This window comes from Diadema antillarum, unplaced genomic scaffold, assembly GCF_040938485.1.
Source record: "Diadema antillarum isolate AM-2024a unplaced genomic scaffold, OU_Dant_1.0 seq00001368_RagTag, whole genome shotgun sequence".
NCBI classification, from domain to species: Eukaryota; Metazoa; Echinodermata; class Echinoidea; order Diadematoida; family Diadematidae; genus Diadema; species Diadema antillarum.
The window spans coordinates 56,975-129,063 of record NW_027272130.1 but is presented as its reverse complement, the minus strand read 5'-3'; the positions used below and the strand labels follow the sequence as shown (position 1 = coordinate 129,063).

Sequence of the window (72,089 nt, the reverse complement as noted above, 5' to 3'; positions counted from 1 at the left end):
ACTGCGTGAAAGGTGAACTTGCGATACTCAGGTGAGCGCTAGACCCGCGGGTCTCTTGTTTCATTTTCGGATCAACGAACCTTCGGAATTACGAACCCTAGTACATTGTCGGATTAACGAACCTTATTTCGTTTTTGGATTTACGAACCTTCGGAATAACGAACCTTATTTCATTTTCGGATCAACGAACCTTCGGAATAACGAACCTTATATCATTTTTGGATGAAAGAACCTTCGAAATAACGAACCTTATATTATTTTCGGATTAAAGAACCTTCGGAATAACGAATCTTATTTCATTTTAGGATTAACGAACCTTCGGAATAACGAATCTTCGGAATAACGAACCGTCGGATTAAAAAACCTTCGGAATAACGAACCTTCGGAATAACGAGCTGTAACCTGAAATTCACGTGAAACATACTCAAGTGTTTACCCAGTGTACACTGCAAAAAGTCCGGTGTTAAATATGAAACACCGAGCTGGTATTAAATTTCCGGTGCTCATTCATGGTGTTAGATTAAACCTCCAGGTGTCATTTCAAAATTTAAAATTGTTTTTTGAATAGTTTCTTAGTTACTGCACTTCTTGTTAGTTTTGATCTTCAACAAGACGATAAAGAATTTTCCGATAAAGTACTTGATTTTTGAAAAAAAAATGTGTAAACACATTTACACCACAGTTACACCAGTTGGTGTGGTCCCCTATTGAAGCTGGACGGGTGTTATACCATTGAAATTAACACCACCAATATCAAATCAACACCATGCGGTGTCATTATTGAATTAACTCTAGCGCAGTGTCAAAAATATCACCAGCCACAGTGTCAAATCAACACCACGAATTGCCAGGCGAACACTTTTTAAGACCGTCACAATACACTTCAACACCTGTGGGTGTGGTCCTTTATTGAAGTTTGATCGGTGTTACATTTAACACCCATGGTGTTAAATCTAGCAATGATGTTTTTACAGTGTAGTCAATATTACATACACCGAATATAAACATATGACATTGCACGTAGGTCCTACCGATTGCATATAAGTGTATGAGTGACTTATTGCAAATGAAATGTTTCCCTGTGAGAATCTAAGGATGGAATCTTTTAAAATACGTCGGTGTTAAGACTCCCCCCCCCCTTTTTTTTTTGTCAAGCCCACCGGAGGTGAGGGGGGACTAAGGGATTGCCTGCGGCGTCTGTCCGTCCGTCGTCCGTCCGTCGTCTGTCCGTAACGCTACAAAAACTTCAATAACTCTTTACTCTGGGCTTCAATTGCAATCAAACTTCGAGGGAAGAGGGGACATACAAAGTTTCACATTTTACCATATATGAAGGTCACCTCAAGGTCAAAGCTCACAGCAGGGGTCCATGAACTTTAGGGGCCAATGTTAAGTTTTTATGGTGCGTTTGTATTGTAGGTCATAACTTTTGATCCATAACTCCATTTATGACCAAACTTGGATGGTAGATGTCCCTTGGGGAGTGGATGGTCACCACCAGGTCAATGGTCACAAGCATGGGTCAACGAATTTTTAGAGCCCAATGTTAAGTTTTTATGGAGCATTTTTATTATGGGTCATAACTTTTGATCCATAGGTCCGTTTGTGACTAAACTTGGATGGTAGATGTCCCTTGGGGAGTGGATGATCACCACAAGGTCAAAGGTCACAAGCAGGGGTCAACGAACTGTTAGAGCTCAATGTTAAGTTTTTATGGCGCGTTTCTATTATGGTTCATAACTTTTGATCTATAGGTCCGTTTGTGACCAAACTTGGATGGTAGATGTCCCTTGGGGAGTGGATGGTCACCACAAGGTCAAAGGTCACAGGCAGTGGTCAACGAACTTTAAGGGCCGAAGTTTTTATGGCACGTTTCTTTTTTTGCCATAAATGTTTACCCTTTTATATCTCTTTTTATCTGTTATATCTCTTTTTTTATCTGTTATATCCCATTCGCGTACAATTTCTTGTACGCGAATGGGCGAGACACATTATGGCACTTGCCTTGTTTTTAGTTTTACCTTCTTCTTCTTGACAAGCTAAAAATAAGGAGAAGGGTGGTCAAAAGATATTAGTTGACCTGTATCTAAAAGGTAACGGGTAGATATTCATAGTCAGAGATGCACTAAAATTGTTCCTCCCTAGAATTCATCAAATGATGTATGAAATATATTTTATAGCCTTATGTGATGTATTTCTTCCTAGCAAGTCAAGAGTCTTCCTTATACTGAAAAGTAGTATGTCTTCCGATATCTCTACGTATTTTATCGAATAAAATTAAGCAAAGTGCATGACGAGGATTTGGCAAAAGAAAGGAATCATTTTTGAAAGAGTGCCCTCTTTTGTTTTGTTTTCTTTTCTTTTCTTTAGATCCGCAACCTTTGGATGAAGTTTAAATCTGGTTGGGAAGCAAAGTCAAAATCATCACCAGCAGACTTTGCTACATTTCTGTGCTGTATCCCCCGTCTTGAGTATGCAAACATCTCATGCGTCGGTCTGCCTGAAGCATTGTTTAAAGAAATTATAACCTTAGAGCCCCCAAGTAGTAAAGTAAGTATATGCGATATTGCGATTTTCTTTTTACTTCTCTCTAAAAAGACGAATAGGTAACCATTCATAGACATAGAGATCGATGCTGCGGAGGTATTTTGCAGTCTTTCTGCAAATGCTTTCTGATAATCATCTCTCCTTCTAGAGAAAGGGTACTCTGACTTATTTTTCCTTTGATACCCTACATAGTTGTGATTTTTTTTCTTTAAATGCATTTACGTCGTAACTTTCGGAATTGTCATTCCTCCCTTCACCAGTTCACAAAATGGACTGAAATCTAGTTTGTATAAAAGTGTCAAATGAAGGGACGAAGACCCAACAAGCTGCACTACTGTATTCCTCACCAAGATAATGGAGTGAAACGTTGCCATGCTATATCTTTGATAAATAAAATAGAATTGGTTTATTTTGATATAGACATGTTTCCCATATGAAGTTCGTGTATGTGTTTTGTTTTATTGTTGTGCATGCTACAGATCGAGGTCATTACCATCAATGGAATGCCGCTAAACTATTGGCTCAAGATTAGGCAAGACGCAGGTATGTATACTTTCTTCATTCTTAAGAATTCCACAACAGAGGTATAGGTCAGTCTGATGAGAAAAAGTAAAAGCCCACATGCACAACAATTAAAAACGTTAGAATATAAAATGAGTGACCTGACGATGTTATCAACTCACAAGTAGGCATTCATCTTGAAAAAAAAATGCTAAAAATTCACATTTTCTGCTCTTGAAGTGTATTACATTGGAATTCCTGTGTAGCTACCTTCAATACAATGATCCCTCAGATAAGCAAAATTTGAGACTGGGTCAAAATCGCGTTTGATTATTTTATATCTGAATGTACATACTGTATGAAAAATTAAGAGGAGATGACATCATCAACTCATTATTTAGACCGGGTTTCCCCTCCCCCCCCCCCCCCCAAAAAAAAAAAACAAAAAAAAACAAGCGGAACGGTAGATTCTCGGTACCTTGCGTTCGAAAAGGGATTTTTTTTAACATTATTAGAAAGAGCATATTCCGCAAAAGACAATGATACCAAGATCCTTAAATTTGGTGCAGAACTTTGTATTCTACACGAAAATCTGTAAATGCAGTCATTTTCAAATTTCGCATTCAAATGAGCCGTGCGAAGGATATGGGTGCGACACGCGTTCAATACGGTGTATTATGTAAGTCCGTTGATCTATGTCCACAAAAGATACAGTTTTCACATTGGGCGCGCGCGCACACACACACACACACACACCCTGTTTTTTCCTGGCCCGCCCCAATGTGGAAAGCTGTATATTTTGTTGACATGGATCAACGTGCTTACACGATATACCGTATATGGAACGCGTGTCGCCCCAAATTCTTCGCTCATACGTTGCAAAAATTCAGCAAAATTTGAAAACGACTGCATTTACAGAAATTGGCGTAGAATAAACAGTTCTGAACCAAATTTAATGATTCTGTTATCATTATCTCCTGGGGAAGATGTTCTTTGTAATGATGTCATAAAATATATTACTTTTAGGACGCAAGGTACTGAAAATCCGTCATTCCGCTTTTTGGGGGACACCCGGTGTATTCATATTGACTGTTCAAGAACTGTATTGTGAAAATGAAAGAAACTTCACAATTTTATAACTTCCTTGACTTTATCCGAATTTGAACATTCCATTTTGCTTTTAAGATTTTACTGTTTCTTAAACTGTATTTTATTTGTCGCGAGTTTTCCCTCAAAGTATTTTTTGTTTGATTTTATAGTGTTGAATGTAAACAAGGATTTGTTTGTGAATACTCTAATTCAATCGTCCCGTCCTACATCATTATACATGAGGTCACATGGCCTATGGCATAGCCAGGTTTTAGCACTGCATCATTAAAAGAATGACGTCCTCGGTGAAATACATTTTACTGGTTCATATCTTCCTCCTGATACAACGTCTTTCTGAGCAATTTCCTCGCGTTTTAAACATCAGTACTGTCTTTACCATACGATAAATAAGCAGAGTTATAAAAAAAAAGTGTGTCACAGGGGAATTTCCTCGTAATACATGCATGGAGGACAGTATGAGGAAGTCCTCTCCCGACTGTGATTTTTTTTTTCCACACACACACACACACACACACACACACACACAAAGAAAAGATTATTGACCATTTCCACATGCAGGTCGTTAACAGACCATTCATTTAATTAATCTGTTTGACTTGTGCAACAAGTGAGCCTCAAAATTACACGGCAATTCCACCCTATTTTATACAACATAGCGATGAAAATGTTTTAAAACTGTATCCAAATGATTGCAAACTTAATTGTGTAACAACATAAGTAGAAATTTCTTCCTTTCTATCCCGAGTTTGGTTGATCTGCTCTGCAGTCATATTTTTGCTAGTAGTTCCCTTGCTGGATTGATCTAAGCTGTTGACGAAACCTCAGCCTGGAGGAGCAGGTCCTCACTTTTTTTTTTCTGATTTTTGGATTTACAACTTCCATCAGAGTCCGAACTTTTGCTCCTCATGGCAACCCAAACACCCTGTTAATTTAAGAAAATGGTATTTCCCCTTTAATTCCTTGTCTTTTTTTATTCTGGATTCTGTCCATAGAACTCGTTGACGAAAATGCATTTTTTTTTTAATTCAACAGCCATTACGAACGACATGTAAGCTCCATAGAAATGATTATTTCACAATTTACGATCATATCTCAACATTATAAGTAAGGGATGACTAATCAGCCCATTAAAATCTTAGCCGTGTCCTGCGTCCATTTCTTCTGCAATGCAATTACGATTTAGTTTTATATCCCAACGATACATAATACAATGCGTTATCATGAATTACATAACTGGAGAATTACAAGGCGCACCACTTTTCAATTAATTTGTCATGTACTCACGACAGTTGCTTGTGAGTGATTCTCTTTAGAACGATCAGGCTGTCCGAGCCGAAATGCACCAAATCCCCGACTCACAATATTCCAACGCTCTGCAATTTGGACTGATGTAGCAAGATCATAAGTGTTTACCAATGCTGTGGTAGTGACTTCTTGTAAAGTTTCTCAGAAGTCTCCTTAATGGCTGGTGTTTCTGCCTGTCAAAACTTCCTAAATGATTTATAGCATTGGGCCAGCTTTCGCTTGTCTTTGCCAAACTATAATATTGTATGTGTTCTGACGTCCTTAATGGCGTCCACATTCCAGACAGTATGGGTCAAACCATCTGGAGTGCCCCTTGTTGGGATCACAATAGGTTCTTCACTTTCTTGAGTTATGTGATACCTAAACACTTTTTATTTACTTTTATTTTGCGTAACAAAATCTCATGCTGGCTGGAGTTCATGTCATTTTTGTTGCATTACTCATATAACAAAGCAACATTAACTTCTTATGCTTATGATAACATTGATTAAATTAGACAATTTGATTACGCGATATATACAAAATATATCATTTCTTGACAGGGTGTACTACGCGCAATTTCTTGAATGATTGCCTTTTCCCCTCCTGCATAATCATATTTAGTCTTCTCTCTTATTCGTCATTTTATATCGTAGCTTTTAAACATTGTGTAATGGTTTTCATCACATAATGATGAGAGAAAGAGGAGATTTTACGGTTAACAAATATTGGTGGTTGCGAAGAATGGTAACTGGTGTGGGTGTTTAATAACCTCAGTTTGCCATATTTGTTGGCATTTTCATATTCTTGTAATCTGACATGGCATGAGGAACTTGGCAAAACTTGAAAGGAATTATCGATTTGGGTAAGCGCTATTCCAACCGGTGAAACTACTGACAGTCGGGAAAGAGAGAAATGTCCAATATGTTTCTAAACACTAGAACAAAAGTAACTTGCCCCTAAAACAAACCTCTGTTATTTATGAATCAGCAACCTGTAAGGAAATGTGAATACAGGGTCATGTAGCTGTATTTCTCGGCTACCTTTCATGGGAAATTCAGTGGATATCATTTGGTCACACTTGAGTGAGCATGACTTAAAATCAGAAATAGATTAATTGTCACTTATTGAAGTTCACAAGCCCAATTTTGCAACTTTGATTTTGTGATATCGGAACAAATTGCATTTTTCCAGAATAAAAAGGCATGCAACATACAATTTATGTGCTTGTTATCGTACCATGTGACTTGTGCACAAAATTTCACGGCTGAGTGAACACAGGGTGAAAATTACCACAATGGCCGATATACTTTACATTAATCACAATCGTAATAACTATTAGCTTAAAAAATCCCTCATCAAAATCTTTGGCTTAGATTTCTTTTCAAGTGTTTTCCTGGCCTTGTTCGCCTTATCCACTTGCCCCGTTTTTGTGATAAGCAGTGATTTTGAAGTTGTTCTTTGAAAATGCGGAGTGAAAGTACTACCCAAGTTCAGTCTGCTGGGAAATAGGTTGCTTGTAAACCTGATTGGCGTTTCATCAGTTTAACACCACTACTACATAAGCTCCCGAATTCAAGGTAAAACATTCGCAATCGGGATTCTTGAAGTTTGAAATGATAAGACTGCATGATTTAACACCTTACAGAAGCTACGGTTGTAAGAAGTCAGTGGTCTTTTTAGCAAACTGTGCCACCTGAGACTGTTGTGACCTTACAGGCACCATTGTGTTACAGGGTGTGGTGATTCCCATTCTGCATGTCGCACCGGTTAGGTTTGCCAAAGAAAAAAAAATGTGTAAATTAAATCATAATTAAATGTAAATTGTTCGCCCTTCTTTTGCTCATTTTATATGCAAAAGACACAAGTTCATCAAACATGGTACTTGAATGTATTTTTAAATTACTCGCTGATTCGTGAAATATATAGGACATGAATTATTTTCCTTGAATAATGAAATGGATCACACGTGTTTAAATAAAATAATGTAGAAAAATAACAGACACACACACATACACACAGCGAAAGCCTATATTAAGGCTGGAAAAGAAATTCAGAACAGAATCCTATAAATGACATTATTTTAAAATGTCTGTATTATCAATGTCTTTTCACCAGTTGACATAGAGACACAGAGGCGGCCGCAGCCAGGCGGTGAGAAGGACCATTGAATAGGCTAGTTTCTTCGGTTTGCTTGCTCTGAAAGAAACGAGCAGAGATGAGACTGTGCTCATGGAGAGTATTTGTGGAATGCACCAGGAAGGTAAATGAGTCAGACAAGAGAACAATGTCAGGACATAAGATGAGAGCTTCATGAGTTATTAAGAGATTGATAACTCAGGGCCAACAAGGGAGAGAAGACATATTATAGAAAACGGGACAAATTTGCGAAAGAGAATTGGAGAGAATCTTTGAGAGGGCAGAAAGGCGCTGGGCGAGAGAATAGCCAAACCAGAATACATCGAGAATTTAAGCGAAAAGGATCATGAAGGGGGTACAGATGACGGGTACGAGGATATGGACAAAAGTGAGAAAAGAAAAATAACACAAACGCGCTGAGTGTCAGGAGAGAAATTTATCTTTGATTTTGCCAGTGAAGTGAAATCGAACTTGCTTGAATTTGTAAAGATTTAGGGTTTTAAAGTTGTCCTAGAAAGCCACTAGGTCAAACTGCAAGAAAGTGACTGTCTGGAAATTTACATTAAATGAGACAAAGTAAAAGTAAAAGAATAAACTGGCATAGCAACAGCATGTCTAGATCAGTCAAGTTCAGACAGGGCAGTCACATGAAATGAGACAAAGCAAAAGTTAAAGAAATAGCATGGCAACAGCATGCCCGGTTTGTAGTATTATGTATTAATTCAGACTATAGAAATTGAGTGAATAGAGGTGTTATGTAATAGCTCCCATCCAGGTGGTGGCTAGGAATGTTCTCTAGCTCAGTTGAGACTCGGCTATGTCAGTGTCACTAGGGTGGTGGTTGTAGTTTATTGTTCACCTGTTCATGAGTAAAGATGTTATGTAACAGCAGTCTAGACGATGGTTAGACATATTGTAGTTTATTGTTCACAAGTTCATGAGTAAAGATGTTATGTAACAGCAGTCTAGACGATGGCTAGACATATTGTGTAGAGTTTCAATATGGCTCTATTTAAGCATGATGATTGGATGATCCTTTTTGTGTAGAAAAGGCATGAAAAGGCAAGTGTATGGGAGTGTAAGGGACTTTAGTGTTAATCTCTATGGTTAGGGAAGCTAATAAAAAGCTCAGTAATGTAGAGGATCGAGGAGAAACACTTTAATCAGACATCCAGCATAGATCTCCGCTTAGGCAGCAGTCGTTTTTCTGGGGGTTTTCCACGTCGGTGAGATGCGAGCTCCAGCTGCTGATAACTTGGACAGTTATGATCCGAACTGTGGTACGGACCTCAATCTCCATTCGCCTGCTCGTCGTCGCTTGAGATCGGGCATCGCAGGTCAAGGCATGAGTCTGCGTGGTAGCAGGGACTAGTGAAGGCCGAGGAGCTGAAAGGACCGCCGATAGGGTAGCGTCTAGCTGAGTGGCCAAGTCAAGGGGTGCTTCCGAGAGACAAGCCAAGCGACTGTGCCGAGGTCGACGACGAGTGTATCCGGCATTGATGGCGACTGAGCCAAGCTGAGGGGATCACCAGTTCAGGTCATCCAAGATAACCTAAGTTATGTATTTGTGATTTGTTTCATATTATATTTTATGCTCAATGTATGGTTATGAACGAGAAAGCTGCAAAGATTTGAAAGATTAAACTCGAACATAACTGTATACGAACAGTTTGAATTTCCATTATTTTGGTGTCAGAGTAGCAGAGAAAAAAAAAAGTCACTCACGTGACAATTTGGAGGTCCCACCGAGATACTGCTACCTGATTGGAAAAAGTTATTCAGATACTTTTAACATGCTTTAGGCTTAAATGCGATGTTTGTGTTTGATTCATGATTGAAGTTTCATTGCTCGATCGTACGCATTACCGTCATATATTGCATGTTATTATTGTCGATATGATAACCGTTTCGTATGTTTGATCGGAAACATTACCCCAGTGTGAATCGTACGAGTATGTCGCCTTACGTGACAGTCTGATTGAAGTTTTCTCCCCAAGGTTATGCCCTTGGTGATGCCTACTAGAGGCACATGTGTGATATAGATTCGGGTATTGAATCTGTGTGGAGTGTTGCTCCGTTTTTAAGGTTACGCCCTTGGTGTTGCATGTTACTATGCATGTTTGATAGATTCGGGTTTGTGTGCATGAGTCTATGTGGAGTGTTACTCCTTTTTCAAGGTTACGCCCTTGGTATTGCCGGTTAGAGGCAGTGTGATAGATTCGGGGTTTGCATGCATGAATGAATCTGTGCGGAGTGTTATTTTATTGCAAGGTTACGCCCTTGGTGTTGCCTGGTATAGGCATGTTTGGTAGATTGTATTGGGTTTGTACAGTCCCAAATCAATTGTATGCTCATTGGGAGATACAGCTTTAGTATGCTTATTGACAGGGCATGCTTGGTATGTGGAATGTTTGTTGAGTGAACTCGTGTCATTTCACATTGCCTGCATTCCAGTACGCTTTTGACAAGGTACTAGCGGTTTGGTATGTGGAATACTTGTTGAGTGAATTTCAGCTGTTTGTCATTTGCAATTGTACGCTCGTTCGGAGATACAAATTGTTGATAAGTATACGCTGACTGCAAGGTAGTACTTTTGTCGGACTTTGATAGCTAGGTGCTAGTCAGCTGTTGTTTTGTGCGACTACACGTTTGCTTAGTCTGGAAGTTACATAGTCAGTATGGCTAGTGTTGAGCAAATCAGAGAGTTCTCTTCATTAGGCAGAGAAATGGGCCTTAGTGGTGGTGAATTGAGTAGCTTTGTTTCAGAGCGATGCCAGGCAATTGAAGCAGAGCTTAAAGCTGAACGCGAAGCGCGTGAATCTGCCCAGGAAGCTGCCCGTGAAGCTGATCGTGAAGCACGCAAAGCTGATCGTGAACGCGAAGCTCTAGAAAAGGCGCGCGAACATGAAATAAGATTAGCACAGTTGCGTGTAGAGGAAGGAACAGCAAATGTTGGTAGGCCCCAGTTAGCTGGCTTAAAGCTGAAAGTAGGTCGATTTGATGACGCACATGATAAGTTTGATGCTTATGTCACAAAGTTCGAAATGTTGATGAAAAGTCAGAATATCCCGGTAGACATGTGGGTGTTGTATTTGATTTCCAATCTAACAGGGAAAGCGTTAGATGTTGTGAATCGGATGAGTGCTGATGATCGCCAGAATTATGCTACAGTGAAGCATGAGTTGATGTCATATTATCATCTCACTGAAGAGGGGTATAGGCGGAGTTTCAGATCAGCCAAGCCAATGAAGTTTGAGCGCCCAAAACAGTTTGCTACTCGTATGAAGGGGTATTTTGATCATTGGGTGGAAGAGGCTGAGATCGGGGATGCTAGAAAGGATCTGGAAGATTTGATTTTGCAAGAGCAATTTCTGATAGATTGTCCCAGAGAAGTAGTTAGGTTTGTTAAGGAACGAAAATGTAAAGATTTCAACGAGGTAGTTGATTGTGCAGAAATCTATGTAGAAGCTCACGGTCCTCATGCATTTTCGGGTGTACAGAAATCGGAAAGAAACCGATCAGATTCAAAGCCGGAAAGCAAACCGCCTCAACAAAATCAGGTCAAAAGGACTAGTACGTATCAGAAACCGGCTGATGCTCAGTCAAAGGCGGGAAAGACTATGGGAAATAGGACTTTTCAGGGCAGAGGTTGCTATATGTGTGGAAACCCAAATCACATGAGAAGAGATTGTCCCATGTTGTCTAGGCCTGCATCAGCTCAAGGTTTGGTGGGTGCTGGGGAAGGTACGGCCCCAAAAGTAGACATGAATGTGGCGAATGAGGTGTCGCGGGGTGAGCCCGAGCCGGGAGTTGTTGGTTCGACGGCAGGTTGTTTCCTCCTTGAGAGAGTGGCCAACGACTTTGAGTGTGTAAAGAATGAAGTGGTTGAAAAAGGGGGAATGACATACAATGATGTCGCTGCGAAGGCGAATCGTATGCCGGTTGTGTCTGGAAGACTGATGCCAGATAATACACCCGTGTCTGTTTTGCGTGATACAGGTTGTAGTACGTGCGTGGTGAAAGAGAAATTGGTTAGAAATGACCAATTAACAGGTCAACATCAGGCAGTGAGGTTGATTGACGGTACGGTTAGGCGTTTTCCCGTGGCTAAGGTAGCTGTTGACTCGCCATATTTTGAAGGAGAAGTTGAAGCCGTGTGTATGCCTGATTGTTTGACTGAGGTAGTTATCGGGAATGTAGAAGGGGCTCGTGAACCGAGTGACCCCAATCTACATTGGGTCCCAAAGAGTGTTGTGTCTGACCCGGATGTAGAGGTCATTACCCCGGATATGGGTCTACAAAGTTCAAAGGATGGTGTACAACAGGACGTCGAGGTCGCAGTCCCGGGTGAAGTGGATGATACTGGGATGGCTGTTCAAACTCGTGCACAAAAGGTGAAGGATTCGAGGCCTAGTAAAGGTTTTATTGTTGCAGATCCTGTTGATAATGTGCGGTCGAGTGAATTTCTAAAGGAACAGAAAGAGGATGAGTCATTGCGCCCTCTACGGCGGAAAAGAGGACATGTTGATAATTTCAAGTACGAGTTCGACTATGACTGTGTGGCCGACGTTGATGATGTTGCCAAAACATACCACATCAATTTGTTGAAGAGGTACTATAGTCGAGGTGAAGAGGTACCAGTGGCCAGTTGCTTTGAGATTGAGGGGGTCGAAGGCGATGAGGAAGTTGTTGAGGTCATGGCTGACGAGGAAGATGTGGCAGAGGCTGGTTCTGGTTGGAATAGGGAGATGCCCGGTATGCCTAGCATAGTACAGATGGAGTTTGTTGACAGGGTAACAGTAGATCCAGTCCAATGTGGAATCTCGTTGACGACTGAACGACCAGTGCGATCTCCGCCTCATAGGGTACCTCAGGCTATGGAAGAGGAGATGAGCAAGGAAGTTGATTCCATGTTGAAGTTAGGAGTAATCGAGCCTTCTAACTCTCCATCCATTGTGATAGTCAAAAAGCCGAACGGCTGACCTCATGAGTAGATTGCTGTAACTGTTTATATTGTTGTTTGTAATGGTCCTTGCTTGTCCATTACATGTTGACGAGGTAAAGCTCAAAGAAAGAGAGGAACATAAATGATGAAACACATTAATTTTGTTGAATTGTCATGAACAAAATAATGCTCATGTAAGTGCAAATGCTACAAAAGCCTTTCTCTCTCTCTCTTATTTCTCTTACAGGATCAGCGAATCGCGATTACAATATAGATGTAAAGGGATTAAGAGTAGGGAGTAATGCTTAAGGCTTGGTTAAATCTTACAGTATACGTATTCAAGTATATATGAGGTATTAGAACACTAGGCGTACTAAGAGGTAGCAGGTGTTAAACAGGTAGCAAGATTACATTTCAGTAGATTTTCATCCAGATAAACATGTAAATAGCAACAATATTATTTTGTTGTAAGGTTTGTGCAACATGGAAGTATAGGGAAATGAAAGCCAAAGCACGCACAAACATATTAGGATATCTGAGCAAGAATGTGTGATAGTAGAGATATTATTGCTAAAAGGTATCATTATAGGCAATGAAGATTTTATGTATACAGGTTCGATGGTTCTGCTTTAGTTATAGAAGACTTAAAGCTTATACTCGAGCAGGATTTGAAGATGATGTATTAAGTAAGCTATAAGGCCATTATTAGGAATACCAGCAAAGCAAAAGTTGGTTGTTAAAAGGGTTGGGAGATGATTATGAAGTTGTTTCTTTTCAGAACAAGGATGGCAGAGGAGAAAAGGATAGTGTAATGTATGATGTATATATGCTGTTGATATTGATGTCTATCAGTCTCTCTTTTGAACATATGCATATTGACATATACTGTGAATAGTATGTTGGTTGATTGAATAGTATGTTGCATAAATTTCTTGTAGGATATAATTTTGATATCCCAATTATATCTTAAGGTGGGGGATATTGTCAGGAGAGAAATTTATCTTTGATTTTGCCAGTGAAGTGAAATCGAACTTGCTTGAATTTGTAAAGATTTAGGGTTTTAAAGTTGTCCTAGAAAGCCACTAGGTCAAACTGCAAGAAAGTGACTGTCTGGAAATTTACATTAAATGAGACAAAGTAAAAGTAAAAGAATAAACTGGCATAGCAACAGCATGTCTAGATCAGTCAAGTTCAGACAGGGCAGTCACATGAAATGAGACAAAGCAAAAGTTAAAGAAATAGCATGGCAACAGCATGCCCGGTTTGTAGTATTATGTATTAATTCAGACTATAGAAATTGAGTGAATAGAGGTGTTATGTAATAGCTCCCATCCAGGTGGTGGCTAGGAATGTTCTCTAGCTCAGTTGAGACTCGGCTATGTCAGTGTCACTAGGGTGGTGGTTGTAGTTTATTGTTCACCTGTTCATGAGTAAAGATGTTATGTAACAGCAGTCTAGACGATGGTTAGACATATTGTAGTTTATTGTTCACAAGTTCATGAGTAAAGATGTTATGTAACAGCAGTCTAGACGATGGCTAGACATATTGTGTAGAGTTTCAATATGGCTCTATTTAAGCATGATGATTGGATGATCCTTTTTGTGTAGAAAAGGCATGAAAAGGCAAGTGTATGGGAGTGTAAGGGACTTTAGTGTTAATCTCTATGGTTAGGGAAGCTAATAAAAAGCTCAGTAATGTAGAGGATCGAGGAGAAACACTTTAATCAGACATCCAGCATAGATCTCCGCTTAGGCAGCAGTCGTTTTTCTGGGGGTTTTCCACGTCGGTGAGATGCGAGCTCCAGCTGCTGATAACTTGGACAGTTATGATCCGAACTGTGGTACGGAGCTCAATCTCCATTCGCCTGCTCGTCGTCGCTTGAGATCGGGCATCGCAGGTCAAGGCATGAGTCTGCGTGGTAGCAGGGACTAGTGAAGGCCGAGGAGCTGAAAGGACCGCCGATAGGGTAGCGTCTAGCTGAGTGGCCAAGTCAAGGGGTGCTTCCGAGAGACAAGCCAAGCGACTGTGCCGAGGTCGACGACGAGTGTATCCGGCATTGATGGCGACTGAGCCAAGCTGAGGGGATCACCAGTTCAGGTCATCCAAGATAACCTAAGTTATGTATTTGTGATTTGTTTCATATTATATTTTATGCTCAATGTATGGTTATGAACGAGAAAGCTGCAAAGATTTGAAAGATTAAACTCGAACATAACTGTATACGAACAGTTTGAATTTCCATTATTTTGGTGTCAGAGTAGCAGAGAAAAAAAAAAAAGGTCACTCACGTGACACTGAGGAACCACTTCATAACCGATTTCATGACCGATTCTAGGATACTCAAAAAGCCTCGATGGAACCAAGTGATAACCAGCGTGTCTTAAGACATTTGTTTCTTGTTGTTATTTTTTATTTATCAAGCATCTTTTTTGTGTGTGTAAATCTGAGAGATTCCAGATGGATCTGTGTGTCATGCCGTGTGTCTCGTGAATAGCATCAAAATGATGTCACATTGTTTTCTTCTTTTTTTTTTATTGTCCGTCTGTTTCCAAAGCAGTTGAAAAATTGTGAAAGGATTTAGATAAAACTTGTTGGAGAATCTGATGAATACACATTGAACAGAGGATTGAAATTTGGTAGTGATGCGGTAATCGTGTTGATCTAGGAAACCATTTTGTCTTTTTTTTATTACTATTATTTGTGACAAATTGGCCAACAGACCAGGGAATTGAAGCTTGGCGTACTTCAGCCAGCTTTATCATGCTAGATAGTTGAATTGCATCTCATCTGCTCATAGATTTCAAATGTGTTTACCCCCTCTCGTTGTCTGTACAATCATAATGCTAGAAACTATATACAGGGCGAATCTAAATTTCTTCTATCTTACATAATATGACCTTCTCAAATGGATGATGTTGTATGAACAAATTGTGTCAAAATATTATGTGTCATATACTGAAAGTCAGGAAAGAGTTCTCGGAAGAAGGCTCAAAATGTATCTTCCGCCATGCAGAACTTGCATCCGACGAATCTAAAGGAGCTACAATGAAAATTATCTGAGGCGATTTGCCAGATTGATGAGTTGTTTTGGAGTGTTTTGACATCAAAAGCGTAAAATAAGTCCGATGGTATTGCACAATTTCTATTCCATCAGAGGAAACCTCCCTGTCAATCCCGCGTTCAGCATTGTGAGATTGTAGCACGTAATACTATATATATATATATATATATATATATATATATATATATAATATATATATATATATATATGCTATATATATATATATATCTTTACATATTATATATATAGTATATATAGATAGATAGATAATATATATATATATACATATATATATATATATATTATATATATATATATATATATATATATATATATATATATAGTATATGGGTCAGAATTTTGAACGATGTACAATTAATCAAAATCATCTATCTTACCTGAAAGATTATAATTCAAGCTTAAATATGAACCCAATTTTACCAGGATCTTCCCAGAGGAACAAGTTTTTATTCACCGCGGAAGTTTACCATGTCCAGAGCAGCGAACGTCCGTAAGGAATTATACTGCACATACATTTGAATACCATTTAACATAGCATGCAACGACCTGATTCAGTTCAGAATCGCAGCGAAATATCTTGAGGAATATGTGTATATGTTGGCAGAATATTAAGCTTGTATTCTTAACCTGTATGTAATGGTGGACAACTGAGGATTTAACCAAATTCGTTATTTCTGTTGAAATACTACTCTTTCTCTGAACACTTTCTCCAATTTACCCGCATTATACCAAAACACACTATTTTGACCTCTTATTTCACTATCCCATACTTCAATCCTTTCTTCCCAAAAATAAGATGCTTTTTTAAAAGATGTATCAGATGTAGGCAGTCTCTATAACCCAACAAACACAGCATAGTTTTCATCACGGAGGTTCGGATATAGCTCACGGACGTTCGGAACAAAGAAGATATTGAACAATGCAGTTCTGTGGAGTTGGAAACCCATTCTTTTCACAACAAACAACGATTTCATGTTGAGAACTCCTCTGCAAAATCATGAATAAATATTACCAATTCTCAATTATAAAATCTTTTTTATGTTTTCATGCTGGGGAATTAAAAAAAAAAAACTTTCCATCTCTCGTAAATGAACGTACAAACGTACATGTAATCTTACTGACGTAGTCCATCTGATGAAATATTACGCCTTGTCGCTAGTATGTTCCATCAAGCAAATCAGAGAACCCTGTAATTATAACGACTACCATTTGTAAATTTACACCTCAGATTCAAACAATCAAATGAATAAGAAAATGTAATGTCATGTCTTGTCGGTTGTAAGCAGGCCATCGGTAACCTCAGAAAAAAAAAATTTCCACACACATTGCTTTCATTACTGTTAACCACATAAGTTGGATGATGTTTTTGACAAAACTTTTTTATTATAACTCTAATTATCTTACCTGAAAATCGGTTATTAAACGAAGTCCGTATGAAAAAAAAAAATGGAAGAAGATCACATTGAGAGTTGACTGATTTCAAAAATGTAACCCTCCCATATCGCGATAAAGTGCATATCCTGGAAAACGAATATATTTATCAAAATTTCGTAATAACGAAGTAAAGATTCAGGTCCTAAATTTGTTATCTAATGTCTACGATGCAAAATTTGCTTATAACCACGATAACGAACACGGTACAGGTGGATATGACAAAGAATTGACAAAGAAACACAAAAGAAATGTGCTCCGTTATCGAAATACGAAGTTTAACTGCGGAGGACAAACGCTTCACCTTTCAGTGTGTACAAGAAAAAATCCCTATGCGCTTGCTCCTTGTGTTACACATTGTTACCGAACATTTTTGTTATCATATTAGTCAGAAATGATATAAGGTTCGTTATTCTGAAGTTCCGTCATAACAAATCACACTAATCAAGTCCATATAACTCATATGAATATCTCTGACTTCGATATTATACAACATGATTTGTTATAGCGAACATTTTGTAGCCCGTAATTTCGGAGGCTCGTTATTCATACGATTTGTCAATCCGAAATTGATTAAGATTCGTAGAATCATTAAGCATCTTAATTCAGAAAGAAAAGATAGGAATCTCCGAAGGGTAAGGGAAGGTTTGTGTGTTGATTGGAACATGAAATAAGGTCCATAATCTAAATGTGGAGAAACGAGTTAACAACCAAAGAACCCAGATTTAGAAACCGCATGATATCGTTTTCACCTAAACGAATATCAGGCCCATATTCCACATTTTTAGAATAATGGACGTTAAGAAATTAAGATGTGAACCTTAGTATTGAATTTTCGGATTCAAACTTTCGGAATAAGAAAATTTTTAAGGAGGAACCTCGTTAATTGATTACGTTTCCGGAATAACAAACCTTTGAAAATATGAATCCAGTGAATATACGGATGCACAAGTATATTTTGTTTTAAAAAAATGACGAAGATTCTCGCTGATTTCATGTAAACGAGACATTTGAACGAGTAATGTGCACTGTAATATACCACGGGTGTTTTTTTTTTTTTGTATTGTTTTTTTTTTTTTTACAATTCTATGATAGAATGTGTGTTTCGATGTTTATCAAATTGATTGCATTGTATCATAATTATTACCGTATCCGGGCACTTACCCCCTGGGCAACTACCCTCCGGATAACTACCACCCGGATAATTACCCCCCAGGTCTATTCCCCCATAGGGCAACTACCCCCCGGACAACTACCCTCCTAGGGCAATCACCCTCCAGGGCCATTACCCCCTAGGACAACTACCACCCGGTCATCTACCCTCCTAGGGCAACTACCCCTAAGGGCAATTACCCCTAGGACATCTACCCCCCGGATAACTACCCCTTGGGTAACTACCCCCTGGATGACTACCCCCGGATAACTACCCCCCCCCCCCAGATAACTACCACCCGGATAACTACCCCCTGGATAACTACCCCCCGGAGAACTACCCCCAGTTAACTACTACCCGGATAACTACCCCCCCCCCCCCCCCGGATAACTACCCCCCGGATAACTACCCCCAGGATAACTACCACCCGGATTACCACCCCGAGATACCCCCCAATAACCATACACCGACCCCCCCCCCCCCCCCCGAAAGTTACCATACACCCGTTGTAATTTTTCCATAAGTTCACAACACCATATCAGAAGACTAAGCTCATGTAGGCCCTACATTAATGCACCTTTCTCTCACACTGTCATCATTTTACTCTTTTGGCTTGTCATTTTCTACCATTATAACACATTAGACGATAAACATAAGAAAAGGAGAGTTGATTTCACTGCAATTCATATTCCCTTAACATTAGCGAGGGACCCTTCGATATAAAGCCGTAGTTTCTGATAGGATCCGGGCACGGTTTTATGAAAGTTATCAGTCCTAACAAGCTGTCAGTTCCACACAATTACCAATCGTTGTAGGTCGATCAAAGCAGGTCCATGGTAACAAGTCAGTGACTTGAGCTTATCAATCAAGCAGAACCCAGGGTTTTATTGAAATTATTAGAGACTAACAAGATGTCATAACTGGCAAATTTTATCAAACGGTGCCCTAATCTGTCATTTGAGTAAAATTACAGCTTATTTTACATACAAGAAGAATTGTGCTAGTTTTCAAATTAAATGTTCTCGACACTTTAAGGGGAAATCCAGTTCAAATATAAGCTTGTCTGATTAGAAAGAGTAAAATATTACGAGTTTAACGGTATTTCTTTTTTCTTTTTTTTTCTTTCTTTTTTACAAAACACCCCTAGTTGTTAACGAAGTCTTTTGTCCTGCACCCTCTTTTTGAATAGATCTAGAGAGTTGTAGTTGACAGAATTCTTTTTACATTAGGGCTGCTCTGTTTTATCCCGGCCATTTTAAGACTATTTTGTTTTTTTACAAAAACTTGAATCCTTCTTGGAATAACATGCTCTTTGATATTTCGTAAGGGTTTTCTAATTATCTCACCCAAAAGATGTTAAAAACCTGAAGTTAAGTCTCGACCAAAACCAGACGATATGAAAAAATGTTGTTGTTGTTTTTTTTTTTAATTCAAATAGCAAACGTTGTTCGAAAATGACAATGAGAGACGTAATTTTCTGGGGGGGGGGGAGTTATTGCAAGAGGGGTGATTGTTTGGAGCCTAATTTTAATAAGGAGTAATTGTCAAGGGAGGTAATGCTCTTCGGTGATCATACCAAGGATGTGACAATCTCTTCCCGCATCCTTGGTATACTAGTAGTTAATGCCCAATGATGCAGTAGGGCAATTCTGAAATGAGCTTTAACGGTATAATAGTTAAACAGTTGCAAAATTGATGAAACAATGCAATGAAAGCAAATTAAGACAGAGATGAAGTACACAAATAAAGATACAGTGTACTCCCGTTACAACGAACACCGTTATAACGAAATTTCGTTATAACGAAGCAAAACTTCAGGTCCCAAAATTATCGCCATTAAAGTCTATGGTACAAAATTCGCTTATAACGAAGACGGTTATAACAAAATTTTCGTTACCACGAAGTCTTTTCTGAGCGCCACTGACAAAGAAAAACAAAAGAAATGTGCTCCGTTACAACGAATTGCGGATTGCATTCGAAAATGCGTAGCGGAACAAGCATTTTTATAGCGTCTCTGCATGGATGAGCGAACGCTTCACATCATTGTATGTTCACTCCGTGTATCACGCACAGTTTCCTAGGGGAACTTGCGTTATTGTAATACAATAATCTGAATTCAGATAAGGTTTGTTTCATTGTTCTGAAGTCCTTTAATACAAAACACACAAACTGTAACCAAATCCTACACCGTCATTTTCTACACATGTGTGACAACACAAACAACTTTATGCTCTTTTTAAAATGTAATATCTAAACGAAATTAAAAAGGTACTCTCCCATTTCACATAGCTTTCCAGCGTATGATGAGGATTCAACAAACAGAATTTCTTTTTTTATGCGTGGTTTCCTTCTTTTCGTTATACATTGCATATTATTTGTTCAGTTACAACGAAATTTCGTTAAAACGAAAAAACAACAACAACAACAACAACAACTGCCGGTCCTGAGCATTTCGTCATAACGGGAGTGCACTGCACATGAACACACACGAGATAAATCCCTTGTAATGAGAGAAAGAGGAAAGGTGAGTTATGAATGACAGGAATAGACTACCTTCACGGTACATGGACAGAGAAAAGCGAGAGGGAAGAGGAAGATGATGGGTCAAAACCAGAGCACGTGAGGCATGAGATAAAAGCTCCTCAAAATAAAGAAGTGTTACATGGAGTTGTGGTAAACGATAGACGATTGTGGTTTAAAAAGAATATTGCAAAAAGTGAAGTGTAACATTTCTTCAAAATGTCTTTAGTTCAATGGTAAAGGCCTTCAAACTTAAAACTTCTTTTATACTACTATCAAGAGAACCCGAAATTTCGGAACAGTAAAAGAAAATACAGATTTAGCGAAAATAGTTTTGTTTAAAGGCATTGACATTTATTGGATTACCGGGTAGGATTTGCAGGGACAGTTTCGTTTTTGATGAACATAGAGTCAAAATACAGAAGGGAGAAATTAAGCTTGTACATAAATCGTCCTAAATGCAAACGATACAAATCGTAAATCCTTAAGATGTTGTTTTCATGAGATGAAGTATCAGTATGGCATCTCCGTGATTCCTGGCAAAGTGATACAAAGAACTTCGTTTCCTGTAGTAATGATATCCTTTTCATTAAAAGTAAGAGTTGGGGGGGGGGGGGGGCAATGACCCGGGAGGAAGTTATCCAGGGGGTAATTGACGTGGTACACATGACTGTCCTGGGGGTAATTTTCCTTTTGATAGTTATATAGACCGATTCTGTGAGGCATTTTTGGCATGGGCAGCGCCATTAACGCGGTGTCTTAGCCGACCCCCCTCCCCTCTCCCCCACCCCCTTCCGCGCACGGAATGAAAAACTGGTGCATGGTTGTTTTAGCCAATAGGCGTCTCGTACTGAGTGCACGAACGCTTCCTTAGTGCGCGAACCTTTGTTACAAGTGCGCGATGAACATGTTGCCCGGGGGTGGGGGAGAGGGGGGGGGGGGGGGGGTCGGCTAAGACACCTCGAAATGAGCTCATGGCTGCGCCCAGTGCCACAAATTGTCTGCTGCCCTCAACGAACCCGAATCGGTCTATAGGGGAGGGGGAGTTGTAGGCCTACTTATCAGGGGTAATCATCCATGGGAAGTTATCGGAGGGGGTAGTTATCGGATGGAAGTTATCTGGGGTCTAGTTATCGGAGGAGAGGGTAGTTAACCTGGGGATGATTATCCAGGTGGTAATTATCGGGGGGGGGGGGTAGTTATCCGGAGGGTAATTATCCAGGGGGTAATTATCCGGGGGGGGGGGGGGGTAATTATCCGGGGGGTAGTTATCGGGGGGGGGGGGGGGTAGTTACCCAGGGGGTAGTTCTCCGGGGGGTAGTTACCCAGGGGGTAGTAGTTATCCAGAGGGTAGTTCTCCGGGGGTAGTTACCTAGGGGGTAGTTCTCCGGGGGGTAGTTATCCAGGGGGTAGTTAGGGGGGGGGGGCAAGTTATCCAGGGGTAGTTATCCGAGGGGTAGTTATCCAGGGGGTAGTTTTCCTAAGGAGGAATTGCCCTGGGGGTGATTACCCTAGGAGGGTAGTTGTCCGGGGGGTAGTTGTTCTAGGGGTAATTACCCTGGAGGGTAATTGCCCTTGGAGGGTAGTTGTCCGGGGGATGGGGGGGTAGTTGCTCTAGGGGGGAATTTTCCTGGGGGGTAATTATCCGGGTGGTAGTTATCCGGAGGGTGGTTTTCCAGGGGGTAGTGTTCCTAGACCCTTTCATTACAATATAAAATTTTCGGTCACTTCAACAACTTGTTTTAAGATGAAATTAAAAAAAAAAAAGTGAAATGCCAGAGTGTCGTACTTTATACTCGTGATGGAAAGGCTCTTTTCACCCTGTATCACTTTTCATATTAAAAACATTGGAAATAGCAGGGTTTTATCCTATGACAATGTCTCATTTTGTTTACACTGGTCTAGTCTTATCAGCATAGTATTCGGCCACTCATGGCTATAATATATCAGATGCTTATGTTCAAAAATATGTTTGTTTGTTTTTTTTTTTTTCAAGGGAGAGGTGTATAGGTACATTTATATTATTTGTGTAGGTTGTTAAAGGCAGCCGATCGCCATCCCTTATGGTACGTAAACTCCGAACGACCGAAGTTTGTGCATGCAATTGCGCAATGCCAGACTCGGTGCTATATCCATAAACGTGTGGGACAATGCTGCCACTGAGACACGTGTGTGTGTGTGCGTGTGTGTGTACGCATCATACACAAACATTGTCACCGCGAGCTGCGGTGATTGGAGGAGAGAGGCCAGAAGACGCGTGGCTCTTTTGGCCTCTCTTCATGCGCATGCACACTGAGAGTGTGCGTCCATTCGGAAGCTATCGTGGCTCGCTCGGACAGCTATTTTGGGTTAGGAGATTTGTAGCATAGAGCTCTTGTAGGTTAGCGTGTTGTTCGCTGACCCATTGAGCCAGCGCTATTCTCATTCGGGGTCACTACATTTGATACAGAATGGAGGTGGCAGCGTGTTGCGTTCGTCTCCATGCCGCACAAACCACTCGCTACGACTGAGTGCCTTTAAGTTTCGGTTGATTGAACGATCTGTTATGAAATAACATATAACAGTAAAACACAGGTATGTCGAATTTGGTAATTTGAATCTTTACCTTTTCAGCAGTTCATTATAATGCTTTGAGAGTAGTACGTATTTTGCCCGTGTGCTGAAATATCTCTCGAAATAATGTTTCACCATTTTCAAACTACTTCCTAAAAGGGGTCGTGTTGTTAAGTATGCTTCACATAATTGTAAAAGTATGCTTTGTAAAAGCTGACAAAGACTCGCTGATTTCATGTAAACGAGTTAGTTAAACGAGTGATGTGCACTGTAATATACCACGCGTGTTTTTTTTTTTTTTACAATTCTATGATAAAATGTGTGTTAAGATGTTTATTAAACTGATCGCATTGAATCGGTTACTTGAACAACAACAACAAAAAACAAACAAACAAACCAAAAAAAGCCAAAAAAAAAATGTCGTGCTTTATATTTGTGATGTTTCACTCCGTGTCACTTTGTATATCAAAAAGATTTGAAATAGCGGAGATTTATTCTATGATATGTCTCATTTTGTTTTCACTTACCCAGTCTCACAGGATCATGGTCATCCTTGGAATAAAGTGTAAGATGATTATGTTTGCAATATATGCTTTTGCTTTTATTGAAAGGTTATATAGAGGACGGGTGTATAGGTATATCTAGTATAATCTGTGTATATAGGTAAGTAGTAAGTATAAGGTAGAGGTGTATAGGTTCAGGTATAATGTATGTGTATTTAGGTTGTTAAGTCTCCGATGATTGTACGATCTGTTGTACAATAACGCAGAACAGTAAAACACAAGTGTTTCGTATTTTGTTATTTGTCTATGGAATGAATATACTGATGTAGGCCTACAAATATGCTTTGTAAAAAAAGAATGACAAAGATTCTCGCTGATTTCATGAAAACGAGCTAGTTGGAGGAGTCAAGCACACTGTAGTGTACTACACGTGTTTTCTTTTTAATATTTCTATGACAGATAGGATGTTTCAATGTTTATTAAGATGATTGCATTGAATCATACTTTTTACAATAGAAAGTTTTTAGTTTCAAAACTTGAAGGACTTCTTGTACGATGATGCAAAACAAAAGAACACAAAAACGAGAAATGTTAGTGTCGTACTTTATATTTGTGATGAAAGACTGTTTTCACTCTGTATCACTTTGTAAATTTAGAAAAAAAAATGGAAATAGCGGGGTTTTATCCTATGATATGTATCATCTTGTTTTCTCTGGTCCAGTCTCATAGGTTATGTGGTCATCAATGGCGATAATGTAATATGTGTCCGAAATGTGCCTTCGCTTTTCTTGAAAGGGAGAGGTATAAAGGTACACATAATATATTATATGTATAGGTTTCAGTCTCCGTTTTCCGTGTTTGTGAGAATCCTAAATCTATACCTGCATTATTGATCAACTACCTGTGATGTAGCACAGACTTACCTCGACAACCTGCTGAAACCATGGGGGACCTAAATCAACTTTATAGGGAATTCATTTGTTAGCTGAACACGCATATCAGAGGTTTGAATTTGAACCGTATCCCATACATATGTACTCGCGTTAGTGTATACGTCATACGTACCAGTCTCTCGAATAGTCCCACCCGAGTGTTTTCGTCTTACTGTGTATCGGTCCTACTTACCTTGAAACCTTCATCATGTCAGTCGACAAATCTGACACGAGAAAACACAACTTACGGCCTAGAATGAAGTCTGATTATCATTCTCTTACGCCTGTCTAAGAGGGTAAATGTAGATCTGAAAACGTTCAGCCTGAGACCAGATATCCTCAAAAGCTTCGAGGCTGTAGTTCAGAATGCAGTTACCGAAGCCATGGAGAGAGAGAGGATGAAGATACGTGATGCTATTAAGAGAAGTGAAAACAGATTACGTGACTCGGGATGAGAAGATGACAGTCCTACATGAGCTGGAGGTTGCCGTCGACTCCAAGCTTCACCAGCTTCGCAGTTTTGAGTCATCTGTCGAAAGCAATTCAGCGAAGATCCAGGATGCCAGTCTTAGACTTGAGCACATCGAGCAATATTCCCGTAGGAACAACTTCCGTCTGCAAGGAGTGAAGGTTTCTCAAGGTGAAGACAGAGACCAAGTCTTGTGTGACATCGCCCAGCGGCAGCGCATTGGAGTCACACTGTCAGACCAAATGACATTGACAGATCTCATCGCGTACCTATAGTTGTCGTTCTCATAGTTGCCTGGTGGTCAGCCATCCTACGTGAGCGCTGCCTCCCCACCTTCCATCATACATGTCATAGTGATATCCACTTCCTACAAGGCCAAGTTTGAGATGATGAGGAACCGTAGGAAGCTGGAAGGCTCCGGCATAGTGTTTTTTGTTCAGATCTGACAAAGAAGAATGATGATCTACAATCATCCCGTCACACAAGTGTAACTACCTCCTGGACTTCAGATGGCCGTGTCTTTGCAATGGTAAAGCAAGACAATGGTCGCCTGGTAAAGAAACCCATCAGAAACTTGTCTGAACTGAACTCGCTGAGATGATTCGTTGAACTCGTTTAGTCTTACTCTTTTCCAATGTTTAAAATGTACAGTTGTCAACTACTGTATGATGTCTGTACACAGTATCAATCGTTACATAAATGTAATTTTGCAAGTTATCTTTATAATAATCCTCAATGGTTTACTCTCTCCTGATATTCACATACCTGTTTATTTCTTTTTCTTTTCTTTTTCTTCCTCTCATTGTTTCTGAATTTGAGATTCTTTGATTTTTTTTTTGTCGCCTTGATTGTTCTTCTCTTTTGTTAAGTGTTCGTTTATGTGACTTTTTATTGTGTTTTATCCAGTGGAATTTTTCCACATAAACTTTAAATTGCCAAAGTTATACCAGTTTTTAAAAGTAGTCCAAGTCATGATGTTAATAATTATAGACCTATCTGTTTCACATGTTTTTTTCTAAAATTCTTGAGAAATATATATGATAGATTACTGTTATTTTTAGACAAATATAATATGATAACAACATGTTAATATGAATTTCGTTCTGGGCACTCCACGTCCCATGCTTTGGTTAACCTAATTTCAAAAGTAACTAATTAAATGCGTGCTCATCAATCAGTTATTGGTTTGCTTTTAGACTCCAGCGAGGCTTTTGATTCTTTAGATCATTCTATTCTTTATTAGATACTTTATACATTTATGGTATCCGAGGTAATTTGTTAAAATTATTTTCAAATTATTTGGATAATCGGAAACAATGAGTATTGGTTGATAGATGTAAATCTGTTTTGTGTAGCCTGGGATGTGGAGTGCCTCAGGATTCAATACTGTGTCCACTTTTATTTCTTATTCATATCAATGATATTTGCAATGTCACAGAAAAAATACAGTTCATTTTGTATGCTAATGATACCAGTAGGTTTATGTCTAATGATAATACTGATATTTCATTGTTACGTTTTAATGAATAGATTTTAAAAATCATGATTGGCTTCTTATGAATAAACTAGTTTTGAATGTGAAGAAAATTCAATGTATGATTTTTACAAATAAGAAAATTGATATACAGAATTCAGCAGTTTATACGAATAACAATCTTATAAGAATTATGAGTTCATTGTCATTTCTTGGGATCATTATTGATAATAAATTATCTTGGCATAAACATATTGATTAAGTCTGTAATAAGATTTCTTAATGTATTGGTATTTTATACAAATATTACGATATTTTCCCGACATTTTATGTATGACATTATTTATAATAAATTATCTTGGCATAAACATATTGATTCAGTCTGTAATAAGATTTTTAAATGTCTCGGTATTTTATACAAATTACGATATTTTCTCTACAATATTTTATGTATGATTTATAACGCTATTATATTAAAGGGATGGTACAGTATCGGTGGAGATGAAAATTGGGCTTTAACTTTTTTGCGAGACACCAAGAAAACACTTATGAAATAGTACAGAGCATACCATTTTAAGAGGAATTCAAAGTTTATTTGATGAAAATCGGGTTTGGAATAGCTGTAACATCCAAAACAAAGTAAAACAAAACGATCATAATAAAATGTGGGTCCCACACTGTCTTTATTAGGATCACTCTGTTTTGGATATCTCAGCCATTTCAAAATAAATTTTCATCAAATAAACGTTGAAATCCTTATGGAATTACATGCTCTTTCATATTTCACAAGAGGTTTCTCACTATCTCACCAGAAAAATAATAAAAACCTGAAGTTAAGTCTCAACCAAAACTATACGATCCCTTTAAGTCAACTTCAATATGGTAACATTGCTTGGGCAAATACATCAAATTATTCTATGGTCAGACTTTTTTGTCTGCAACAGAAAGTAGTTAGAATTTTGATATGTCACACCAATTATCTTGCCTCCACTAAACCTCTTTCTATGAAATGTAATGCTTTTGATATTTTTGAATTGAACAAACTGGTGTATATAATTATTATGTAGTTATGTTTTTATTTCATTCCCCAAATTCTTACTTCCTTGTTCCACTTAAATAGTGTTATTCACTCTTATTGTTTGAGAAATCCTCTGAATAATCATTTACCTCGTCATAAAACACATTTTGGTTTATATTCTATTTTGTTTAGAGGACCTTTTAATTTTGAACAATTTGCCACAGGCGATTAAAATGAGTCCATCTTGAAATGTTTATAAACGAAGATTTAAAATGATTATTATTGGAAAAAGAAAAGAAATCTACGCAGTTGGGTATTACTCTGTGTTTGTTTGTTTGTTGTTTGTCTTTTTATGTGTCTATTGGAAAACACGTGTTTTTCATTACCTTGGTTTTAATTTCTATGCACACGTATTTGTTCGACTTAATATATGACTTTTATTATACATGCTTTTGTTATGATGGCAGCTGTTCATAGAACTTTGATTTTCTTGCTGTCTTCACATTCTGTTACATTGATTTTGTATTGTCAATTTGAATATATTAATATACCTTGTGTGATTTTTTTTTTAAACTGTTTGAATGAAATAAACGGGAGGTGAATTGAATACTTATTTTGCATTTTACTATCTAGTATCGGCTGGGCTGACCAATCCTTTAAAGTGATGAACCATTTGGGCGTGAAATTTTGACATAAAAGTAACCCGTATATTCAAAGCAATTGCTATATATCCTTCATAATATTATCTTTGAAAATATTATTTCCATTTATGTGTATTTTTCGCGTGGATTACTATAAAGATAAATCGACATGGATTGTGCTGCATTCTTGTCGTTAAACTGGATATCATTTTTTCTCTGAATTCATTCCTCAATGCAAAGTCTTGGATAATTGAATCTGCGTGCAGGGGGTATAGAAATGCAAAAGAGGAATGTCTTTTTCCTTTTCTCGAAATACTATTCCAATGCTTTGTTTATTTGATACGTACATTTTTTCCCAAAAAAAATCGCAATTATTTCCTAAAGGGGCCATATTGTTAAGTATGCTTCACATATTTTGCATCATATGTGCATGCTTTGCAGCTGCAGTGTCTACGGAATGAGTATACGGATGTAAGAGACAATGCTTTAAAAAATGACAATCTCGCTGATTTCATGTAAACGAATTAGTTGAACGAGTGTTGTGCATGCACTGTAATATATCATGCGTGATTTTACAATTCTATGATAGATCGTTTGTTCGCCGTTCATTAAGGCGATTGCATTGAATCATAATTATTACAATAGAACGTTTTCGGTTTTAATGCTTGAATAACTTGTACAATGATGAAGAAAAAACCGGGAAAAAGTGAAATGCCAAAGTGTCGTACTTTGTGGTGAAAAGACTGTCTTCACTCTGTACCACTTTGTATATTAAAAAGATTGGAAATAGCGCAATTTTATCCTACTGATATGTCTCATTTTGTTATCACTGGTCCAGTCTTAAATAATATGTGGTCATCCATCTCTATAATGTATAAGGTGATTATGTTTTCAAAATATACCTTCGTTTTTATTGAAAAGTAGAGGTGTGTAGGTACATTATACAATTATGCATGTGTATGTGCGTAATCTGATGATTGCACGGTCTGTTGTGAAATAACGTAGAACAGTAAAACACAAGTTTGTTGTATTTTGTAATTTGAGTCTTTGAGTTTTTTGAAGTTCATTATCATGCTATGAGAGTAATTACCATTTTTTCGTATGCTGAAATATTTGGCGAAATGTCATGTTTCACCATTTTCAAACAACAATTTTTATTTCCGCCATGATTCGTGTGGTGAAGATATGGGTTTGATATTCTATATAGTTTAATGTAAATGGAACAGTTAAAATGGACTGTAGAGTACTATAGTACTGGTTCAGGTGAGGATTCAGGTTCATAACATTTTGGGTAAGATAATGGAAACCTCTTATGAAATATGAGAGAGCATGTAATTCCAGGAAAGCTTAAGCGTTTATTGGATGAAAATTGGCCTTGAAATGGCTGAGATATCAAAAAAAAATAGAATTGACAGTCCAAGACTTTTATTAGGATCTATTTGTATATTGGCATATTTTGGGGGGAAATGATGAACTCCATCTCAGTTTCCTTTTTGTTGTTGGTCTTGCTTTTTCAAGGAAGCTAGCTCATTTGTAACTTAGGGACTATGCCGTGAGTGTACTATACACGTGTATAGCAAAATAAACAGTGCCAAACTGTATAATTAATAATCATTTCAATCTTATTCGCAAGGTTGAAGAATATGTCTGATACTGTATGATATGCCCCTGGACACAGTGAAATGCAAGTGTACAGATAAAAAAGTGTGTCTTTTATTGGTTAAATTAATTTTTCTTTTGCACGATATAGAGCTCGACGAGAAGTTGGTGGCAATCAACATCAGAAGCCTCATTCAGTGACACCGACCTACAACAAAAGCTATATCACCAACAAACTTTCATGAGGAATCGCCTAGAACAAACTCTGTATTCCTTGATCTCGAGTGCCTTGTCTATCTCTCTCTCTCTCTCTCTCTCTCTCTATCGAAACATCCCAAGACGTGTGATTCTTCAACGAGGCGTGCATACATTTATTTGCATACATTTATTTTGCAAATATTTGCATATTTGCATATTATATATGAGTTGCTTAGCAACTCAGTATGCTATTCTGTTACAAAATAACCTGTAGAAGGAAGTGTTACACTTTGTGATATCATGTATACGTGTAAAGTGTTATCATTGTTGTATAATGTCCTGCAAGCGTAAAATAAAAAAATGGCATAATGTTTACATAAAAAGTGTGACGCTTTTTGTCGTTAAACTGCATTTGAATTCTCTTTGTATTGTGTTCAGTGTTTGATGATACATTATTCAATACGACTGACTTTAGCTGAAACATGTATGCCTATTAACGAGAAATAGTGTCGTACCTTTCTTATCAAGCTTAAATGCAATGTTAATTTTTTTGTCTTTTGGGGGATGGAGGTTTGTGTATGTGTGTGTTTGTGTGTGTGTGTGTTGTGTGTGCGTGTGTGTGTGCGTGTGTATTCTTTTTCCTATAAGGCTCTAACCTGCCAATGGATAAGTGTACAATGAATGCATTAGAGGGTCTACTCCCGCTTTAAACTAGTTATACACGGCCGTAAGTAAATCACGAAAATCTCGTTACAAAACTCAAAACCCATAGCTTTATTTTTCTTCTTTTTCATACTTAATTGTTGGGCTATAAAGACATTTGTCACAACGAAAGAAACCAGCTGGGGTAGATTTTGCTAGATTACCCAATTCGATGGCGGTTATGGCGTTCACAATGGCACATTGTTCAGAACAAAATGTTTTTGTGGTAGCAAAGGAGCTTCAAACGCAGTTAGGACTTGTTTTGGGCTCACAGCTTTTCATCCTACGTTAAGGTGAGCGATGCACTTCAAAGCAACGAAAATATTCAACATGACATGTATAAAGCTCACTTCATAAAACAAACAAACCACCAAACAAATTAACATGTATGATCCATATGATAACACGAACTTTTGATTACTTACACCTAACACTGAGGGAGTTAGCTTAAAGGGATAGTACAGTATTGGTGGAGATGAGAATTGGGCTTTCAACTTTTTGCAAGATACCAAGAAAACACTTATGATATAGTACAGAGCATATACCATTTTAAGAGGAATTAAAGGTTAATCTGATGAAAATCGGGTTTGGAATGACTGACACATCCAAAAACAAAGTAAAACAAAGCGATCGTAATAAAGTGTGGGTCCCACACTTTATTAGAATCACTCTTTCTTGGGATATCTCAGCCATTTCAAAACCAATTTTCTTCAAATAAACGTTGAATTCCTAATAGAATTACATGCTCTTTCATATTTTAAAAAAGGTTTCTCATTATCTCACCAAAAAATGTTAGAAACCTGAAATTAGGTCTCAACCAAAACTGTATGATCCCTTTAACCAGCAATTAGCCTACTCTGTATGCCTTTTATTAAAAAAAATAGAAACCATGACAATGTATTGACTTCAACAATGAATAACTAACGTATATTTTGCTCACTGATAGTCACATGTGCCATATCTCAAGTGAAGTGCTCAAAACCTGAGGGAGTAAGATAGAAATCGTCAATTTCTATGATTTAAATTGAAAAAAGTTACCACGGCAACACAATGTTTGACACTAACAAAAAACATGAAGTTTGCACAACTATCTATCACAGGCGTCACATGTGCCAAATTTTCAAGCCAAATACTCGAAGTCTGAGGGAGATAACTGACTCAGAATCCACGGCAGTCAGTGTACGATTTTCATTCAGGATATGCTGTTACCATGGCAACGCATTATTCAACAGTGACTAAAGATTAAGTTGCACCTCTACATACAATAGCCGTCACATGTGCCAAATTCCATGTCATATGCTCAAAGACTGACGGAGTTGACTGAATCCACAATATTTTTGCATTCTTTTAAGTTAAAAAAATGTTGTTACCATGGCAACGCATTGTTTAACAATGACGAAACATTAAGTTTACACATCTATATACCCTCGTGGTTACATGTGCTAAAATACAAATCCAAACATTTATTTTTATGTTTTTTAGTTTAAAAAAAAAAATGTAACCATGGCAACGCTTTGTTGAACGATGACAAAAGATTAAGTGTGCACGTCTACCTACTATAGCGGTCTGTTGAGCGGGATTTGTAAAAACGCCTTGAATGTAAAACGTCTCGCCGGGAAATGTGAAAACGTTCAATTTCTGCCGGGAATTGTAAAAATGATGCCGGGAAATGTAAAAATCACGTACTTTCACGGTATTACATTACAATGGTATAGGATGACCCCACAATGTCGATGTCTAACAAAACTGCTCATGAACCTTCACCGTTATATTTCTTTTTTTTCCTTGTAAATTCCAAAACAGACTTTTACCAAACTTGGCAGATGATATCTTTATGGTAATAAGATCTTAATTTGTTGAAAAGTCCCGCCTCTCCTTCCCCACTTCCCCCCCCCCCCCCCCCCATCACCGAAGGAGGGGGGGGGAGGAGTTGAAGCATCTGGGTTCCTAAGAAGTCTGGGATTTTTCATCTTCCTAGTCGAACCAAAAAAGATAGAGGCAAGTTGGTGCTGAAATTTCATGTTTGTATGATTGTGGGGGCTAGTCGGTAGGGGGAAGGGGTGATGGGCAGGTCTGGATGGGTATTTTATACGTTTTCAGTATTCTCTTTAAAAAAACAAAAAACAAAAAACAAAAAAAGATCTGTGAAGGTTTTTCACCAAACTTGAAATAACATCTTTATGGTGATATGATCTTGTTAAAATCCCCCCCCCCCCCCCCGCGCCGAAAAAAAAAAGGGAGGAGGATATGAAGCCTCTTAGTCTGGAATATGTTTATCTTCTTAGTCGAAACAAAAGAAGATAGAGCCAAGTTAGTGCTATGATCGTAGATACATGTATGATATTGATCATGACTGATGTTTGATTATGGAGGATCCAGGGTTGCCTTGTTTTTTTTTTTTTGGGGGGGGGGGGTTGAGAGGGGGTTGGGTTGGGCAAAGAGGGGAATTTTTTCACATTTTCAGCATCTTTTCAAAAACAAAACAAAACAAAAATCTTTGACGGATTTTCCCCAAACTTGGCAAATAGCATGTTCATGGTTGCAATTTCTTTAATCTTAATTTGTTAAAATGTGACCGTGCACCTCAAAACAAACAAAAAGTCGCCAGACATGAATTTTTAGTTAAGACCATATTCTGAAAAGCAGACTTTAAGCTTTAAAATGATGTATAACTCAAATCAAATGGACTCTCCTAACCTATCTAAATATTGGAAAGAAAGCACAAACTCAGGAAAAGTGTGAACTGAGAAAAGAGGCTCTCAAGTACAGTGTCTATTCAAGCGCTTAATCCTTACCAAACCGTGCTGGCTGTGCGATGAATGGGACAAAAAACAGGGTGTAAACCACCAGAGTAACAACAATGAAGGGATTATCAGATTAAACTGAAATTAAGCATGACTCATTAGCACATTCTGTCCATAATTAATGCCAACTTTCAAAGCAGTAGCATTATCTTTTCAAAAGTTATTAGAGTTGAAAGTGAAGAGTGTGGACAAGGTTTTTCAGAAATGAAAAAGGGATTCTAAAGACACACATAATCACACTATTCTACCATAAATGTTCGAGATAAATTGCTAAAAAAACAAACTTTCCTGCCCGTTTTTTGATACCAAATTTTAGCATAATGTAGAAGAAGACCCGCTCTTTCAGAAAATATGAAAAAGTCAAGTTCGGCTAAGTTGACCCATTTCACTTATTTTCAGTCCTCACGCAAAATCAGTGTGTGCGACTTTATGGTCGTTTTGAGGTGCACGGTCACAAATGAGCCATATCCCCCCCCCCCCCCCCCACACACACACACACAGGGTGCATCGATGTTAGGGAAGGGGGCCTGTGGGGGATGGGGGAGTTGAAGCCTGAGACTCCTTAAAGCCTGGATTTTTTTTTAATCTTCGTAGTAGAATTCAAAAAAAAGAGAAAAAAGGAAAAAAAGATAGAGCTATTTTAGGTCTACATGAAGGCCCTAATGACTGAAATTTCATGATTAATTACGGCTGATCCAGGGGTACCGGTACCCTGAATTGTGGGGAGGAGGTGAGGGGAGGAGGGGAATTAATTTTCCACATTTTCAGCATCTTCTGAAAAATCTACGACGGATTTTCACCAAACTAGGAAAATGGCATCTTTATAGTGATGGAGTCTCAGAGTCTCTAAAGTCTGACATTTTTCATCTTCTTAGTTGAGCCAAAACAGATCGGAGCTATATTACTGTCACGCAATGACTGAAATTTAATGTTATGGCGGATCCAGGAGTGCCCTGATATATATATATATTTTTTTTTTGGGGGGGGGGGGTGAGCAGGTGGAATGAGGAGGATGAGGGGAATTTTTCACCTTGTCAGCATCTTCTTGAAAAATCTATGACGTATAGTTTTCACCAAACATGGCAAGTATCTTTATGAAGATATGACCTTGACTTTATTTATTAAAATTAGCCCTCCTTCACACCACCGAAGGAGGGGATTGATGCCGAAGCTGAAGCCTGACACTGAGTCCTTAAGTCTGGAATTTTTTGAGTTGAATATAAAATGATAGAGCTATTTAAGTTAGTGCTATAATTATGAAGTCATTAATGACTGAATTTCATGATTGATTGATTTTATGATTGAACAAAATATGAAGAAAAATTTTAAAAATCACTTTTCAACTGATAGTCACATGTGCCATATCTCAAGTGAAGTGCTCAAAACCTGAGGGAGTAAGATAGAAATCGTCAATTTCTATGATTTAAATTGAAAAAAGTTACCACGGCAACACAATGTTTGACGCTAACAAAAAACATGAAGTTTGCACAACTATCTATCACAGGCGTCACATGTGCCAAATTTCAAGCCAAATACTCGAAGTCTGAGGGAGATAACTGACTCAGAATCCACGGCAGTCTTGTACGATTTTCATTCAGGATATGCTGTTACCATGGCAACGCATTATTCAACAGTGACTAAAGATTAAGTTGCACCTCTACGTACAATAGCCGTCACATGTGCCAAATTCCATGTCATATGCTCAAAGACTGACGGAGTTGACTGAATCCACAATATTTTTGCATTATTTTAAGTTAAAACATGTTGTTACCATGGCAACGCATTGTTCAACAATGACGAAACATTAAGTTTACACATCTATATACCCTCGTGGTTACATGTGCCAAAATACAAATCCAAAACATTTTTTTAGATGTTTTTTAGTTTAAAAAAAAAATGTAACCATGGCAACGCTTTGTTGAACGATGACAAAAGATTAAGTGTGCACGTCTACCTACTATAGCGGTCTGTGGAGCGGGATTTGTAAAAACGCCTTGAATTGTAAAAACGTCTCGCCGGGAAATGTGAAAACGTTCAATTTCTGCCGGGAATTGTAAAAATGATGCCGGGAAATGTAAAAATCACGTACTTTCACGGTATTACATTACAATAGTATAGGATGACCCCACAATGTCGATGTCTAACAAAATTGCTCATGAACCTTTACCGTTATATTTAGGTGATCCGAGTATCCTCTCGGATCACCTTCTGTTTTTGTACGGATTCTTTCTTCTTCTTCTTCTTCTTTTTCTTCTTATTTCTCCCCCAAAGTTGTGCATCGATTAGCTCAGAAAGTCCTCTTCCTATCAATTTCAAACTTATCCCATATATGTATCGCCTCCCAAAGACGGCAATCGAACTAAAATCAAAGTGATCAGTCGACCGTGACGTCACTATGACGTCATTATATGAAAACACATTCTCGATCATATCTCATTAATGGAATGGAATTTTTAAATGAAATTTACGTCACATATATTTCAAGTCAAGTGCATTCTACTCATATTCTCAAAATTCATCTATACCTTAAAACGTGCGCGTACGCGCGCGTTGAAATATTTGTATGCTCAAATCGAGCTCAAATTTTTTTTGCACACGTTTCAGACCATTTAGAGCATTTTTTGAAAAATTGAAAAAAAATTACGGACGCGTACGCGCGCGCATATACGCACGCACAGCTCATATACAATAGAAATTTCCCGTTTTTTCACACGTATCGTCTGCCTGAAATGTCAGGGAATATGTCTACCAAGTTTCAAGTCAATCCGACTCAATATGACGTCATACGGGCCCGTCAAAGTTTAAATTCCGCGCGCGCGTCAATGGCGATATACAGTGCAACAATGCCAAAAAAATGCCAATTTTAAATCAGATTTTACTCGTCAGGATGGACAATGACCCCCCATTTTCTTTACATATTCTGAAAGCTGATGAGTTGTGCATGTCATTTCATGGGTTGGCGATGCTGGAAAAATGATTAAAAGATATCAAATTTCTTAATAAAATAAAAAGAGTAAATTTTCAAAATGACGTCATCAAATTACAAGTTCACTCGAGCGTATCTCACTTATCCTTTGCCAATTTTCACCCAGATTTCAGTATGTTGTAGCTTACTAAGTGCTCTTTCATTAATATAATAACAACATTTTGATAAGATGACGGCATCACCTCATAATATTGGATTGAAAGTAATATTGTCAAATTTGACCAGTTTACGTGTTATCTTAATGGGAGTGCAGTTTTTCTGGAAATGAAAATTGACATGACTATCTTTTTCGAGCACTAGCTCACATATGCTTCGATGAATTTCTCTAAGATTTTAATATGTTGTAGCTGAGACTTTGGGCTATCGTTAATGTGCCCTTCATTTTTTCATACGGTATCTGGATCACGTCCAAAAACTTGGTTGAATTCAAAGCCTATCTTCGATGTATTTTCATATTTCTTTCTTTTTCCAACTTTCTTTGCAATAACTCAAGAAAAACGTACTCTATCACCACCATATTTCGCACATGTTTAGTTCATGCCACGTACATTATTTCATAAAATAACAACTACTTCATCAGACGCCATCTTGGGTATGTAAATTAGGGTCAAAGGTCATAAATGTTTCATCCTGTATCTTGGTGAATACATGTTCTATATTCCCCATATTTTGCACACGTAAAGACCGTGTTACAAGGATCATTTCACAAATAACCACTTTTTGCTCAGATGCCATCTTGTCTGTGCAGATCGGGGTCAAAGGTCGTATGTACTTCTTTCTTTATCTTCATTATGACGTGTTATCTGTATGGGAGGGAATTTTTCTAGATGTGAAAATTGACATGATTGTCTTTATCGAGCACTAGCTCACCTACCCTGCGGTGAATTTCTCCCAGATTTTAATATGTTGTAGCTGAGACTTTGCGCTATCGTACGTGTTCCCTTTGTTTTTCATATAGTGTCGGAATCACGTCGAAAAACGTGGTTGAAATTAAAGGTTATCTTCGATGTATTTTCATATTTCTTTTTTTTTTCAATTTTCTTTGTAATAACTCAAGAAAAATAGCCCCTATCAACCCCATATTTTGCACATGTTTATTTAATGTTACGTACATTATTTCATAAAATAACAACTACTTGATCAGACACCATCTTGGGTATGTAAACTAGGGTCAAAGGTCATAAATGTTTCATCCTGTATCTTGGTGAATACATGTCTTATCTTTCCCATATTTTGCACACGCAAAGACCATGTTACAAGAATCATTTCAAAAAATAACCACTTTTTGCTCAGATGCCATCTTGGGGTGCAAAGTGGGGTCAAAGGTCAAATATACTTCATTCTGCATCTTTGATAGTGTATACGGAATTCGGTACCCAAGATGGCAGGTCTGACTCCCTTTTCAAAATGAGAATCCAAACATCACACGACCAATGTCCCTAATCTCAGGTGAAAACTCGAATCATTGATTAAAAAAAATCGGATCACCTAATTTGTCAGTCTTGACAAATTCCGGGTCTAGTTCTTTTTTTTTCCTGTAAATTCCAAAACAGATTTTTACCAAACTTGGCAGATGATATCTTTATGGTAATAAGATCTTAATTTGTTGAATAAGTCCCGCCTCTCCTTCCCCCACTCCCCCCCCCCCCCATCACCGAAGGAGGGGGGGGGGGAGGAGTTGAAGCATCTGGGTTCCTAAAAAGTCTGGGATTTTTCATCTTCCTAGTCGAACCAAAAAAGATAAAGGCAAGTTGGTGCTGAAATTTCATGTTTGTATGGCGGATTGTGGGGGCTAGTCGGTAGGGGGAAGGGGTGATGGGCAGGTCTGGATGGGTATTTTATACGTTTTCAGCATTCTCTTTAAAAAAAAAAAAAAAAAAGATCTGTGAAGGTTTTTCACCAAACTTGAAATAACATCTTTATGGTGATAATGATCTTGTTAAAATCCTCCCCCCCCCCCCCGCGCCGAAAAAAAAAAAAAGGGAGGAGGATATGAAGCCTCTTAGTCTGGAATATGTTTATCTTCTTAGTCGAAACAAAAGAAGATAGAGCTAAGTTAGTGCTATGATCGTAGATACATGTATGATATTGATCATGACTGAATGTTTGGTTATGGAGAATCCAGGGTTGCCTTGTTTTTTTTTTTTTTTTTTTTTTTTTGAGGGGGGTTTGAGAGGGGGTTGGGTTGGGCAAAGAGGAGATTTTTTTTCACATTTTCAGCATCTTTTCAAAAACAAAAACAAAAAATCTTTGACGGATTTTCCCCAAACTTGGCAAATAGCATGTTCATTGTTGCAATTTCTTTAATCTTAATTTGTTAAAATGAGCCATATCCCCCCTTTCCAACCCCCCCCCCCCCCCCCCACACACACACAGGGTGCATCGATGTTAGGGAAGGGGGCCTGTGGGGGATGGGGGAGTTGAAGCCTGAGACTTCTTAAAGTCTAGATTTTTTTTTTTTTGATCTTCGTAGGAGAATTTTTTAAAAAGAGAAAAATAAGAAAAAAAAAGATAGAGCTATTTTAGGTCTACATGAAGGCCCTAAGGACTGAAATTCCATGATTAATTACGGCTGATCCAGGGGTACCGGTACCCTGAATTGTGGGGAGGAGGTGAGGGGAGGAGGGGAATTAATTTTCCACATTTTCAGCATCTTCTTGAAAAATCTACGACGGATTTTCACCAAACTAGGAAAATGGCATCTTTATAGTGATGGAGTCTCAGAGTCTCTAAAGTCTGACATTTTTCATCTTCTTAGTTGAGCCAAAACAGATCGGAGCTATATTACTGTCACGCAATGACTGAAATTTAATTTTTATGGCGGATCCAGGAGTGCCCTAATATTTTTTTTTTTGGGGGGGGGGGAGGGGCAGGTGGAATGAGGAGGAAGAGGGGAATTGTTCACTTTGTCAGCATGTTCTTGAAAAATCTATGACGTATAGTTTTCACCAAACATGGCAAGCATCTTTATGAAGATATGACCTTGAATTTATTTGTTACACACCACCGAAGGAGGGGATGGATTGATGCCGAAGCTGAAGCCTGACACTGAGTCCTTAAAGGTACTAGCCCACATTTGCAAACCCACGAAAATCAAAACTGCATAAAACAGGTCCAATATGACTTCAAGTACAAGTTATAACAGTAACATACATCACCTGTCGCTCTTTGTCTATACCATTCGATAAAAGAGAGAAAATCATCGTTTTAAAATCAATTTTCAAACCGGGTCAACCCGACCCAAAATCGAATTACGAGCGCGGGCTATAGCTACGCGTACTGTAACACGTACGTGGACCGGAGCTAGCGAGCGTTATACGCATGCATACGGATTACGGTGCATTTTCATTTATTTTTATGAAAGTAATGGACTAATTGGAACGAAATTTTGCACAGGTGTTACTGCAATCATACCCAAACTCCATGCTAACTATGAGACCAATTGCTGCAGGTTTACAAATGTGGGCTAATACCTTTAAAGTCTGGAATTTTCTGAGTTGAATATAAAAATGATAGAGCTAAGTTAGTGCTATAATTATGAAGTCATCAATGACTGAATTTCATGATTGATTGATTCTATGATTGAACAAAATATGAAGAAAAATTAACAAAAAAATCACTTTTCTAGCAATATGAAAGAGCACCTGACCAATCGCTTTCAGTAAGGGGGGGGGGGGGTGATAATATTTATTGCTACCCTTATCATGGCAGTATCAAGTTGATGGAATGTGTAATTTTCATGAAAAATGAATCTTTGTGGAATTCCCTTTACATTTTCCTCATAATATTGTTGTGATCCACTCGTAGTCATAACCTCTAGACTAGTAGTGTCCTACCATTCATCTTGCCTTTCCAACACCAACCCATTAAAAATTCTTACCTTTTGCATCATTTTTTTGTAAGATTTTTCTCAAACTTTCACTGAAAAAGGTTGCTACTTTCACTTAATCCACATTGAGAAGAAGAAGAAGAAGGAGGAGGAGAAGAAGAAGAAGAAGAAGAAGAAGAAGAAGAAGAAGAAGAAGAAGAAGAAGAAGAAGAAGAAGAAGAAGAAGAAAAAGAAAAAGAAAAAGAAGGAAGAAGGAAGAAGGAAGAAGAAAAAAGACAGAGACCATGCGACACTTGGCGCCCCATAAGTGGCAGTAGCTCTATTCTCTGGCTGGTGCTGGCGCGCGCTTTGCAAGCGTTTGGCCATTGGATGATCCACCCACATGGTCGACCATCGTCTATCAAAACTACATTGTACATTGCCAACAGGGCCTCTATTAAACTACTGCTAGCACTAACATGTAAACAGTGCATGTACGGTGCGTTATCAAACCATCGCTGTGTGAAACTGGCAACTGGTTACGCGTCGCGTCCTGTAAGAATTTCACATTTTGACGCTGGACTGTAGCTGCGATTGACAGGTTTGTCTCGTAGACGTCTTACATTTGACTTCAGATGGATGGTATGGCTCGATATACAACGTACAGTCGAGTCTGGGGCCAGGGCAGGGGATCTCGTCACGAAACACGAAAGTGGTAACAGTAACAGGGTTGTGTCACAACACGAATATAAAGTTATGGGACTGATGGACGGGACGTGCTTACACTAACGTTTTAATACACATGCAGTTGAAGCGATAATGCCCAGCATGGCTAATGTCACGATGTGATGCCCCATGCGTTGAACTTCAAGTCGTGGTCACATTCAAACTTGAATTTGATTTCAACCAAACACAAATTTAGATCTAACTTGCTAGTCTACTCTAGACGACAACTATGCCGTTGTCGGCTCCTTAGCAACGGCCTTATAAATTTACTAAAATTTACTAGGGTCTAGACTATCTAGAACCTACAATAGTTACAGCATTACTCCTATACCTATTGGTAATTAAAGTAAGAAGTCGAGGGCACTGCCACTGGACCCACTGTCACTGATGTAGAAATGCACACCTACAACGTAACGTTACCGGTGTAGAAATGCACGTTACCTATCAGTTTCTCCGCCGTATACGCGTCTACATTACATCCACTGTCTGAATCAACTGGAATAGCATCCACTGACTGTCTGAAGCACCACACCACAAACCTGAGTCAATAAACATTGATAATAGCCTCATCACCCATCCAGTTGCTGAACAGGCTTTGATGAGAAGCACCGGGCGTAGAAGTAACGTTAGAACAAGTAGACTCTAGAAGTTCTAAATCATGATCACGTGAATGTTGTGCACCTGTTGGAGGTGCTCAAATGAACCATTCGATATGTGAGAGTATTTTCGTGGAATTTGAATAGACACTAGAACTAGTCAAAAAGGCAAAATAAAGAGAGAAATCAGAGTTCGGAATTAAAATGTCGCTCATGAACTGGGCAAAACCATGAAATCGGCCCCACGGCCCACTGGCAGTGCGCATGCAGCCGTGTGTTAGCAAGCAAATGGGTTAGGGTTAAAGTTATAGGGTTTCTAGGGTTAGATTAAGATTAGATTTAAGGTTGTATTTATGATGAAATTGGCCATTAAATTAGTCGAGGAACATGAGGGAGTCCCTCGAGCTCCGCGACTAAAAAGTTGAACAAAGAAAAAAGGGGAGGACGATGCATGCTGTGGAAATCGGCCCCGCGGCTGTGTCAATCTCGCGAAAACGCCGTTTGGTGGGGCCGCATTCAGGAGTACTTTATACTGTGGAAGAAAGCTCGTCCGCCATGCTATAATGACAATGTACTGATGAACGCCACACGGTGGGGTTTAATTTACTAGTATAAACAAGCAAGCTGCCATACGGATATGCAGTGGTGTTGCCTATTTCACGATCGCCGCACTTTTCAGTCAGAATCTGTAATTTTGTACTTTTCTTTCTTAGTAATTAATTGACTTTCAAATTCCATGAAACCGTGGTACCGAAACCGTCTGATAAAGTCCATCTTAGCATGTCTGATAGCCATAAAGAAATTTAATTGACAAATCATTTAAGGGAATGGTATTGGTACTGTAGGTATGCGTGGTGTGCACTTCTACATGATTACCCTTTTTGTGCACCATACAAAGGATCGGAATACATAATGTGTCATCACATGCACTTTGGGCCCTCCACTTTTTTTAACCCTTTGAGGACGAGTCCCGAGTATACTCGAGCAGGTGTCTTTGGGAAATGTGTGTTATAGCAAAATTAGTCTGTCCTCAACGGGTTAACCTAGAACGGATATGTAAGTGTCACTATTCCACTAAAAAGAAATAAACTAGGCCTAGATTGAATTTATAGGACCCAGGTCTACTAGTACCGTACTACTATACTTTACTACTAGAGTTTATAGATGTCTAGAAAATATTTAGGGACCTAGGGCTTAGATCACCTAGAGTTCTAGATCTAGATCTAACGTTAGATGTGTTCTAGAATGTTCTACAAGTACCTTCTAACTTGTTAGCTAACCGTTGGAGAAGAGATCTTGAACAAATTGAAGTGTAAGGGCGGTAAAGGTTATGTTTTCTGCTGAAGACCCTTTTTTTTTGTCCGCTGAAGTCGAAGGAGAAAGATGAGCTGAAGAACTTTGTTTGTTTGTTTGTTTGTTTGTTTGTTTGTTTTTTCTGCTTGTCATGTGAAGAAGCCCGGAAATAGAAAGGACCCTCTTTTTTTTTTTTTTGGGGGGGGGGGGGGGGCCTGTCTATTTGTTAATTAGACTAATCTAAGACTAACGTTGAGAATGATAGAAGATCAGACCTACCATGGCATTAGACAGAAAGATCCATTGTCCAGAGGAGTCTTTTTTTTTTTTTTTTTAATGTAATCAGTCTCCTCCAAAGACCCAGTCTCAGGCTCAGCCAAACAAATATCATGAATCTCCGATATCCAGATCACTGACATTAGTGTCATTTAAAATCATTCTGTTCACCATGTCACCTCTCACTGACACACAACACCGACATGTACCATCCCGGAATAGTTCCAAGGAACTGTTGAAAGGGATTAGACGTAGTAATCTATCTACGTGTAGGAGTAGAATCTTATACTTCAAGGTTCAAGGCTTAAACTATCACCTATCTATAGGTGATATACACTGTAGGCCTAACCAGGTTAGGCGTAACGTAGTTAGGCCTAACCGTTAAAACTAAACTGCCACCAGTCCCAATGCGTACAAGTTGCGTTAACTGTGTACAAGGAGCGCCCCAAGGTTAGCCTAGAACATGTTAATAACTATGTCATGACTTATTTGCCACTCTTGCTAAACCAGAAGGATGGGTCTGTATCTGCTTGTCGGGGATATGTTCCACAGAGACTGGGTCTGGCTTCACAGAATCCACTCCTATCTATCTATTAACCAGAGTACGAAGTCAAAAACAAAACAAAACAAAACAAAACAAAACACAGACTCCTCTGGATAGACACTTGACCGACAACATGTCTAATTCCGCGAAAAACTTCTTATTTATAATAATCACATTTGCTGGGTCAGTTTGGGGTCAAAATTTGCTTACCCAGCAAATGTCATTATTACCTCCGCCAAGGGAGAAGGTTATGTTTTCGTTACCGTTGTTTTGTGTGTTCATTCGTTCGTTAGTTAGTTTGTCCGTGTGCAAAATAACTCAAAAAGTAGTTAACGGATTGGGATGAAACTTGCAGGAAAGGTTGAGAATGACACAAGTAACAAACGATTAACTTTTGGTAATGATCCAAGAATTTTGGGGGAATTTATGAAGGATTTTTGATGTTTTGGCAGGTAGGGTCAATGAACTTGGGAGTTCAGGCTGCGCATATTTGAGGTTTGCCTGCACGCACTGAAGTGCGTGCTCTAGTTTCTGCTGGGGCGAGGCGCGCCGTGCAGCTGAATATGACATAACAAAGGCTTCTACACTTGGAAATCTGGCGACTTTTAGCACCGATGCTGTGTACCGTACGTATGATATCTCTGTGGAAGAACAAGATCAGTGTAGTGGTGGAAATAAACTTCATGCTTGGCGGAGGTCTGCGCTCTCAGAGTGCTTTTCTAGTTATAATTATGAGAAGTTTTTCGGGGAAATAGACTTAGTTAATAAGTAGGCCCTAATGTTACCGTATGCTTTTATCAGTTATCTCCCTAAAAACCCATTATTGCCACAAAGATTGCTACAGTACCTGGTATTTAATTTGTGGCCTATGCTGTAGAAAATCAAATCAGTCCCACCCCGCCCCGCCACTGGCCCTGTATCAATCTTGCGTAAACATTGTTTGGCGCCCACACCGGCATGCTTTTATGTACAAGTGGACAAGTTGTACCTTCTTCTTCTTCTTTTGTTGACTCCCTCATTCACAGAAAGAAATTTCAGCGATACACGCACACTGATCATCATGTACAATGTAATGTCAGGAGATAACTGTGTTTAATAAGGAGTGTGGGGGTTGGCATTTTCCAAAGAGATGTGTGATGGTCTCATCTTTGGATTGACAGGGGCATCTAGGGGGCATTTCATGGAGAGGTTTTGTTGGATATTTTTCTGACAAACTGTTACAAGCTACTAAAATCCTTGCATCTGATAGGCTAAGAGCAAAATTGTCCGATAACTTTGTCGGACAAAATGCTTCATGAAATCAAATGCCCCCCCCCCCCCCCCCCCCCCCCCCAGGGTGGTGTTTCATCAATTTAATCAGCGCTGACAAGTTGTCAGTCACTGAAAATTTCAGCAAAATTCTTGGTTTTTATTGCCTGAGATGGTCTGGTCACAGTGGGACCTGCTTCATGAGTAGAGTCTATGCCAGATTAGGGGTTTATTAATAGGGTTAGGGTTAAGAATAGGACAATTTAGGGTTAGGTTAGGGGTTGGATAATAATGCACTGTATTATTATGTATTTAATGTTTGGTAGACCATCTACCTCATTTTCCGTATATATATCTCCCAATGAACCACCACACACTGAGCAGCTGGCGAGCTTCTCACTTCTATGGAATACCATTTGACAAGTGATAATGTCACTGATATAGACCTGAAGCCCACCTCACACTTTCACTACAGGGTAATATCGACACATTGAACACTTCACGATATTGTGTGCCTTTGCTCTCTGCTTCAGGATTATTTATCAAGCTTTGTACTTCTGCATCCCAGAAAATTGCCAGAATCATGGTGCAAATTGTGGAAAAGTGTGCTATCCCCCAATTAGCCATAAATAGGTTCCATTTTTTTTTTTTTTTTAATATCCTAGCTAGCCATAATAACAATCACCTAAATGTTTTTAGGCCTCCTTCATCCATTCGCCACCACCGCAAACCACCTGCACAGGGCAGGCGGTGAGACTTGTATACTAGTGTGTGTGTGTGTGTGTGAGCATGTACAATGTAGTGACTGCGAGCATGTACAATGTAGTGACTGCTTGTAAATCTTCAACTGTGTAGACAGTAACAGACTGATGTTGAGATCAAGATTAAAGGTTTTGTGGATTTTTTTTCTTCATTATTTCACAGAATAATTTGGCCAAGGAAAGTGGACATACTCATACATGCCCTCTGCAATGGGTGATCCCCTGCCTGAGATATAAACCCAGTATCAATTCACTTAAATTCATGAATGAGGGCCAACAGTTTATGCACTGTTGGGTTGCATGGTGTTTCATACACAGGATCAGAGCAGGTCTTTAGGAGGGAAGAGCATGTGGTGTGGCGTACTGTGCTTTCATTTTGCACAAACACATTCACACATAGATGTATGTACACTCTGCATCCCAACTCAAAATTCCACCCACATGCACACAGTGCCTGAACACATGGTGTCAAACCTTTGGAGCCTGATAAATGTAGGTACGGTACCCTACCGTACAAAATTGTGTTCACATGCACTGCTTGATTAGGGTAAAATCTCACACCAATAATAAAGAGCCCTGAAGTTTATGATTGCCGAGCAAAGATTAGCAGATCAAATACGTCGAAGACAAGTACAAGCCTATTTCAGTCAGCCGACAGACCATGTCCGTTGGTTAATTTATCAATGTGAATATGCGAATACTTACATTAATAGATCTAAGCGGATTATGCAATGGTTAACTAATATCTCAGCCATTCACATACCGGTAGTCTGTAGAACTGCCATATGTCAGACCAACTTAAAATACCTACTACGGTACTTCATAGACACCGACGTCCTTGACAGAAGCTCGAGTGAACATCAAGCAAAAATGGCATTTTTAAATTCTACAAATACTTGGAGGGAAAAGAGACAAATTACTGAAATCTGCTTAAATTTATCACAATAATTTACAGTAACTGCTGTTACTGCTCTTGATTGTTGGCATACCAGGTAATCGTCCACCAAGTTAAATTAGGACAATTGTCATGCATTTCATGTAGATTTACACTGCTTTCTGTTTTTATTATTAAGGTATGATGAAACGGTCGTCCAAACCGCAAGAGAAGATGAAGGAGTCGGCTTGTGACTTTTGTGAAGAAGTTAGTCATGTGCGTAAAAGGAAATTGAAAAGGCCGAGAACAGCAAATGTGAACAAGCCTGCAAAACGTCAGAAAACAGTATGTACACGTACGCCTGCCAAGATTCGACGCAGAACGATTGGAGTGCAGACTTACGCAAAGAGCTACGCAGCGACAGCTGTACCAGTAAGTACCATAATTTACATTGTAGTGTGACATTGACCCTTAAAGGGAAGGTAAACCCTGAGAGCAATGTGGATTGAGTGAAAGCAGCAGCATTGGTAGAACACATCAGTGAAAGTTTGAAGAAAATCGGACAACCGATGCAAAAGTTATGAATTTTTAAAGTTTTGGTGTTGGAACCGCTGGATGAGGAGACTACTAGAGGTTATGACGTATGAGAGGACTACAATATAAATTAAATATAAAGAAATTTTCACAAAAATTCATTTTTCATGAAAACCACATATTCCATCAACTTGATACTGACATATGTTAAGGGTAGCAATTATTCCCCCTGCTTTCTGAAAGCGGTTAGGCAAGTGCCCTTTCATAATGTTAGAAAAGTGAATTTTTGTTGATTTTCCTTTATATTTCCTTTATATTGCTGTCCACTCATATGTCATAATCTCTAGTAGTCTCCTCATCCAGCGGTTCCAACACCAAAACTTTAAAAATTCATAACTTTTGCATCGATTGTCCGATTTTCCTCAAACTTTGACTGATGTGTTCTGCTAATGTTGTTGCTTTCACTCAATCCACATTGCTCTTTGGGTTTACGTTCCCTTTAAAGTTTATCTGTTGAAAACTAAACATTTAGTACCAAGTACAGTCGGGGAGGTGTCTATGGGAAATGCATGTTATTTATAGCAAAGTCAGCTCATCCTAATGGATTTAGTGCTTACTGTAGTGATGCTTGCATCAGATGATCGATTAAAATTTGGAGAACTGAGAAATGTGAAGTTATTAATCATGATTTTCCGCTTGAAAAAGAAAAAATGGGCTGATGTTTGGATGGAAGTCAGTGAATGTTAGTGAAGTTTAGACTTACTTTCACACCTACGATTGTACAATGTAACCCTTGACCTGAGGGGTCACACATTTGTATAGAATTTCAGCTCATTTTGATGGGCTGTTACAACTTTTTATACTATAAATTGTTACAATGGCATGTGATACAGTAGGTTGCTCTGAATTTTTTTGGTAATTTTTCAAGTCTCCCAGTATCTATTGGATGGATTGGAACAACTGCCTCTAAACAGCTTGCAGTTAGAAACAACATCTAGTGCTGTCCCTGATGGCCCTGAATTGAAGGTTTTCTGTGTGGACATAAAATCCCCACATAAGATTGCTTCTTTGGGCTGCATGGAATAGAAATATAGAATCAGGAGAACAGTTTGAACTGCCCCCATTCATTCTGTTTTAATGTACCTGTCAGCACAGATTTCTGCTCCTCGTATCATAGTGTCATGCTTGTCTAAATGCACCATGTAATCCATGTTTATCCTCATAAATTGCCCTTTCAAATGTGCTAATGCAAATTAGTGAGTATCATTGTAGTGAGTTAATAATGATTGTATTTTATAACCGAACTAATAAAATGGTTGGTTACTCTGTAAAACAATAATACATTTTTCTTTTTTTTTTTTTTGGTCATTCAAGAGTGACCTAATGACAATGTAATTTGTGCATCAAATTTCTTTCTCGAAATATAGCCCGGCCGCTTTCTCCCAGAAGCAGCCGCCAATCTAAGACACGGTAACTACAAAGAGACTATTGCGTTCATGTGTCGGAAAAGTTCCTCTTTCACGACACACATGGTCTCAGCCATCTCGAAGAAAGTTTCGAAGGAGGCGGCAGATTTGGACAAGAAAGGGACGTTCAAGCCGGGGGGAGAGGACAAGTTCGACAAATACCAGCAACTGAACTGGAAGAGCATTCAGAAGGACCTGAAAGAAACATGCCCAATCCTCCTGCAAGTCTTGCAGTCGGTGGTCCCGGGCGGAAGACGGCCGACGCGGCTGGAGCAGGTGCGGATGATCACAGCCATATCAGTGCTCATGTTCCTGAGAAGGCCGGGTCAGAACAAGCTCATCCAGGAGCTAACGGGTATCATGCTGTGGCTGGCAGGTTGCAAGACTGAGGTGGGTCATGATTTTGAAGAGTGAAATGGACAACAAAATTAAAGGGACTGTATAGTTTTGGTTGAGACCAAACTTTTGGATTTCTAACATTTTTTCTGTGAGATAACGGGAAACTTCTAAAAAATTGAAAGAGCATGTAATTCTGAGAGTAATTCAACATTTATTTGATGACAGTTGGTTTTGAATTGGCTGAGATTTATACGCAAAACAGAGCCATCTTAATAAAGAATGGGACCCACCGTTTTTTATGCTTGCTTTGTTTTCCTTTGTTACCTCCGCCAAGGGAGGAGGTTATGTTTTCGTTACCGTTGGTTTGTTCATTAGTTAGTTTGTTCGTTAGTTAGTTTGTCCGTGTGCAAAATAACTCAAAAAGTAGTTAACGGATTGGGATGAAACTTGCAGGAAAGGTTGAGAGTGACAAAAGTACCAAACGATTAACTTTTGGTAATGATCCGAGAATTTTGGGGGAATTTATGAAGGATTTTTGACATTTTGGCAGGTAGGGTCAATGAACTTGGGAGTTCAGGCTGCGCGTATTTGAGGTTTGCCTGCGCGCATTTGAGGTTTGCCTGCGCGCACTAAAGTGCGTGCTCTAGTGTCTGCTGGGGTGAGGCACGCCGTGCAGCTGAGTGTTTGTGACGTAACAAAAGCTTCTATATTGGAAAATCTGGCAACTTTCAGCACACAATGCTATAACAGTACGTATGGGTGGAAATCACTGATATCTCTACGGAAGAACAAGTTCAGTGGTGAAAATGATTTGCATGCTTGGCGGAGGTCTGCGCTCTCAGAGTGCTTTTCTAGTTTTTTTATGTCTCGGCCATTCCGGAATAGAATTTTATCAAATCAACTGTGAATTCCTCTTACAATTCCTAGAATGGTCTGCTCTGTATCATTTCATGACTGGTTTCGTGGTATTTGGCAAAAAGTTTAAAACACAATCTTCGTCTCCACCAATACTGTACCAGCCCCTTAATAAATAGGGGGTTCACGTCGGCATTTTAATAGAATGTAGGAACCAAAGATCATAAGATGGGTTATTCCCTCCAGATTTTACACGCGAAAGAACAAAAAAGATTTTGCACAGAGATGTGCAGAAATTTCATATTCATATTTCTAATCCAATCTATAGCCCTTCAAAATTGATGCTAACTAGTGAAATTATAGCAAGTCACCTATAAACCAAAGGAATAAGGTGCTGAAAAAGTGTCCCTCTCTTTCTCTGTGGGATCTCTCAATCAATCAATCATTTGAGGGTCTGCTAATCCTTTTATTAAATGCATTATTTACCATGTGAAGATAAAACAAAAATACAGCTTAAGGGCTTCAGAATACATGTAGTCCTAGAATGTGAGTTAGTGATAGAAGGAACCAACTGATGTAAATATGTTAATCAGTTTAGGGTAATCAATGTGAAGTATTGTTTGATATGTAACATACATGTACAAAATGTGACTGATAGTTGTGATAAAATTGTCAAATTGACAACCATCTACATTTATGGTTTATCGAGAAAAATAGTGATATCTCGTTTTATTTTTGGCTTTGCTGCACAATTTTTATCTAGCAATTTAACCAACTGTATTGCCCCTGAACTGCCCAAAACATTGTCGGCAAAACTTCTTGCAAAACTTCCCACTCCAACTGGGGATCCTACATACTGTACCATCCCCCCCCCCCCCTGCCAAACTTGTAGATCTTTTGCCAGTCTGACCATGCCTCGTTTAATCCGATGATACAGACCCTTGTCAGATTGAACCGACTCGGGATGTCTACTAACCAGAAATCAACGTCAAGGAGCGTCGACATGATCAGGAACGCGTTCGATGGGGACCTCAAGAGGCACAAGGAGAGCATAGAGAGAGTCTGTGGGCAAGCAAAGAGCGCAGCGGACGAGAGATTGCTTGAAGAGTCACATGTATCATCAGATTTGTGTTCTGATATGAACGAGGGTGAGCATTATTTTCATCATAGGAAGCATTCAAGCACCCTCTGCAAGCGAACCACACCATACTGTACCCGCGCCAGAGGAGCGCTCGAACGCTCCTAAAGTGTACATACCTTCCGTACTGTACTGAGCCAAAAGTGGACCACTTCCCAATGTACTCCAAAAGCGTACCAAAAGTTTGTTGTAAAGCATGCACGTATCATGCACATGTCACAGTGCAAAGACATTGTATTCTCTTTGTTCTGGACAGCTGTGAGTAGTTCAAGCGCTGGGTGCATGTCATTCTTGCTACAAAAATGCCTTACCTTTTCTAAAATTAACTTGTGAGGTACGCTTTCTCAACAGAGCGCTCGAACGCTCCATATCTGCCACAGTTGGGTGCGGTATGCTTTGGTTCAGTTCGCTTTGGTTGCTTTGGCGCGCTCGAACGCACCCATACTCTTATGCATGGTATCATTACACAGTCCCTGATTTCTATGACATAAAAATGAAATGCATACAAAGGATCTTTGTTGTAGAATTGTCCCAGTGTATACACACAGGCATGTTTCCTATCGAAAGATGTCGCGTCATCTTTCTAAAGTAAGGTTCTCAAATACCAGTCACATTTTATGTGAATGATATGTATTTGTCTTATGTCACTTGCACACAAGCTGTCTAGTATTTCAGTTAGCACAAATATGTGTATTTACATTGAAGACCACCACTCTTTACTTTGCCAGGACTTTGCAAGGAATCACCAGTCGTATGGCCTTTCCAGCCAGACGTGAAGATTTCCAATGTTTCTATCTTTCAATTCAATTTAAAGTTTTATATGTGTATCATTTGACCAGACCTGGAACTGTCGGTCAATTATGCTGCACACTGCAGTTGAAAGTCAAGCTATTATAAGCGAATTTAAACACGTTTGACAGGTCATATGACCCAGTTTGCTTTCAGAGTCATGCCAAAACTGTACTGGTAGGATCATGTAATATGCAGTGGGCTTTATGTGGTCCAGTATAAATCCCACATCAATTCAAGAAGTAAGAAATGGTTTTATTCTATACAGGAATTGTTCAGTAACTGTTACCTGAACAGTAGAGATTTCATTTTAACAACCCTTATCACATTTATTTTCTTTTTCTTTTCTTTTCTTTTGTAGTTTTCTGTGGTGTTCACTGTCTATATTCAAAGTATACTATGATAGTGGCAGAACTAAGCAAAATCATAGCCATTACCATAATTGCCATAGTTGTAACAGCAGAAGTAGTGATATCAATAGTAAATTATGTTCTCATAGCGCTCAATGATTAGTTTCTATTCATGAGCATTAAGCAACACTTTTGTTCTTTTATTTGTGCAACGTGTATGCTTCGATCACAATATGCATATTCAAATTCACTATGACCACTTCATTTTTAGTGGTTGCTTCCAATTTTTTGCTAGAATAGGGGTTATGCAATCACAGTATACATATCTTCATTGCCTGTTTAGTCTGTCATGTAGATTGTTATTCTTGCCAGTTTGTATCTTACATGTATTTATTTTTTACTCACATACCCCGGGAGGGTGATTGAGTTGATAAAACTACAAACTACAAACTACTACAGTGGATTTTAAGCATGTTTGATCCAGCTTATTTTTCTCTCCGTTGACCTACGGTAGGTGGTGATCAAGCACATGGTGGATCAAACGGAGCAGACTGTAGCACTGCCATCAGTGAGGCCCATCCGTCTAGTCAAGACAACACACAGTCATTGCCAAGTAAGATTATGTTTCAAATTATATGGTACTGGATAAACGTGTAGAGCGATGCACATACACCATGAAATTATTACCTTATGGCAATAATGTAACAAATCATGGGAAGTCTTGCCAAATGTGGCAAATTAGGTGAAATTAGAAAAGCACTTGGGTGATAGTGTAGACCTCAGCCTAGCCTATGGTATAATCTAGGCTGAGGATGCAGCTATTGTCTTCACTGTTAGGCTATAAATGTTAGAAGCGTCACAATTACTGACTCTTCACTATTAGTGATACATCTGATGCGGGGAGACTATGAACAGTGGAAGCATCCATCGCCTATATCCTGTCGTCTTGTTTCAGTTGTTGTTTTCTTAATAAACTTTGAATCAATGGGAGTATTTTTTTATAAAAAGCTGCCGATTCATAGTTGATTATACAAAAGACAGTGACTTAAAGTGGATATTATATATAACGAAATGGATGCTTCACCCGCATCAATTGTTCGTAGCCTTGCAGCATCAGGCATATTGCGTTACTACCAAAGGAAATAGTGTCGCCGATTTGGACGTTTAGCATGACAGTTTAAGATCATAGCTGTATCCTCCGCCTAGATTATAGGCAAACCTCGGCCAAGCTGCTCATTTCCAACCATACACACATGTTGGAAATTATCAGCTTGATCCCCCAATTTGCGGAAATGTTGATTAGAAAACAATCCTGTATCACTCCCAAAATTTACTCTTCTTTTGTGTCATCGACTTCTTCTGGAAGTTTCATCCAAATAGTTTCTCAACTTTTTTACTTATTGTGGAAACAGACAAACCAACACCAACCAAAAATATCTTCCTTCCTTGGAGGATGTAGTAATCACAAGAATGCTATTTTAATGAATGTAGTATGTTTATAGAGGAATCGTACAAGATTGTTTGATGAGAAAAAAAAAGGGATTTATTAACACTTGATATACATTATCAACAAAATGTACCTTGGATAACATATCTTGGATGTGGGCGTAAAGTTAGACTTAACTTATTTGCCCCTTGGTGTCGTCATTCTAGGCGCTGTGCAGTATAAGATGGACAAAAAAATATCCCGTTGGGGTTGTATTTGTCCTTATCTTGACTCCAGAACCTCTCTAGGTTAGACTTGAAACTATTCACGGATGGGCTGTCAACTACAAATGATGGCAACTTATTCCACTCACTAATAACTCTTTGAGAGAAAGAGCACTGTCTGACTTTGGACTTGACATGTTTCTTCAGTATCTCAAATTTATGACCACGCATCCTTCCTCCAACTGAGAACTCAAAAAACTCTGAAGACTTCATGTCATCAATCCCATTCACAGTCTTGAAAATCTGTATCATATCATAATTCAGCCTTTCTATTTCTCTCCATCTCTCTAGACACTGATCTTCCACATGATGCATCAAGCAAAGCAACATACAGCACTCCTGCCATTGAGCCCCATCTTGTTCATCATGACTACACACGGACATGGCCTGGTACAATTGGATTTTTTATTTACTGATTAGTACGGAATATATAGAATTAAATCTTTTCAGTCTTTTCGACTCATATTTTACATTTTGGGAAATCTTGTGAAAAGTGGCAGCTCAGATGAGAAAAATGGTAAGGATGCAAAAATTGTTTTAGAGATGAACAGGATCAGATAATATTCTTTGTTAAGAGAGAATCAAGGCTTTATTATGACAGTGGATATTCAGTTAGCCTTGCATGAGTCAACCTCACATATGTGACCGTGCACCTCAAAACGAACACAAAGTCGTACACACTGATTTTGCGTGAGGACTGAAAATAAGTGAAATGGGTCAACCTAGCCGAACTTGACTTTTTCATATTTTCTGAAAGAGCGGGTCTTCTTTTACATTATGCTAAAATTTGGTATCATAAAACGGGCAGGAAGGTGTATTTTTTAGCAGTTTATCTCGAACATTTTTGGTAGAATAGTGTGATTAGGTGTGTCTTTAGAATTCTTTTTTTCATTTCTGAAAAACCTTGTCCACACTCTTCACTTTCAACTCTAATAACTTTTGAATGGATAGTGCTACTGCTTTGAAAGTTGGCATTAATTATGGACAGAATGTGTTAATGAGGCATGCTTAATTTCAGTTTAATCTGATAATTCCTTCATGGTTGTTACTCTGGTGGTTTACTTCCTGTTTTTTGTCCCATTCATCGCACAGCCAGCACGGTTTGGTAAAGATTAAGCGCTTGAATAGACACTGTACTTCAGAGCCTCTTTTCTCAGTTCACACTTTTCCTGAGTTTGTGCTTTCTTTCCAATATGTAGATAGGTTAGGAGAGTCCATTTGATTTGAGTTATACATCATTTTAAAGCTTAAAGTCTGCTCTTTCAGAATATGGTCTTAACTAAAAATTCCTGTTTGGCGACTTTTTGTTTGTTTTGAGGTGCAGGGTCACATATATACATATATATCAAATAATCACTGCAGTCGGTCTTTTCAAGTCCACTTCTTTTTATATTCTATTGATTTGGATTGCTTGTATGTCAATTTTTTTCTATAAGCTGAAGTGATTTCTATTGATTCAACAGAGGCAATGCTGACTGTACTTCAGTTCTTAATAACTTTGAATTGAATTTCAATTGATTTCACACTTATTTCTCCGTCTATCTAGATACTGATCATTCAGATGATGGATCAAGCAGAGCAACCTGTAGTGCGCCCTCTAGTGAGCCCAATCCCCCTAGTGAAGACGACACGCCGACAGTGAATGGTATAATTGCATTTCATACTCTTATTTGGTACAGGATACAGAATTATGTGAAATTAAACATTGAAATTTGCAATAATGACAAACTCCTGACACAAGTATAAGAAATGAGAAATTTTGCAGAAAATAGCAAATTAGATAAATTAAAAAAAAAAAAAGGAGAATGGCAACAATAGTATTCAGTTGGATTTTGAAATTAGATAGGAAAGAAATGTTGGGAAAGAGGAGACAATAATTACCATTGATATATTGTACATGTTTAATTTACAACACAAAATTTGTATTTTCATAGTACATGTATGCATTGTAGATACTGAGGATGGAGAATAAGTGATGGATTAAGTACAGCAGCCTGTTCAACTCACATCATTAAGCCCCTTCCCCCTTAGTCCACACAACACACTGGCACTACCTGGTACAATTACCTTCCAGGACTGTATACTATTTGGTACAGGATGTAGAGTGATTTGATAGGAACAACTTCTGATGTGATGTCCTTCTTGCCTAAATAAAACAAATGAAAAATGATTTAAAAAAAAGTCTAGTGAAAGTATCAAATGAATAATGAAAAGGATACTAATTTGTTTAGAGAGGAGCAGGATTTGATAAGATTCCTTGTTGATGAAGAATAGGGGTTAGTATAATCACAGTGGATATATATATATGTGACCCTGCACCACAAAGCAGACAAAGAGTTGCCAGACATGAACTTCCATTAAAAGGCAGATTCTAAGCTTTAAAATGACATATAACTCTACTCAGATGAACTCTCCTAACCTATCTAAATATTGGAAACAAAGCACACTCTGGAAAAGTGTGAACAGAGAAAAGAGGCTCTGAAGTACAGGGTCTATTCAAGCACTAAATCCTCAACATGAACATGTGCTAGCTGTGCAATGGATACGTAGGACAAAAAACAGAATGTAAACCACCATAGCAACAACAATGAAGGGACTGTCAGATTAAGCTGAAATTTAGCTTGCTCAATTATCCTATACAGTCCATGACTAATGCAAACCTTCAAAGCAGTAGCATAATCCTTTCGAAAGTTATTAAGAGTTAAAAGTGCCGAGTGTGCAAAGGATTATTAAGAAATAAAAAAGGGCCTCTAAGACATACAGTACCTGATGACACTTCTCTACCAAAAAAAGGGGGTTGTAGAAAAACTGGGAAAAAAAAATTCATATTCATGTTATGATTCCAAACTCAAGAATAATGTGGAAGAAGAGTAGCTCCATCAGAAAATATGGAAAACCGGAAATTGAGTTTAAATAGTTTACCCATTTAATTTTGTGTGAGTCCTCACATAAAATCAAGGGGGTGCGACTTTTTAATCCACACTTATTTTTCTGTCTGCTTATCTAGGTGTTGATCTAGCACACGATGAATCAAGCAGAGCAGACGGTAGTACTCCTATCATTGAGCCTCATCCTACTAGTGATGATAACACACTGACATCGCCAGGTATGAGTACATTTCACTTCTGCAGTTTTGTGAGATGAGGAGTTCTAGTGTATAGTCCTGAGATTTGTCTTGGTGTGTTGGTACAGGTAACATTAACTCTTCATGTGCCATGTAAGAAATCCCCTTTGTGTCACATTATTCTGAGACACTAATGGTTTCATGCTTGGAGAAAACATTTTGTTTTTCAAGTCTATGTAACTTCTTTAGATTTCTGTTGAGCTGGGGCAAAAGGTGAGTGAAGTTGTAGAGAAAATGGCAATCTTTGCTTTGATGTGTTATTGTATGACAAATCTATGATTGTTTTTCTTTCACATGACCAGTAGTTACGTTACTGCAAAGGCATGGCTTTTGCACACAAAACAATGACAGGAACTTAGAAACTTCTCTCAAATCCAGTAGAGAACACCTATTGATAGTCAATCACTACATTAAATGCAAGCTACATGTGAGAGGAATGGAAGCGTGAGAAACGCTTTCATTGTACCGCGGCCATTGGCGATTTATCGATCGGATTAGGGGGATTAGTGCCTTTGAGCAGAATATGCGAAGTTGGCACGCCGTCGACTGAGTCGGACGTGCGAATGTGGCACATAAAGAGTTAACTTGGGGTACTCAGGCAGATGTCAGTTGGAAATATGTGTCATATTAAATCATCCTCAGTGTGTAAAACAGGGTTCTTTAGGTTTCTTTAATTTAGATCCGAAATGGGAAGACAATAGCTTACTTATGTTGATGTTGAGGTTTTCTTCATTCAATTATTTGTCAAAGAAATAATAGATTTGTTTATTTTATTTTGTTTTTATTTTCTTATTTATTTATTTATTTATTTATTATTATTTATTTTTTTTTTTTGGGGGGGGGGGAATAGGTAATTGAAGATATGTCACAAAGGTTACATAATGACATCCGTGGTAAAATAGTGTGGGTCATAGTGTATTCCATTCCAAGATTGATGTGCAGGTAGCGCAGCCATATGGATGGTAGGGGTATGTGCAACATATTCAACCCATTCCTTACTGGATACCAGGTTCCCAAGATGGAAGACAGGAGTGCTTGCTTTCATGGCCAATATTCATGTTTCTTTGTGTTATGATGTCCAGAAAAATGGGTTTGATAGAAAGATAAAGAGTTGATTGTATCACAATTTGTTCTCGTCCTGTTTGAAAAATGCATCCATCAGAGTATTATTTACCCTTTTTTCTGATTAGTTAGCCCTTACTCTGCTGTACAACTCACATGAACATGTGCATAGCAATCAAAACTGAGCTGAGTAGATCTCTGTGTTTGACGATCACAGTCATCCCGTTCAAGTGCCTGGTTTTATGTTGAACAGAAGAGTCTGTGAGCCCATCAGCCATGTTCTATTCATGCGTAGCACCCAATCCATATTTTCATTGTTCGATGGCACGTGTAGTTGACCGTGGAGAGGGGATACATCCACCGCTTGACTGCTTTAACACAGGTGGATTTCCATCCTGTACGTCCTCTGTCAACGGGCAAACAGAATCGCGCTTTGGGGCGATAAAGACATTCAGAGAATTGCGGAAGGAACTGGTTGAGTTGCTGTTCCTTTTGTCAAATATAGGCCAAGCTGGTGCACCACCATCCATTTCAGAGTGTATTTGCGGTATGTGAGTGTTGCATTCTTGTCAATGATAAACCTTTGAAGTATGAAAACAGGCAGAACATTGTATGATTGTATTCCAGATGCGGAGAAGGCAGACATTTCTTCAAATCACATGGGATTTACTCTGGTTGTTGGTAGCGTCGATCAACCCCTTAGCACAAAATATAGTTCCATTAATCACTCAAGTTAGTTCCATTTTATGATTGTCTTTCAGAAGTGGAGAAAGCAGACATGTCTTCAAATCACATAGGATTTGCTATGGTGGTTGGTAACGTAGATCACCCTGCGAGCACAAAATCTAGTTGCACAGATCACTCAGATTTGTTTCATATAATGATTGTATTTCAGACGCAGACAAGGCAGACATGTCTTCAAATCATGTGGGATTTACTATGATGGTTGGTGACGTAGATCAACCCCTTTATAGCACAAAACCTAGTTCCATTGATCACTCAAATTAGTTCCATTTTATGATTGTCTTTCAGATGCGGAGAAGGCAGACAAGTCTTCAAATCATGTGGGATTTACTATGATGGTTGGTAACGTAGATCAACCTGCAGGCACAAAACCTACCTCCACAGATCCCTTGAATTTGTTCCAGTGCTACGCTGCTATGGACCGTGTTCCATGCTTTCATCTCAGCGATGTCCATCCTTCCATAGAGGAAATTGAGGCCATTAGTGAGGAAGTCTTCTTACCATCAAAGGAGGATGTTGAACTCCTGAGGTATGTGTGTGTACACATTTTGAGTAATTGCATTGTATATTGGACATGTAGTAGTATTGTATGAGCTATTATTTTCGCAAGGGTTTAATTTTCGCAAATTTTACGAATCACAGTTGGATCGCGAATTTAGCAGTGCGTGAAAATGACTCCATGCGCTGTGTTAACAGAGCATTAACGTTAGCGTCAGCGTCGGTTTGCGAAAACAACATCTCACAAAAACGTCTATGACCTCATCATTGGGGGGAAGTATCTGTACGTGAAAATAACAGCGTATATAGTACATGTATTTGTATCAAGTGTTTTGAAATGAAATCCTGACTTATGAACAAAATGTGATCATGCAAATTTATTCTCTCTCAAAGAAAAAAGAGTAAATAAATGAATAGATAAAGTACTTGGGTACTAAACTGTGCAATAATATTCAGGATAGTACTCTACACTTTTTCTATCTCTCTCCCTCTCTCTCTCTCTCTCTCTCTATCTCTATCTATCTACCCATGTATCTCCGTCTCTCATTCACTATACACCTTACTGTGTATTGTTACTTTCTGACAATTTTCACTCTTAATATCTGTTTTCATAACATTGTTTTATAATTAATGATAGCAATTACAGCTAGAAAATAATGATTACTTTAATTAACGTAAGCCCTGATTGTCATTTGTTTTCACTTTTTATTTCAATGACAGAATGGAGTACCTCGTCACTATCAAGCGGATTTTGTCATCTCATATTCCAGTCTTCAAGAAGATGAAAACCGTCGACCATATTCCCCATCCTCATGCCGCTGAAACCAAGAAGAAGAGTAAAATAGTAAGCAAATGTTACCAGAGTATGAAGTTATATGATTTGTTGATAGGGAAGCAAGGGAGTGATAATGCCCTTGTCTTCCAAAAATCCCTGATAAGCTTAGAAAAAAAAATTATTAATGACTTCGTAAATAAATAGAGAAATGAAAAAAAGAAAAGAAGAATCACAAAAATATATAGATAAAACAGTAAAGAGCATTGAGAAGTCAGTAAGGCCCCAGTCACATGTAAACACGGATCTTCAAGGATGTACACGATGATCTGAGGAGCTCCAGGATAGTTTTGACCTCGAAGCATCGACGAGCGTTGACGTGACTGCACACGGTATCAACACTGCAGCTATACGGATAAGGCTGGAAGAGCACCGCGGCATCTACACAAGACCATAACGGCAGCTGCACGGCAGCCACATGGACCATCCCAGATTGCTCTGCCAATACGGCAATCCCTGGATGACATCAGATGTTTTTGACCTCCAAAAGTTGCTGTGTTGGCCTCCCGGATGTCTAAGGATGCACAAGGTGTCAACACAGATCTCTCCCCGGATCAGATCCGGGATGATCTGGCTTGTCTGTGTGACTGGGGCTTTAGACTTTGTGGATTCTCTTTTCCCCGCCCCCTAAAATAAAAACGCAATTCTAAAAACAACAACTAATTTTTTTACTGATAAACAAGCTTACATGCAAAAACAACAACAACAAATAACATATTAGACACAAAAGGAAGCTTAAACAACTACTTTATCCCCTTGAATCGACCAATGGTTTATATTCACACTAGTTATGACCAATGCTAAGTTTTGAAGGCCTTTGAAGAAAATGATTGCAGCCTTCCAACTGTTTCTGAAATAGTCCCTCCAGACAGTCAGCAAATTATCTCTTTGAAGAAGAAACTGATGAAATATGTGCCTTTTCGGTCATGCTAGTCAATTGTAAAGCAATCCTGAAATGTATTGTTGAAGAAACTAAAGGATTGTACATGTAGGAGAAGAAATATATTTCATGATGAAAAACAAAGGTAGGATGATAATGTAGGAAATGAAAAAGAGAGTATGACAAGTGGTGAGATGCAGAGAGACTGAGAAACAAAAATTGACATTGAGTGAAGAAGAAAAGAAAAGAATAACACAAAATGCAATCAAACATGGTTAAAGGTCCTGTTTACCTTTGGGAACAATGATTTAAAAAGAAAGTCAAGATATGACATTTAGTGTAGGTTTGTTGGACCTCAAAACATCCTATTATGTAACATTTTTGTTTAAACCCTAAAATATAAAGAGATGTCTGTATTATTCTTAATAAACCGTAACTGTATACGGTTTAGTCTGGAAACATTTTCATTAGTTATTATTATTCACATTTTGTGTATTTAACAATACTTAACATTAATTATACTGATCACATTTTCACAATTGTTTCCATCCCTAAATCACATTTTAGAACTATTTTAAAGCACAAATGCTGGGTTTTGTTTCATCTGCAAATGGAAAATTATGCCTTCAGGGAGATGTTTGAAAGGTTGTCTTCCTATCATTTTTGTAATAAATTGTTTATCTACCAGTAATTAGCTTTCTCATTTGATTTAATCAGTATTCTCAATTGTTTTGTTCTCTATATCAGTTCCCGTTTGGCATCCTTCAGAAGACCGGGTCAAAGGTCAGCAAGATGGCGGATGTCCTGGACCATCTCACCCAGTATGTCCCCAAGGACTCGTCATCACAGCCCATCCCGCTGTTGCTCTTCGGAGACCAAGAGAGCTGTGAGAGACACCGGGATGCACAGGATGCCCTTGAGAATGAAGAATCAGAGTGGGACAGACTCTCAGGTCTTCACCCGGCTGTCCAGGAATGGAATAAGAGAGTTCTCACTCTGCAGGTAAATTCCATTACATTTAATTACATGCATAATTTGTGACCCTGCATTACACCCCCCCCCCCCCCCCCCCCCTCCCTCCCCCCCCCCAAAAAAAAAAAATATATATATATACATATATATATAAATAAATAAATGAACAAATAAATAAATAAAGATAAAAATAAATAATAATCACGTAAATAGATAAGTAAATAGATACAACAATAAATGAATAGATACCAAATAAAAAAAAGAATGTCACTTGACCGGAATTTTTTATTAACAGCAAATTTCAATTCAATTCAATAGTTATTTTATTTCCATCATCAAAAAAAAAAAGTGGTACATTTTTTCAATTTGTTTTCATTCTTCTGATGAAGGCTTTTTTTTTTCAAATACAATATAAAGTATATGCACGAATGATATCATTAAAGGAAACAATCAACATTGCCATGGCAACAAAAATAATAAATAATCATAACGATGGAAAACAGTGTTCTACTAAAAAGCCAAAGCTTGTAGGACGTGGAACACTGGCCAAAATCAGATTCTTAATTCAAAGCAAATTCTGATTCTGAATTTAAGAACAGACTCTCAACTTTTACATCATCTATAACTCAATTCAAATTGGCTCTCTTAACCTATCTTAACCCTAAAAAGACTGGGTTAGTTTGATGCCCAGCAGAAAAAATTGATATGATGTGAAAAAAGAAAAAAAAATGTGTTGAATATCCTTAAAAAAAAAAAAAAAACCCAACCCAAACAAAACTAACAAACATTTTTTTTTTTTTTCCACCAGTGAACAATCCTGAGGCTTGAAGAAAAAAATCATTCTTTCCTAATGAAGTATTTTGGACTTCAGAAGCAATATCTGAAACACTTTCTCACTATTTGAATTTATTCTCTTGAAAAGGAAAAGCATAGCACATCATAGATGATAGTTACAATGTATTGATAACCATTTTGTTTTCAAACATTCAGTACATGAAATTGTGGTATCTGTACCTCAAAGTGGCATTATGCTGTGTACAATAACTATGCTTAAGCAGATCCAAGAACCTCAATTCTTTTTTTTTTCTTTTTTTTTCAGAAAACCAGGAGAATCTTAAGGACGATCTATTTACTTTATAAGACTGTATAATGAGTTTAGAAGAAAAGCGAATTTGTTTATAGTCACTAGGGTGACAAGACCTTGTATCTGCAATTTTGGTAAAAATGACTTTCTTGGATAAATGGTCAAATAATGGTTTAAATGATGTCCTGTGCAAATCACAACTGTCTTGCTCCAAAAATGAAGCCACCATGGCATGTCAAAGGAAAGGCCATCCCATTCGCCACAGTGCTTTGGTCGCCATGATTTTTGGCTCTCCTGAACATATGACGTTTTGTAGATACAAGGTCTTGTCCCCCCAGCAGCGTTATCCTATATGAGCTTTTTCACTTTGACGATGAGCTGCCTGGGTTCCGTCAGCTTGTCTTTGTGTACATCATTGCTCACTCCCACCTTCAATCCCCAAATGGTAATGCCTTTAGTTTTAATGCCAAACTTTCGTTCAGAATAAACTAGTTCGTACATCTGTAGTTCTTCTTTGTGCATGAGCAGAAAAAGGTCATTTGTACAAAGACGCATGTTGTTTTTTGAATTCATGAGGATAAGCATTTGTCATAATGATTATTCATGCAATCCTTGTAACTGATACTTTCCATTACATCTACCTGACTGCAAACCTGATATTTGGCAATACAAATATAAACATGTTTTTTAATAATGCATTCAATAAAGAACAAAGAAATTGGTGCATCCCCAGAGGGTTGTTTGACGGACCATTCTGGTCACCCGGGGCCTGTTTTATAAAACTTGTCATCAGTGGCAATTGCCACATTTCTATGACAAATTTGCTCTCAGCCAATCAGATGCAAGGATTTCAGTAGCTTGTCACATCTATGACAACTTGTCACTGATGACAAGTTTTATGAAACGGGTGCCTGGTCTCGTTATGCAAGATCACTTTTGTGGTTAACACGAATTCCACAAATTGTTACTTCGGGTAAACTGAACAGTTACTCATTATCTTGCTTTGAATATGAGTGAAGTGCCTAGCTAACTGAGAAAATGGAAAGGTCTTTTGTACCATCCTGCACATGAGCTGATTACAAACTGGTTTATAGCTTTGACATCGGTGAAACGTAGCATGACGTTCATAGGGCGTGGTCTCAAGTGGCTCCCTTCATTTCCAGTAGGCCCCATTACCTGTTGTGTGCAATGGGAGCGCTCAAGCTCCACCTCGTTCATGGGTAGCCATGAAGTCAGGGCATAGGTTAGACACTCCTGCAATCTGTTCATTGGAGACTCCTCCCCTTCCAGAATTCTGTCTAGTGTGACATTGTTCTGCTTGCTGTGGTTGACAAGGTCCATGACATTCCTGCCCACAGAGGACAAATGTATTCCAAGTTTGACCTTTCCGAATTTCTTAACATTTTATGCTAAGCTCTTCACTTTGAGGATAGAAAAACATCCTAAAAAAATTTCTGGATAAAGTTACTCCTTAAAAAAGTTGGAAATTGTGATGCAGCTCAAAATTGTGTATCCTTCTAGCTCGAAACCAATTGTGCTGTCCTAACATTGATGTTGACTGAATTATCAAGATTGAAATGTACTTGCAGTTGCCTACTGCACAAGTAATAAAATCTTTCTATTCAATATTGTGTCTTGCAGGATGATTTCGCCCTCCTGTACAATGCACGCAGCATGCGTTCCTCTGGGACACTGTCTTTCATTAAGAAACATTTCGGCTTCATAACTGTAAACGAAAAGATACCGATTTGCTTCGACGATGCAACCAGCTTGTTGCGGTTCACAACTGAAGGCTATGTCCTGGCAGCGGCTTTGCACCTCATGGGCATCACATCAGTCCATGAGGCAGGCAGAGATGAGATTACCACAGATGTTGCTGCATACTTTGACAGAATCTGCAATGAAGTGCTGGATGTGGCATTCCATCCACCATACGAAAACCTGCTCCATGAAGAAGAAGATACTCCAGTTGGTCATCCATCTCGCGATCAGGGAGAACCTGCCTCGTCCAAGCCTTCTATGGAAGACGGCCCATCCTCCTCCACTTCTCGGTATTGCCTGTGTAGGTCAGTCTTGGAGGAAGACATGATTGGTTGTGACAATCCATCGTGTGACAGAGGTTCGTGGTTTCACTATTCATGCATCAGTCTGTCAAAGAGCAAAGTACCACAGGGTGTCTGGTTCTGCAGCAGGTCCTGCAAGAAAGATGCAGCAAGGAATAAGAAAGATGCAGCAAGGAACAAGAAAGATACAGCAAGGAACAAGGAAGATACAGCAAGGAACAAGAAAGATACAGCAAGGAACAAGAAAGATACAGCAAGGAACAAGAAAGATACAGCAAGGAACAAGAAAGATGCAGCAAGGAACAAGGAAGATACAGCAAGGAACAAGAAAGATGCAGCAAGGAACAAGGAAGATACAGCAAGGAACAAGAAAGATACAGCAAGGAACAAGAAAGATGCAGCAAGGAACAAGAAAGATACAGCAAGGAACAAGAAAGATGCAGCAAGGAACAATAATGCTGAAAAGCCTGGTCAGCGAAAATGTCACAAGTTTGAGTACACCAAGGCAGTCTTGTTTCACGGACTGGGGGAAATGGTCAGGTACGACGCCATCCGAGAAGGCGATGGAAACAGAATCCTCGCCCATTGGCGCTTTGACATGCTTCGATTCTATGCAAACCAGCACTTGAAGTATTTGACAGAAGGGCATCATCTGTTGATGGATGTTAATGGAGCACTTTCACCTAGGTTAGCCTATCAACTGACGTGGAATAGAACGGTTAACATTCAGGGTGGCTCAGGACGCAACGTGTCGATGGACCTAGAAATGGAAACCCTCAACAAGGACTTTAAAAAGTTTATGAAATCAGCTGTAGGAATCCAAATAGATCATGCTATTCATAGGTACAACCAAACAGTTGGTCTCAAAGCATGTGTGGCAAAATTCTTTGACAGGAAGGGCAGTGGAAAGGAAGACAAGAAATCAGCCAAGTCCTCACAGCACAAAGACACGATTACGCTCGCTGAAATGCTACTTCAGGAGGGGTGCCTGGAGGAAGTAGTGGGCAGAGGACATGCTGGATTTGAGAGATTTGAATTTCAGGGAGAATTCACCCAGGAAGAGAAATTCAAGGAAAGGATGTCTATGTTGTCATGGAAGAGACTTGAGAGAGAAATGCTTTCCCAGTTGTAAACTGTGGTGGAGCGAGATGAACCATGGCTTTTGAAAAATTGCCAGGGGGATGTGATGATGCCATTGTTCACTTCATATTATAAAGATGTAGGAGTGAGTGCAATTTTTACCCATTCCCACTTTCGTATTTGTGATGAATCCGTTTCGCTGAAGGTGGTGCTAATCTTCCCTAATGATTTGTAAATCACAAGTTTGAAGAACTCGGGAGTAACATTTGAGCCATTTTCTTGGATAGGTGATTGACAGCGAGCATAATTTAAGTCATGAATAGGAAAAATGTGTTTGTTTGAATGACTACTGATGTGTTGATTTCTGTAAGATACAACACATGATTTGTACCCATTAAGCCCTTGTCGTATGTCAATTTGTGAAAGACAAACTTAAATACGTCCAGAGAGTATGAAGAAATATGAGATCAGTATGGCAACATTTCTTGTGATACACATATGGTTTATCCTGTCTGAATGCAGGAGAAAACCTGTAGGGAGCTATATTTCAGGACCTTATACGTTTATTACAGCTCAGTGCACTTTTGGACCTCACAGTACAGTCACACACAGGAGAGGCAATTAATAGAACACTTGGAGTTGATATGTCCAAAGGCTTTCTGTGCAGCCCTGACAGATCTCTTTCTGCACTTGTGCCAGACCCACGCCTGGTGGAATAAATTGGCTGAGCATGGTTGTATACATATGAAGAGTTTGTTTGCAAAAACCGATAAGTCCATATTTACCAAATGGAGATATATGCGATTAAAGGTCAAGAAAAATAAAGAGAATAATAAGAAAATTTTTGCTTCTTTTGACCATAACTTAAAAAATATACCTTTATGTGAAGTGACCAATATATCATTTAAAAGGTATTATTTTGTACGTTATGACAGAAATCGTACTTCAAAATCTTCAAAAATGGACTTATCGGTTTTTGCAAATAAACCCTTCATATGCACGCTGGCAGGCACTCTGACAATCGCCTTTATGACCTTGTCATGGCATACAATGTAAATTCCAAAATCTTTTGTAACGATACACACAGCCTCTCCCCTTCTGCCATCCCTGGCATAGCGTCCCACTTCCTGCTACATGTAGTAAGTAGGTGCATTGGCCACCCTGAAGTTTATTGCATCATCAAAGTCACACATGAATTTTTATAGAATGCCCGAAGAGATCCTCGAAGTGTCATTTGATTGGTTGTTTGACATTGATCATCCGGCCCATTTCACTATGACGTCATCATCCGTGCAATTGTGGCTCCATTTTACTGTGCAGTTTTGGATCCATACGATTTGTTCCATTGCACGCTTGCCGAGGGCTGCCAGGCACAGTACGCGTGTAAAACGCTTACTTTAGCAGTGTATGTATGCAACGTACAGCGTGCTAGAGTAAAACGCTCAGTGAGCACTCTCGCGATCTCAGAATATCTCTTGTTTCTAAATTAATGAAATATCAAATTACAAAGATCTATTTTAGGCATTATATAAAACAAATAATAAATGTTTTTTTTTGTGAAACATTCTGTCCATTGCACTCATAAACATTATTTGTATACTATGCAGAGGGCCAACTGTAATTTAAACTACCCTGTGGTATCCCCATGCTGTCTGATACCATCAATAATCCCCATTGATTTTACAGGCTTAATAGTAGTAGGGTTACTGCTGTGAGGCAGATGATGCAATGAGGTTTTCTTGGGAGATGGCAGTTCTAATTGGTAGCTGCACAAACTGCTAATAATCCAGTTGTCAAGGCCAGCACATGTTTTTTTCAATCCAGTGGTGTACAGGACCATCTTTCTCAACAGTCAACCTTCGTTCTCCAGCTCTTTTATCCACCATTTAAGAGCATCCTTGTATTCGTGGGAGACATGTCTGACATCAATTATAGATGTGTTGACCTAATTGAAAGTACAGTGCCCTCCTGTTATAACGAACACAGTTATATCGAAATTGTGGTTACAACAAAATGAAAATTGAGTTTGTAACATTTCCCGCTGTAGCTTTTTTGTTTCTTCTTATTTGTTCAGTTATGACGAAATTTTGATATACACTTGTATAATGAAAGAAAACTGAAGGGTCCCAGGGACTTAGTAATTTAAATATTAAAGGGGAGTCACAGTACACATTCAAAAACTGAATTATCAAACAAGGGAAGTGCATGTTAATGTTTAGGGACTGAAAAAAAGATATGTATGCCCTTTCTTTTGTTCATGCTCAGTCAACGATAAAATTTGATGTGTATCAATGTGGAATGAATTGTTATACAATGTATTATAATGTACCTTGTATTGGCATGGATGCTGGCCTCGGAAGGGTATACAGAGGCAATAATCTTGCAGCTCACTTGGCTGGCTATTTCCAACAGTCTGACTCTGCATCCGACAGAGCTCTTGATACATAGGCTACAATTGTATTGGAAACCAATTTGATCACGTTCTTGCAATAATGACGCTCTCTGAGCCCATTTTTGGAAGCATATCTGCCGACGGCTTCACATGTTTTGTTTAGTCACAAAATAAATACAACTGTAGTACTGGTTGGGTTCACAAAACTTCCTTTGAGTTGATGCCTTGCTTGTTCTTGTGCAACATCCCACAACCACTGTGTTTGTTTGTTTGTTTGTTTTTTGTTTGTTGTTGTTTTTTCTGGGGGGGGGGGGGGTTGGCATAATCGCAACATTTTGTCTAACATAACACTAGTAATATAATTGCAGAATTCAGTCTTTATTTGAAATGCTTCCAGTTCTATATGATTTATTATCTGTCAGGGCTAATTGTGCTGGTTGGCTGAAATGTGTAAGTGCTCAAATTTGTTGCCATTTTTGCAACAGTTTAATTTTCAACTAAGAACAATGCTGAAAATATTATATTTAGTATTTTGCATCTTATCAACCAGTCAAAATAACAAGAAATTTTATTGAGATAAATTGCGGCTTATGTTCCCATGACAGACTCCAAAGTCTCGCCTGTAGGCTTATTACCACCTTTGCCATATAGGCTAAAGCGCTGTTTGAAGAAACAGACATCCCTTTTGAACAGTAGTAATACATGTACTAGTTTTTTTAATGTTGTTCAGAGATATCGTTCAGTGTGGAAAATGAGTATGTATAGTGCCTAGTAGTATATGTACACACTAAGAAATGAAATGACTCATAAAATCATCCAAAAAAAAAAATAAAATCAACAAATCCAATAAAATCAGTAATTTGCTGAAGTTGTTTTTTTTAAGGAAGTTCAATGTTTTTGTTTTTGTTTTTTTTTAAGTTCTGACCTCGCATATATAGTGTTTGCTTAGTTTACTGTATTTGGCGAAATAGACCAGTGACAAACTATGATTGTTACATTTACATGTATTTTCGAAAACATTCGATTTGTGTGGTAGAGGAATGTGTTTGATATCGTTTATAGCGAAATTTAAACGAAACCTGTAAAGATGGCAAACTGTGCCTTTTGCAGGTTCCCTTTCGTTTGTTTGGTTTTTTCACAAAATGCAGGTAAAATTTTATTTTGGTATACGGCTGTACATACATGTACACTTTGTATGTTCGTAGTCCCTATATCTTATACTGTATATTTGCCTTCAACATACCAAATTCCTCTGGTATCAGTTGTGCTGGCCTGTCCTTGCAGCTGTATATGAGTTAAGTATACAATCTAAGACAGAATACATGTACATGTATCCTAAAAGTAATTTGCTACCTTTAATAATGTCTTTTTTCCAGTTTTATCTTTTATGTTCATTTTTTTTTTTATGCCTTCCAACAGGAAGTGGTGCCTGAGGCATTATGTTTTCGGGTTGTCCGTCCGTCCGTCCTTCCGTCCTTCCGTCCTTCCATCCTTCCATCCATCCTTCCGTCCGTCCGTAATGAATTTTGTGGACAGCGTAACTAAAAAACCTTATGAGGTATCCTAATGAAACTTGGTGTGTATGTGTATTAGGGAATGAAGTTGTGCCTATCAACTTTTGGATGCACATGCTTAAGGTCAAAGGTCAAAAGGTCAAGGTCAAATACATGAAATTTCACTATTTCTACCATATCTATGCAATGCTTGATATTGTCTTGAAACTTAGTGTATACATGTATTACCCAATTAAAATTCTCTGGTGAAAGTTTGGGTCATGAGGTCAAAGGTCAAAAGGTCAAGTAAAAATATTAAAACTTCACTTTTTTCTCCGAACCTTGGAAATTGTTTAAGGTACGTATCTTCATGGAACATAGTATATATACCTGTAATGACTGGTAGTAATTATCTAGAGAATTTAGGATTCATGGGGTCAAAGGTCCAGGGCAACAGTTTATTATTTCCCTAACATTTATGCAATGCCAACAGGATTATTTTTCTTGTACACTTGGTGTATGCCTAAATGTATAACCTAATAAAGATTCTCTGGAAAGTTTTTTTCTTTTTTTTTTTGCCTTGAAGGTCAAAAGGTCACATGTCAAGTGAAAGTGCTGAACTAACTTTTTCCTCCATATCTCGGAAGTGGCTCAAGTATCTTGAAACTTACTACTATTTATGCATGTTCTGCCTGACTGTGATTATCTTATGAATTTTAGGGTCAAGGGCCAGATGAAAATGGTAACAATTTACTATTCAATACAGAAATTTCACTTTTTCTCCACACCTTGAAAATCACTCAGTGCATAAACATATGAATGGGTCAAAATCAAGTTAAAGTCATTAAATCCCGAAGTACATGCTCTCCTATTCATCCAATTAAAGCCAGGTCAAGGAAGCTGAACATTCAACACATTTGTGACAAACTTGTCATTTTGATATTTTGCCAGTTTTGTGAAAATGTAATCACACATTGTCCACATGTACTATAAACCTATTAGGAAAATCATGCATTATGGCGGAGGCATACCAGTCGCCATAGCAACATTTCTAGTTTGTATCGTGAATTGATATGAGGGGGGAAACGCTCATTACTTCGACATAATGTCTCCACGTGAAGTGGATGTGCTGCATTTTTGTCAATAAATCGCATGTGAGTTTTTACTGAATTCATTACTTTGTGTACGAGTTTGATATTGCATGTTCCCGCACGCCTAAATATGCGTTGATGTGAAAATGTGTGTTCTGTCTTTTCTGGGGGGCGTTGCACAAAAGTTATTACAATAGTAACTTTGCCATCTAATGGTAACTTCCAAGGAATTCTTGATTTTGATTGGCTGTTGAGTATTGTTGCTATGGTAGTAACCATTGGATGGCGAAGTTACAATAGCAACTTCTATGCAACGGGCCCCTGGTGTAGATGGGATGTTCGTCTAAGCCTATTTTCTTTTCTTTTCTTTTCTTTTTTTTTGGGGGGGGGGGAATCTTGTGAATGGATAAATGTTCTGTCATTAATACATGTATATAGTGTGTACTTCCGAAATAACAAACGTGGTTATAACGAAACCCTTTTTGCAACGAGTACGTTTGATTTTCTTGGCTGTAACAAAATTAGTTTGTTATCACCAAAAAAAAAAAAAAAACTTGGCCAGTCCCGAAGACCATCTTCCTACAAATTACTACAAATTTTGGGATACAATATTAGTGAGTAGCAAACTTATTTCATGAATTAAATGATTTTCTTCCTGTTTACGTTACTTGCAAGCCAACATTCTTGATTGTTCTTGCGATTAGTAATTAATGTTAAGAGTTCAAGTCCATTCCTTACGAAATTTAATGTTTTGAATAACAGGCACACTGTATTAATTTTCAACTAGTCCAATACAGTAAGCATGAAAGTAGTGAAATGCTCTACATGTATACAAAAAAGAGAAATCTGGCGATGGATATGACTTCCGAAAGCGA

General features: G+C 38.5%; 2 protein-coding genes and 1 long non-coding RNA gene across 3 annotated transcripts; all 3 read left to right on the top strand.

The window, feature by feature from the left end:
- The first annotated feature begins 10,190 nt into the window (after positions 1-10,190).
- Positions 10,191-12,563, top strand: LOC139708708 (uncharacterized). Its single transcript, XM_071620642.1, has 2 exons — positions 10,191-10,379; positions 10,476-12,563. The coding sequence occupies exons 1-2, from the start codon at positions 10,260-10,262 to the stop codon at positions 12,561-12,563; spliced, it is 2,208 nt and encodes a 735-aa protein (XP_071476743.1). The 5' UTR covers positions 10,191-10,259.
- Positions 12,564-40,913: 28,350 nt separating this feature from the next.
- Positions 40,914-48,778, top strand: LOC139708705 (uncharacterized). Its single transcript, XR_011709382.1, has 3 exons — positions 40,914-41,001; positions 46,918-47,150; positions 48,680-48,778. It is a non-coding gene; the product is annotated as an uncharacterized lncRNA (long non-coding RNA).
- A 3-nt stretch (positions 48,779-48,781) lies between these two features.
- Positions 48,782-66,536, top strand: LOC139708707 (uncharacterized). The gene is made up of 10 exons (XM_071620641.1): positions 48,782-49,108; positions 50,850-51,060; positions 52,704-52,802; positions 54,191-54,289; positions 55,446-55,544; positions 56,907-57,005; positions 59,118-59,358; positions 60,048-60,171; positions 61,787-62,041; positions 64,737-66,536. The coding sequence occupies exons 1-10, from the start codon at positions 48,782-48,784 to the stop codon at positions 66,288-66,290; spliced, it is 3,108 nt and encodes a 1,035-aa protein (XP_071476742.1). The 3' UTR covers positions 66,291-66,536.
- The last annotated feature ends 5,553 nt before the right edge of the window (positions 66,537-72,089 follow it).

Coding starts and splice junctions, on each gene's coding strand:
- LOC139708708 (XM_071620642.1), top strand. CDS start 10,260: ATGGCTAGTGTTGAGCAAATCAGAGAGTTCTCTTCATTAGGCAGAGAA. Junction 10,380..10,475: donor CAATTGAAGCAGAGCTTAAA/GCTGAACGCGAA, acceptor GCTCTAGAAAAG/GCGCGCGAACATGAAATAAG.
- LOC139708707 (XM_071620641.1), top strand. CDS start 48,782: ATGGTCTCAGCCATCTCGAAGAAAGTTTCGAAGGAGGCGGCAGATTTG. Junction 55,545..56,906: donor CGACACGCCGACAGTGAATG/GTATAATTGCAT, acceptor CTGCTTATCTAG/GTGTTGATCTAGCACACGAT. Junction 59,359..60,047: donor GAGGATGTTGAACTCCTGAG/GTATGTGTGTGT, acceptor TTTCAATGACAG/AATGGAGTACCTCGTCACTA.